Consider the following 60,738-nt stretch of genomic DNA (forward strand, 5'->3'; position numbering starts at 1 on the left):
AGGCTGATTCCGTGGATGTTCCTGCTGGTCTGGTACCTATCCAGCTCAATTCAGGGGACCGGCTGAAAAAGAGGTCCCCTACTCCTCCGCCATCTTAACCTCAGAATCTCTTCAATGTCTTTTAAGAGTGATTTGTAGTTTCTAGAATATAGATCTTTTACGTCTCTGGTTAAGTTAATTCCAAGGTAACGGAATTAGAAACCAGGAGCACAGTAGACCAGATCAACAGAACTAGAAGCTGGTTCTTTGAAAGGGTAAATAAAATTGACAAACCACTGGCAAGACTTATCAAAAAAAATAGAGAAAGGACCCAAATTAATAAAATTATGAATGGAAAGGGAGAGGTCACAACCAACACCAATGAAATTGGAAGGATTATTAGAAACTTTTATCAACAGGTTTATGCCAATAAATTAAGCAATCTGGAAGAGATGGAGGACTTCCTGGAAACCTATAAACTACCAAGACTGAAACAGGAAGAAATTGATTTTTTAAACAGGCCAATTAATTATGAAGAGATTGAGTCAGTAATAAACAACCTTCCAAAAAACAAAACTCTAGGACCGGATAGTTTTCCTGGGGAATTCTACCAAACNAGACGGTTTTCCTGGGGAATTCTACCAAACATTCAAAGAAGAAATAATACCTATTCTCCTAAAGCTATTTCAAAAAATAGAAACAGAAGGAAAGCTACCAAACTCATTCTATGAGGCCAATATTACCCTCATCCCCAAACCAGGCAAGGACCCCATCAAAAAGGAGAATTACAGACCGATTTCTCTAATGAATATGGATGCCAAAATCCTCAACAAGATCCTTGCTAATAGAATCCAACAGTACATTAAAAGGATTATCCATCATGACCAAGTGGGATTCATCCCTGGGATGCAAGGGTGGTTCAACATTCGCAAATCAATCAGTGTCATAGATTTTATCCAGAAGAAAAAAACCAAAATCATATGATTCTCTCAATAGATGCAGAAAAAGCATTTGACAAAATACAGCATCCTTTCCTGATTAAAACCCTTCAGAGTGTAGGGATAGAGGGTACATTCCTCAATCTCATAAAAACCATCTATGAAAAGCCTACAGCAAATATCATTCTCAATGGGGAAAAGCTGGAAGCCTTTCCCTTAAGATCAGGAACACGACAAGGATACCCACTCTTGCCTTTATTATTCAATATAGTACTAGAAGTCCTTGCAACAGCAATCAGACAACAAAAAGGGATAAAAGCTATCCAAATCGGCAAAGAAGAAGTCAATGTCTCTCTTTGCAGATGACGTGATACTCTATATGGAAAACCCAAAAGAATCCACTCCCAAACTATTAGAAGTTATAGAGCAATTCAGTAATATGGAGGAAACAAAATCAATGCTCACAAATCAAAGAAATTTAAAAAAAGAATACATGGAAACAAATGAAAATGAAAACAGTTCAAAATTTTTGGGATGAAGCAAAAGCTGTCCTAAGAGGCTGGTATATAGTAATACAAACTTACCTCAAGAAGCAAGAAAATCTCAAATAAACAACCTAGTCTTACACCCAAAGGAGCTAGAAAAAGAAGAAATGAAGCTTCAAGCCAGCAGAAGGAAAGAAATAATAAAGATTAGAGCAGAAATAAATGTTACAGAAACTAAAAAAACAATAGGACAGATCACTGAAACCAGGAGCTGGTTCTCTGAAAAAATTAATGAAATTGATAAACTCTTAGACAGACTTATCAAAAGAAAAGAGAAAGGATCTAAATAAATAAAATCATGAATGAGAGAGAAGAACTAACAACCAGCACAATGGTGATTCATTCAGACAAGAATCATCAATGGATACTGAGTCAAATGAATGGAGGTTTAGTGGGATGAATATATTGGCATAGTTTGAGAGTATCTTTTCACAAAATACTTATCAATTACAAATAGAGAATGATGATGTAATGTGGGGAAACCTAGCAGATATCAAATTTACCAAGTGATCAAGATTAACATCACTAGCGGTAGAACAGGTCAATATCAGGAGTTCCCTGATGTGATGCAGTGGAAGAGGACAGCATCACGTCTGTATATTTCTCCTAAGAATGCATGACTGAGTCCTGTCCTGAGGAAGCCACACCAAGCTAGATACTGCAGAATGAAAGGTCTGTACTCTTTAAAACTTTTAAAGCCCTTACAGGACAGGGAGAGACTAAAGAACTGTTCTAGATTGAAGGAGATAAAAGACATGTGATTATTAAGTGCAAAGCATGAACCAAACAGAAAAGTGACATTGTTGAATATTTGGTGAAATTTGGATGGTCCTTGGATAGGAGGTCAGTGTTATACCAATGCTGACTTCTGATGTCCTGATTTGGAGGGTTATATGTCCTTGGTTTGAGAAGAGGCACATCGAAGATTCTGGGAGTTTAGGGCATCATGTTACAAAGACATATATTTATATAACTTTTATATTTTGGATTTGAAATACTATATAAGCAAATTGCATGTATATAACATTTATTTATCATTAGTATCCCCAAAGATATTATATAATTTTGTCTTTCAGTCCTACCATATTTTTGTCAATTTAACAACTATTTCTAATTTTCTAGAACTCTTACTTGCAACTTTTCCCATAATCTGTTCTTGTTTTACAAACAGAATATATTCTCAATTTTCCCTCCAGTTCTGGACGCTGCCAATTGTACATGCCACAAGTACCTCATATCAGCCTAATCAAAATGGAACTCTCCATCTTTGCTTTCAAGCCTGTGCATCCTGCAGTCTCAGAGGTCACCAAAAGCAACAGCTTTCTCTCTGAGTGGCCTGGGGAGCCACTGAAGGGTTTTGAGCAGAGGAGTGACATGATAAAATTTGCTTTTCAAAAGAATGAGCCTATCTCCACTGAGAATAGACTGTAGGGAGGCCATGGAAGAAGCAGAGCCCAGGTAGAAGTAGGCTGAAAAATTATCCTGCTTTGCCCCGGGGCTGAGGGGGTTTCTGAGACTGAACTTGCAATGAGAGACTCAGGAAAGTACCAGGCAAACAGGAAAGAAGTGGTTATTCTAGTTAGGATGTTACTCCAGAAGGTCCAGGTGTGAAATGATTGTAGTATGGCCAAGTTGGAGGTGATTATTAGATGTCATATTCTGTATATAAAATGGGTATTTTACATAAGGTATAATGCATGGGATGTGTCAGGTGAGGAAAAGAGAGGATTCTCTTGTTCTTAGGTAGGTTACTAGGAAAGCTGATTACTGTTTTCTGCGACAGGAGGGAGGACTTTGGGAGGAGCCATTTGGGAAGAGGGATGATGAGATGGGGAGCTCAATGTTGGACTTCCTGAGCATGAGGTATCTATTTGACATCCAAAAGGAGATATTAAATAGTTAAATGCACGATCTGAGATCAGAGGAGAGAAGATAGGGCTGTAGATTCTCGATATAGATGGTCTTCAAAAAGAAGTTCATGAAGAGTGTAGATAAGAGTTCCAGAACTTAGTCTGGAGACTCCAGTATTAAGAGGGTAGACATTGGAGGGTGTATGAGCTATGGAGAGTGAGGAGGAACTGCCAGTGAGGTCAGAGGTCAACCAGGAGAATGCGAGTGCTTGAAGCCAAGTGATGGCAGTGTTCAAAGGAGTGATTGCCTGCGTCCAGTGTAAGATGGGACCTGAGAATCTAACATTGGATTTATTTATAAGGAGATCATTGTTGATCTTGACAAGATTTATTTTGGCAGAATGGTGAGGGCAAAGTCTTTGATTAAGACAGAATGGGAGATGAAGAATCAGAGGCAACTAGTTTAGATGAGTTTTTCAAGTTCACCTGCAAAGGGCAGAGGAGAGACAGGCAGTACCTGGAGGGGGAGGCAGAGGATTGTTTGTTGTGTTTTAAGATGTGGAAATACATGCCTGTTTGCACGCTGATGGGAGTGATATAATAGGATAAAGGGGAGGCAATGGTGAATCTGCATCCCTAGGATGGAGAGAAGGAATGGGATCTAGGGCATAGGGGAAGGAGCTGGGCTGATCTAAGAGCAGGGACGATGACTTCATGGTAAGAGGAAGATAGAGGATCAGGTAGCTGGAGAGATCTGGTGTTGGGAGCTCATGGGAATTCTCTTCTGACCCTTCTAATTCTCAGGGAAATCAAGGTAGTCGGCTGCAGATGAGGATGGGGGAGGCCACACTGGAGGTCTGAAAAGAGAGATCAAGATATAAAATCATTGTCTAGGGAGGAAGGGAGTGGGTAGAATAAGGAAAAGAAGGACAGTTACTGAATAGTGCACTGGTCCCTTTGAGGTTTGGGTAGTCACGAACTTAGAGACCAGTCAGCACTTTAGAATTTTGGGTTCCCTGAATTATATCTGTTTGTTTTTTTTGTTTGCTCATCTTGGTTCTTCACCAATTTTGCTTTTGATTTTGCAAAGATGTCTGGTGGTCTATCCTCATTTACATCCTTCACTTTATAAGTGGCAGTGAATGCATGTCTGGCTTGGAGGACACACAGAAATACAGTTTCATGGAAGTAAAAAATGTAAGACAAATGAATAAGGAGCCCTTGGCCAATTTTTTTTTGGTTTTTGATGACCTTAAGTCTACTTTAACTTTTCTCTCATTAAGAGGAAAAAAACAGAAGGATTCAGAATTGGAAGAGAAGGTGAAAACCCAGTATGTAATTACTTGTGGGTGGGGGGGATTGGTGGTTATTAAATCACTTTTTCCCCTGGGGAAAAAAAAACCAGATTCAACTGAGTTACGTTGAGACCTAATCGGCCTTATCCAACAGTCCATGAATAGGGCAGCATCCCGCCTAATAAATGGGCTCTCCAAGGAGCTGTACAAAATGGGAGCCTTTTATAGGAAGGAGGGCAGAACAAGGAGGTTATTAGCAAAAGACAAAAAGGATTATTTCACAAGCACGGTTACCTTCCTTTGGGGGGAAGACTGGGGTCTATCAGGCAGATGACCTTACTAATGCTGACCAGGAAATGCCAGACTGGTTGGTTTAAAATTCCATTCCTGGGAGAGACTGAAACTACAATTAAGTCTTGGTTTGCTATCTGGGGGGCGAATGACTCCACCTTGGGCCTATTATTTCTTTTGTTTTTTAACAGTTGTAAGAGTGATAAATGCACAAGGTAGACATTCAAATCTAAGGAAAGGTATGCAAATAAGAGTAATTAAAAGTAAACCTCTCTCCTGGAATTTCCATTCTTCACTCTCCTAAGATGGATTCATGATCTCTTGCCCTTTTCTTCCTTTGTTTATTCACTTATTTTATCGGGATAATCATTTAAGCTTCTGACTCTTGATTTCACCTCAGGTCATGATCTCAGAGTCATGGGAATCAAGCCCCGAGCTGGGCTCCAAGTTCATCGGGGTATCTGCTTGAGATTCTCTCTCTCTCTCCTTTCCCCCTCTCTCTGCCCCTCCATCCTCTCTATCTAAAATAAATAACTAAATCTTTTTTTAAAAATGTGCCAATACCTGTACATTAACAAGATTTTTATGGGCCACCTGGGTGGCTCAGTTGGTTGGGCATCTGCCTTCGGCTCAGGTCATGATCCCAGGGTCCTGGGATCAAGTCCCCATATTGGGCTCTCTGCTCAGCAAGGCGCCTGCTTCTCCCTCTCCCTCTGTGGCTCTGCCTGCTTGTGCTCTCTCTCTCTCTTGCAAATAACTAAATAAAATCTTCAAAAAAAGATTTTAAAAAATAAAACTATGTAAAACATTTAATTTATTGGTCTTTTTGGGATGTTTGATGTCTCACCCGTGTATCACAACTGAGCCATTATTTGCTTCCTCATTTTCATGACACTGCTGAGGATTCAGCTGTTGAGAAATATGCAGGCTCCTTGTATATATCTACAAAAGCTTTACTCAGTTTGTCAACATTTTCATCATTCACAATGTTGATCTTCTTAGGAGTAGTGGTAATTGGTTTTGTTTTGTCTTTAGTCTTAAAGCTTTTTTGGCTGGCTATATGAAATGCATTTCTGGACTTCTGCCCTCTTAGTTTGTTGCTGGTTATTGTCTTCAATACCCTAGTGCAGCAACTCAAGATCCAGGTGACACCGAATTTTTGTTCTTCAACAGATTTGATACAGCAACAAGATCTGAGGTGGTCTTTGCGCAGCGTTTGGGGGTCAGTGAGAAACACAGGCATAGTACCCCTCAAGGCCTTTGAGTTCACTATCTTTCTTGCCATTTCTGAGGGTGGGTCATAGGTCAGTGCCTCTCAGTTCGAGCTCTGCCCTCTGCACTGAGCTCCCAATCCAACTGGCTTCCCTTTACAGGCAGAGGATTCTTCCCAGAGCCAAGTGAGCTGCCAGACAGTTCTGCCTGGAACCAAGCTCCTAGCCCTTTGGATCTCAATTCCCAGGTTTTTGAGTGGAAAATTCCAACCTTTGCCATGCTAGGAATTGTTTGGAGTTGGTCAGGGTCCAGTTTAGGACTGGACTGGGTCCAGCAGGAGGCCTCAGGTGAATGAAATTTATTTAAATGGGATTTTTTCTATCTGAAGAGTTGAGTGTGCTGTCTTCTGGCACTTGTGCTTCCTTTAATGCTTAGGAAAATAGTCCTGGCAGGGGAGGAGGCAAGCAAGGGGGCAGGCATTAGAGTCTGGGGTTTGGTCTACAGGGCAATCGAGTGCTGGACCCACAGCGGTCCCGTGTGCACTGGCCTGCATGCACCAGCTGCTCTGGGTTCCCCAGGCTGAGGAAGTGGCCATGGCTGCAGAAGGTCTGTGGGGTTGGCAGGGGGAGGTTCAGAGGCTGCAGATGCCCTGTGCATGGAGCAGGTATGAGGCAACTGGGGGCTGGGATGCCGTGTCTATGGAGGACCCCTTCTTTGTGGTGAAAGAAGAGGTACAGAAAGCAGTCAACACCACCCAGGGATTATTTCAGAGATGGACAGAGCTCTTCCAGGACCCCTCCACAGCAATGAGGGAAGAAATCAACTGGACCACCAATGAGCTGAGAAACAACCTATGGAGCATAGAGTGGGATCTAGAGGACCTTGACGAGATCATCAGCATAGTTGAAGCAAAAGCTAGAAAATTCATCCTTGATGTGATTGAATTAAGTAGAAAATAAACCTTCATCCCAAGTACTTGGCAAGTCATCAGGGACCAGATGTCAGCTTCAACTGTGCAGGCATTAGCTGAACAAAAAGTAGACAGTCACTGCTAGGGGACAGTGGTGGTCAGAACTGGAGTGCCTGAAAGACAGTGAAATACGGATACCTTGACTGTGAATTCCACTTAGGCAACTCCCATTTCATCCAGTAGCAGCAAGCACAGCAACAGTTGATCTGAGACAGAAGGATGAGCAGTTGGAGCTGGTCTCTGGCAGCCCCAGGGTGCTGAAGAACAAGTCCCAGCCCATCAGAGGGGACCTGGAGGAACAGACAATAGACAGATTCTTCTGAGAAGATGCTTGGAGTATTGTGAGGAATGGGAGCATGAGACAGATACAGCTCTGTAAGCTCCCTGGAGATTCAGGTACCAAAGAGTTTGGACACAAACTGATTTCACTTTATCATCCCATGACTCCCCTGCTCCATCAAACAGAACTTCTTGCTCTGCATCTTAAACTTTAACATAATGAAAAAAGTTTATAAATTTAATTTCAATTAATAAAAAAGTCTTCCCTCTCAAAAATAAAAGAAAACAAAGAAGAAAACAACAACAACAACAAAAGAACTATAGTCCTGGAAGCTGCAGATATCGGCAAAATGGCAAAATTTTACTAAAAGTAATGTAGTATTTCAAGGGCCGTTATGAGCAACATTCCAATTAAAAAAGATTGCTCATTTAAGAAATGCACTTGAGAAACGCTCAAGGGATTCCAAGTTGAATAAACAAAATGGGATACCTACTTTAATTGGTCTGCAGAAACTTTCAAAAGTCTTCAAGATTCCGAAATAGCTTCACTAAAAGACTCATTACAAAAGGCTAATGGAAAATTAAAGGTGCAAGAGGTACCTAAAACACAAGGCGATAGGACTGACTGATACCACTTCCCTACAGTCTCTTTTCACCTGAGTGCTCACATTTTACCAAATTCTCTGTCTGAACTGCCTTTCCCCCCTGAAGAGACTATTAGAACTTTTAAGATTTATTTATTTATTTTAGAGTGTGTGTGTGTGTGTGTGTGTGTGTGTGTGTGTGTGTATGTGTATGTGAGTGGGCACAGAGAGTGAGGGGTGTAGGTAGAGGGAGAGAGAAGTTCAAGCAGACTCCCTGCTGACCAAGGAGCCCCATGCAGGGCTGGATCTCTCTACCCTGAGATCATGACCTGAGCTGAAGTCAAGAGTCGGCAGAGCTACCGAGGCATCCCTAAACAGTTACCTTTTAAAATAAAACTACCCAAGGTCACTGACAAACGACGCTGAGGTATCCTCAGTCCTTGGTCAAAGACTGAATAGGACCAAAATTACAGAATTTCCTAACCTATGGAGGAAACTGAAAAGCTTTTTGAAGAGTGTAGAGTCATTATCCGGGCCCATGACCCTGAGCTGCCAGATCTTTATCAGCTTGTGCACTTGTTGGCAGGTCCTGGGGAAGCCCAGATAGAGGCAGGAAGCAAGATGGCAAAACCCCAAGAGCGATGAATTAGAGATCCTCAACCAGAAAGGGCTGGCAGAATAGCAACTGAACTTTTTATAAGCCATTCCTAGAGTCTTTCCTGCTTGCACTGATTGGTATATGATACAACATGCAGACAAAATAAAGATAAATCTGTGGCAGGTTTTCAAGCCCATTTGGAAGGCCTTTTTCTGTAGCACGTGGGGTTCCATACAATAAATAAGGCCACCCTGCCTGCTTTAGCTGCCCTTTTTGTAAATGGATCATCTCCTGAAATCCGTGGTTGAAAATAAGATGGGAGGCCACTGCCTGACTGAATTTGTGACCATAGCTGAGCATTTTGAAAGGACTCTGAGCAAGATCACAAACAAAAATCCACCAAACTAATAGCTTCATGGCTACAACAGCTTCAAGGCCAGAAACTCAAAATAACACCTCTCCCATTGCACCCCCCCAGGGGTCCATCATCAGAATAAAACACTGGTCCAAAGAGTAATGCCTCAGGTGTAAGACATTGGGACACTGGAAGAGAGATTGTCCTCAAAGGTCCTATGTAAATTCTCGAAAGTCCTCATGTCTACCTTCAAAGGAGGAACCCGATAGGGGCCTCACCCACAGTTAATGGGCCCTAAGGGGTTCTCCAGTAAACTATTACCAATAATTCCTAAACAGCCAAGGGGAAACTAAAATCAAAATTAATGGGATACCTTGTCAAATTCTAGTTGAACTATGCTTTCTACTTTAAATGCCACCCTCACAAAACAGCAAATCCCTCAGAGTAAAAAGGAAGTTTCCACGGTGGAGTTATCTAACAAATTTCAGAGAGAATTTATCACAATCAGTACAAATGGCTCTGGGACCTTTTACTGAAAAACACTTCTTACTATGTGATACAGCCAGGCCCAGGCAGAGATCTTCTGTCTAAATTAAAAGGGCATATGTTGGGGCGCCTGGGTGGCTCAGTCGGTTAAGCATCTAACTCTTGATTTCGGCTCAGGTCATGATCTTAGGGTTATGGGATTGAGCCCTGCACTGGGCTCCTCACTCAGCAGGGAGTCTGCTAGAGAGTCTCTCTTTCCCTCTCCCTCTGCCCCCCCACCACCATGTGCTCACACACACTCTCTCTCTCAAATAAATAAATAAATCTTTTACAAAATGAAAAATAAAAGGGCTAATACATTTTGTCTCCTTACCTTAGAATTCCTGACCAAGTTGAACTTGATCTTTTATGTTCCTTACCGTTCGTCCTTGACACAGAAGAGGAGAATTCCAAAAAGCTAATTGAGGTGCCTGAAAATCTGTGGCCTACTTTTTTTAAAGATTTACTTATTTCAGAGGGAGAGAGACAGACAGCACAAGTGGGAGGGGCAGAAGGAGAGAGAGACTGTCAGGCAGACTCCGTGCTCAGCGTGGAGCCAGACACAGGGCTCGATCCCATGATCCTGAGATCACGACCTGAGCTGAAGCCAACAGTGGGATGCTTAACCGACTGCAACACCCAGGTGCCCACCCCTGTGGCCTACTCCTAATACTGACATTGGAAGAATAAAAAATGCAGAACCTCAAAAGATTCAGATAGATATAACTAAACCTCCCCCTAAGTTACCTCAACATCCATTCAAACCTGAGGCCACACGAGGCCTCACACCCGGAGGAGAAGGCCTAATCACCCAGGGGCTTGTCATTGATGAGGTTTGTCATCTAACTGCCACGTGGGAAAGGGTGGAGGACTCCTTGTAAAGTCCTTTTAAGGGTAGTTTCCTCTTAGGGTGGGGGATGGGGAGGCTCGTCCCTGCCTGCCATTCTTCCAACTATCCTTCATCACCACTTGCCTCAAAATGATGCACTGTTATAAACCTCTGCTCAGCCTTCTTCAGCATCCCTGAGGACTTCAACAGCCTACATCTATTTACCTTTACTTGGAACAACCAGTAATATACCTGAACAGTTGTGCCTCAGGCGTTCCCTGAGGCCCCTTCTTATTACTCCCAAGTACTTTGTAGGGAAGGAGAAATTCTTCCTCTACCCTTTAAGGTCTTCCAGCTGGACTGAGACTTAAATTTACATGAGACACATTAACAAGAGAAAAAAAAAGCAAGGTTTTATTACATGCTCAGGGGGGCCCAATAATGAAATTGAGGCCCAAAGAAATGACCAAGCAGGCAGTTTTCATACATTTTAGACAAAGGGACCATAACTTTGTGAGGAATTAACAGGATAAAGAAAACAGGTGTTTGGCTGCTTTAATCAGCAGAGAATTCTAAGCAAAAGTTAAGCTGAAGTAATAGATTAGGAAAAAAGTAACGAGATTTGTTTCTACAGTTTTGGCAGCTTTAAAGTTCCTGTCTCTGGTGGTAAGGATGCCTTTGTACTTCCTCATACAAGGAGATATTTTTTAATATGAGAGATTTGTTTCCTGTTTTTTGGGAACAGAGGAGGGTCTGAATGTTCTTGCATACTCAGTTTCTCAAGTAATTTTTATTTAAAATAATCAATATGCCAAAGTGGCACATTTTAGGGGAGCCTACCCTTGACCCCTACAACTTCAAGATTAAGTACTCCTGTTCTCGGGGAAATCCACCCTTTTACAATATTTAGATACCCTCTTGCTGTAGTCAGTCATCAAAGAGGCATCCATAAAAGATTCCATGTATTTGCTTCAACAGTTAGCTGAAAAAAGACACAAAGTCTCTAAGGAAAAATTACAGTTGTTTCTAGACATTGTTCATTACCTAGGTCAGAGTCTAAACCAGCTGTCTCTAAAAAGAATCCCAGTAATCCAGGAATTTTCTAGACCCACAACTAAACCACAGCTTTGTAGATTCCTAGGCCTGGCTGGATATTATGGACTGTGGGTTTCTGATTTTTCTCTATCAACTTCTGTACTCTGTGAACTTACTAAAATTTCCATCCCTGAAGCCCTTCCTCAGGAAGATAAGCATAAGCAGGCTTTTATAAGACTAAAATAAACTCTGTACGAACTGCCTGCTTTAGAGCTACTTGCATATTCGAACCCTTTTACTTTATTTGTGCATGAAAGGAATATTCAAGCCCCGGGAACGCACACACAAGAACATAGTAATAGACAAAGGCCTTTACAGCACACTTGAGTCCGTTGCACGTGCATATCACAGTTGCCTTAAGGCTACAGCCCAGGCTACAAGTCAGTGCAAGCCTCAGCGGATTTAACCTTAGAAAATGACATTTATTTGCAAACCTCATACACTGTCTGAAGTCTTCTTCAAGTTAATTGACTCAACATTTCTCTGCAAGTAGACTAACGTCCTATGAGATCCTTCTGCTTTTACCTTCTCATCTACTTAAATGGTGCAACGTTACTACCTCTGCCAGATGCAGGTGAGCCCCATGACTGAGGGAGTCACGCTCCATTTTAACAATGCATCCTGATTTACAAGACACCCCTTAAACTAATCCCCATCGAATCTTCTTCGTTGCTGTAGATAGGAAAAGGGGAATTGCTGAGCTGGCTGTTATTACCCAGGATGACCTACTCAAAAAGGGAGAGCTCCTGCAAGCTCAATCAGCCCAATGAGCAGAGCTCCATGCCTTTATCCAAGTATGGCAGCTACTAGAAGGACACACTGTTCATATTTATACCGATAGCCGTAGTCTTTCCCGTCATCCATGGTTTGGAGATGTATTAGAAACAAAGGAGATTTTCTCACATCCTGTGAGACTCCAATAAAAAATGGGCAACAAGTAAACAAGTTTCTTCCTGCTATTCTCTTACTTCCTGACATTGCCGTCCTCACTATCGAGACTCATGCTGAAAGGACTGAACCTGAGCATCGGGAAAAGACCCTGGCTGACTTCCATGCAAAAGCAGCAGCTCCAAACTCTAAAGATTGTGGCATACGTGCATGAAGTCCCTTCTGCTTCTGCAGAAAAATGACCCCTCTTTGCCAAACATTTGCCATCTTGGTGTCCTTGTAACATGGCAACGATCTGCTCCTGAACCAGAGAAATTAGGGTGGGTAAACAATGGCCATAAATCAGACAAACAGTCAGGGCTTTGGGAAACCCAGGACAGCTGTTTGGTTCTTCCCGGCTCCCTAGCAGACCCCATTTTTTGGTTTTTGAATTCATTCACCCACTGTAATGCATTTAAGATGCCTCAGATTATGAATAGGCATTGGTGGGAAGACTTCTATAAAATTGCAAATCCAGGCTACCAGCCATGTTTGGCCTGTCAGGTGCATGATCCTCGAAGAACTATCTTTATCCCCAAAGGCCCCAGACCTTCTCCCTCTGGACCCTCTGAACACCTGCAGCCAGACTTCATTCATCTGGCACTTAGTAAGGGTTATTAATATGTTCTCATTACTGGGGCACCTGGGTGGCTCAGTTGGTTAAGTGTCTGCCTTCAGCTCAGGTCATGATCCCAGTGTCCTGGGAACAAGTCCAGCATCGGGCTCCCCACTCAACGCAGTCTGCTTCTCCCTCTGCCCTTCACCCTGCTCGTGTGCTCTCTCCCTCTCTCTCTCTCTCAGATAAATAAGTAAAATCTTAATATATATGTTCTCGTTACTATCTGTATGTTTTCCTGATGGGTTGAAGCCTTCCGTTGCCTTCACAGTGGCAAAAAATCTGTTGGAGAACATGTTTGCCACTTGGGATATACCTTTATCAACCTGAAAACAAAGAGCTGCAGTGAGACAAATGAGCATTTATTTGGGATCAAGGAATTGCAGTTTGAGAAGCACAGATTCTGGCAATAATCAGAAAAGTGTCCAACCTGTGGGATGACAGCAGGGGTTTGGATGAGAAAGAGGACGTCGGCAAATACTTGGATAAGAGAAAATGAATCTGACTGTTGGGTCCAATGGGCTGAGCTGCTATCACACACTGATGGACTATTCTGTTGGTGTTGGCGAATGAAGCCCTTCAATAGACAAATGGATAAAGACGATGTGGTCCATATATACAATGGAATATTACTCAGCCATCAGAAAGGATGAATACCCACCATTTGCATCAACATGGATGGAACTGGAGGGGATTATGCTAAGTGAAATAAGTCAAACAGAGAAAGACGATTATCATATAGTTTCATTCATATGTGGAACATAAGGAATAGCATGTAGGACCATAGGGGAAGGGAGGGAAAATTGAAGGGGGAGAAATCAGAGAGGGAGATGAACCATGAGAGACTGTGGACCCCAGGAAACAAACTGAGGGTTTCAGAGGGGAGGGGGTAGGGAGAGGGGGTAACAGGGTGATGGGCGTTAATGGAGGGCACAAAGGGCCTCTCTGGCCCTATTCTAAAATGGTTCCAATCATGTCAATTTTTCACACCTTCCACAATCTCCAGGATCCAAGATACCCATTCATAAGGCAAATCATATGAGCCTTAAGGAAAACCTTGCAAGCATCTTGGAATTATCACTGACCCTGTCACCCTCAATCATCAGGCAATGTCGAGAGAACTAACGGGATTTTCAAACTTAAAATTTCTAAACTTGCCAAAACTACTGGACTCCCCTGGGTTTTGGTCTCGCTGATTATTTCAGGCAAGGTTGCTTGTTACGGGAATCTGTGCCCACAAGAGACCACCTGACTTCTGATACCAACTGCAAGTTCAGCAGTCTTCCTAAAACCACCCTCAGGCTGGATAATTTGCTAGAAGAACTCACTGAGAGCTGTTATAGTTATGGTTTATTACAGGGAAAGGATACAGATAAAGTTAACTAAGAGAAGGGATGCATAGAGCAAGTTCAAACATGAAGCTTCTGGTTGCCTTCTCCTGGGGAGCCACAGACAATGACATTATCTCCTACCAGCCCACAGAATGTGACAGTGTGCATAGAGTAATGCAAACCAGCAGGAAAGTCCCCAAGTCTGTGGTGTTCGGAGAACTTATTGGAGCTTGGTCACACACTGAACAGGTGGCTGACCTTTAGTCTCCAGCCCCTCCCAGACATTGGCAAATACTGTGGTCTCTGGTTCCTCTGGAGGTCAGAACTGACAGCGTGGCCCACAGCCCCCATCCTAAGTCACATCGTTAGATTGTCCAGTGGCCAAAGTCCCAGGCAAAGAGAGACATTTCTACAGGTAGGACATTCTGGGGGCCGGCAGACACCTCTGAGGAGCTAAGACAAAGGCAAGACCTCTCTTTGGGTAAGGTTAATCCTTCACTCCCTACTTTCTTTACAGAGACCAGTAATGATTTCTCAGTGTGATCTTCCCTGATTGATTGATTGATTGATTGATTGATTTGATTGTTTAAAAAATTTTATCCATTTATTTGAGAGAGAGAGTCAGAGAGAGAGAGCACAAGCAGGGGGAGGGGCAGAGGGAGAGGGAGAAGCAGGCTCCTTGCTGAGCAGGGAGCCCGACGTGGGGCTCAATCCTAGGACTCTGGGATCATGACCCAGGCCTAACGCAGACACTTAACTGCCTGAGCCACCCAGGCACCCCATGACCTTCCCTGATTTAAACATACAACTTCTGCCCCGAAATTCACATCACTACTTATCACCCACCATCAGGCCTAAATCTATTTTAGCTCTTATTTTTATGTTTATCTGTTTGTTTATTGTTTCTCCTCTCCATTATGAATGTAAGCCTCATGGAGGCAGGGAATTTTCTCTGCTTTATTCACTTCTGTGTCACCTGCTTCTAAAACTGCACCATCCAATACCAGAACCACCAGCCACTTAAGTCTCGTGAGCACCAGAAGAGTGGCTAGCCCAAACTGAGATTTGCAATAAGGGTGAAATAGACACTGAATTTTAAAGGCTTCGTATTAAAGAGAATGTAAAATATCTCATTGATAATTTATAATATTGGTTATATGTTGAAATGATAGTGGGATTGCATTGTATAGAACATATTATTGAAATTTATTTCACCTGTTTCTTTTTTATTAGTTTCAGAAGCAGAGTTTAGTGATTCATCAGTTGCATTTAACACCGAGTGCTCATTACATCAAGTGCCCTCCTTAATGCCTATCACCAAGTTACCCTGTCCCCCCACCCACCTCCCCTCCAGCAATCCTCAGTTTGTTTCCTAGAGTTAAGAATCTCTTACAGTTTGCCTCCCACTCTGTTTTCATCTTATTTTATTTTTCCTTCCCTTCCCTTATGTTCATCTGTTTTGTTTTTTAAGTTCCACATATGTGTGAAATCTTATTCACCTGTTTCTTTTTTATAAACTTATTTAATGTGGCTACTAGAAAATTTAAAATTACATATGTGGCTCACATTTGAGGCTTGCAATATGTATCAGACATCACTGAACTAGATGACAGATCAAATAGTAAATATTTTAGGCTTTGTAGACCATATGGTCTCTGCGCAGCCCTGCTGCTGTAGCGTGAAAGCAGCCACAGACAATATTTAAACAAATAGATGTGACTCTGTTCCAATAAAACTTTATTTATAAAAACAAGCAGCCTCACAATTTGGCCCATGAGCATAGTTTGTGATCTATGGTTTAGAACGTTGTATGGTCCATAATAAATATTCAGCAAATATTGAGCAAATGAATAGAAAGAAGGCTAAAAAGACAGCCTGGTGAGCCAGAGGAGCCTGGTTAGCTCATGTTGGAGAATGTAGGGCCTATTGCACATGAACTTTTTTTTTTTTAAAGATTTTATTTATTTATTTATTTACCTGAGAGAGAGAGAGCAAGAGCGAGAGCACAAGCAGGAGGAGCAGCAGAGGGAGAGGGAGCAGCAGGCTCCCTGCTGAGCAGAGAGCCATGCAGGGCTCCATCCCAGGATTCTGGGATCATGACCTGAGCCGAAGGCAGATGCTTAACTGACTGAACCACCCAGGTGCCCCACATGACTTTTATTTTATGTCACTGGAAGTCTTTAAGCAGGATGGTGATAAAATCCAATAGCTTTTATAAAAGGTCACTGTGATAGATGGCATCCAGCCCTGCCCCTTCACCCCTGCTGGAACTTATCCAGCCAACTGCTGAGAAGGTTGGGGGCTGAAAGCCTTCAGGTGAGTCGCTCTCCAAGCATTGCCTAGGGCTGGGAAAAACTCCCTTGCCCACACTTGTACCCCCTTCCTGGAGCCAACCCACATGCACCAGTGAAGGAATAGGAAATGCCAGCCCTCTTGCAGACAACATGGAAGGGTACCCAGACCTGTTTACAGGATTGGCAGCTGTGCCCCTCATGTTGGCTGCCTTGCAATTCAACTGTGGCCCCTCCTCTCAGGAGTCCATCTCGTCCCATCTCTTGCCCACCGCTCTTGGTCTTGCGAGCACTCCCCAGAAAGCTTCCTGCATGTGAATCTGTATCTCAGAGTCTGAGTCCCGAGGCACCTGACCTGCAACAGCTAATACTAGGTGCGCTCGGAGAAAGCAAACTTCAAATGGGACTTTGGAGCTGATTATCTTGCTGGTTGTAAGTATGGATGACCCCTGACAAGCTGCAGCCGTGCAATTGTCTGAACGGTCACTAGGGCTGAACTGGGATGGTGTATGGAGGGAGGGGGTGCCCTGATGGGTGCAATGTATCAAGCCTTTAGAGGTATGGAAGTAGTAACTTTAGTAACTGCAAGGACAATGGAAATGGATGCAGCTGCAGGGGCCTCTAACGTATGCCAAGGGGTAAAGCCAGAGGGCCTCCTTGGCAGTAGAGACTCTCATCTCCTGCATCCAGAGGGCGGAAAAGGCTGGAAGGCAGGGCACACCAAGACCAGTAAGCAGGGTTTTGCAGCAACCCAGGGAAGGGATAGAACTGGCTTGGCCCAAGATGCCAGCAGCAGAACTAGGGAGAAGTGGTCAGATCCTAGCTACATTTCAAAGATAAAGCCAACATAATTTGCTGTAGTGTTTGCCTTCATTTCCTATTGCTGCTAGAACAAATTACCACACCTTTACTGACTTACAAACAACACAAATTTATTCTCTTACAGTTCTGAAGCTCAGAACTCTGAAAAGAGGCTCCAGGGCGAGAATCGAGGTGTTTTGGGGGCTGCTTCCTTCTGCAGGCTCTGGAGGGGAGAATCCATTCCCTTGCCTTTTCTCAAGCCCGCTGCTTCCTTGGCTTATGCCCCACCCCCTGCCTTCAGACCACGTGGCTCCAACTTCTGCTTCTGTGCTCACATCTCCCTTTTCTGACTTGTCCTCCTGCTTTCCTTGTGATTAGATTGGGTCTACTGAAATAATCCAGGATAATCTCCCCATCTCAGAACCTTTAATTTACTCACATCTACAATGTCCTCTTTGCCACAGAAGGTAACATATTCAAGGGTTCCAGAATTAGGATGTGAACATCTTTGGGGGCCATTAGTCAGCCAACCACAGGGTTGAATGGGGGCATGCAAGCAAGGGAAGGGTCAAGAATGACCTCGAGGTTTTGGGGCCTGAACAACCAGAAGGAGGGGCGTCCATGACCCAAGATGGAGAAGACATGGGACTCAGAGATTCAGCCTTCTTCAGAAGCTGAGGCTTGTCACTTCTCCTCCCTGTGTTAAAAAACAATTTTCAGTAAAAGCTAAGATCTCACGACTTTCATACAGATGTAAAAAATGAACCCATGTTGAAGAAGTTATTTTATTATTGTAATCTGAGAAAAAAAAAACCAAGCAGATATTATAATCAATTCAAAGGAAAACTCCAAACAGCACAAACGTATAGGGAGTAAAGGAATGTTGAAATGAATTACAAAAGGAACAAAAGTGATTCTTCCACAGTGGGGAGGAAGTCAATTAAAATCACTACCAGACAGGACAGCATTTATACACCTGTTACTTACAAGTTAGGAAACATTGCAAGTCACTCAAAGACAATGAACAGGGCTAGAATCTAATGACCCACAAAGGTGTGTTACAGATGGTACATAATTTTCTACTGAAACATTTTTTTCCCCACACCTGATTCAGCTATCAGAGGACTCCACATTAATTCCCAGGGAGGGCCAGTTGAGTTTCTGGCCCCAGGGGAACGAGGAGGTAGGTTTGAGGTCTGCGGGCAAGATCCAAGGAAGAACAGGCAGAAAGAGAAACAAAAATGACACATTGTAATACAAACATTTTGTTTTGTATTTATTTTATTCTTATTTTTTTAAGAAAAGATTTTATCTGACACAGAGAGAGAGCCCGCACATGCGCATGAGCTGGGGGAGGGGCAGTGGGATGGAACAAGCATACTCCCTGCTGAGGGCTCCATCTCAGCACCCTGAGATCATGACCTGAGCCAAAGGCGGACACTTAACCAACTGAGCCACCCAGGCGCCTCATTTGTGCTGTATTTATTACAGTACTTCTTAACTGGTTAGTCTTAAGTTTCTCTTATGAACTGAATATTCATGTCCCCACCTCAAATTCATATGTGGAAGCCCCGTCCCCCCAGTGTGATGGTATCTGGGGAGGGGGCTTTTGGAAGGTAATTAGGCTTCAATGAGGTCATGAGGCTGGGGTCCCCGTGACAGGGTTAGTGTCCCTATAAGAAGGAGCTCTCCTTGCGCCCCTCCCCTCCATTGCCATGTGAGGACGCAGCAAAAAGGCTGGCGTCTGCAAGCTAGGAAGAGGCCCTCCCCAAAGAACTGAATCAACAGGTAACTTGACCTTGGATTTCCCAGACCCTAGAACTCTGAGAAATAAATTCCTACTGTTTAAGCCTCCCAATCCCTGGTATTTCATTATGGCAGCCCACACTGATTAATATACAAGCTATTAATTTTTCTGAGGCGAGGGGGGTCTGGTCATTTGTAATCAGCCACCTGGTGACATTCTACATTCCACTCAATAGCAATTAGACCAGACTGAATAACAACAAACATAATTCATCCACTCTCCTGGCCATGATCGCTTTGGAACTGAGAAAGCGCTCCTTCCATACAGCTGCTCCCCAGCAATACCACAGCCCTTCCTTGTTTGTGGCTAAACTGGAGGTACAGTGGTTTCTATAAATGAGTAATAAATTTAGCAGTATAATCTCTCATCCGTTCTCTTTTCTCCCATCTCTTCTTCTAACCCGATTAACACTCACGAGAGGGAGAGAATGAGTGAACTCTGCTCTGCAGTTACATTTACAGAGCGAGAAGACAGAATCCACTACCAGATAGAAAATCTTAGATGGCCAAACATATGCTTGTTGTCAAGAGGAGAATGTGTTGGAATAAAAAATTTTTTTCTTCTATTGACTTAGGTTCAGTTCTGGGGACCTGTGACTTAACTGATAACAAACAGATTAAGAGGGGGGAAGACAAAGTTTCTCTACCAGGGAGCCTTCAGTGTATTGGTCCCCCAAATAGCCAAAGATAGAGGTTTATAAACCCTCTTAGTAAGGAGACAGAGCTTCTACGGAAGAATCAGTGGAAGGGAGGGCAGTTTCAGATAAAGTTTATTTAAGCAATTACTCATCCTGGTTATAATGGTTAGTCTCCTTTCTGGCTGTAAACTTCCGAGAGAGGGAGGATTTATGGCAACTGTATTTTTCAGGAGGTCCTGCTCACAGCTGCAAAAGAAGTTTAGATAAGGTTTTTTTCTGTGGCTGCTGTGTATTCAGATGTTTTTAGCTAACATCATCTTGATGCCATTGAGGTACATCTTGAGCCCCTCCAGGTGCAAACCATTCATGTAATGAGAACCTTCAAAGGGCATTTCCTGTCTCCGAGATTTTAGTCAAAGCCCCGTAGGTAAGAAAAATGGACCCTAGAGCCACCCCCCACAATCTGAAATAAAGTGCAAGACTTACAGAAAGTGGGCAAGCGACCTTTCGTCCGACATGTGTCATCAAGCAGAAGTGTGTGACTAGAAGTGAAACTGGAAAGAGGGTTTCTTGAAGGAAAGTGTTGTCCTCCTCCCACTTCAGGTCTGATAGGGGCCTTCAAGGGGGCCCTCTCCGCCCCCCCCCCCGGGAGAGCCCGGCCCCTGGGCTGAGTGGAGAGCAGGAGTGAAGAGGGCTGAGGGTCTCCTGTAGCACACTCAAGAGGAGGCGTGTGCAGGCGGGGAGATGGCGTCAGCACTTGTCTTGAGGTCACGTCACCCTGTTCAGGGAATGGCCTACCCATGGCTGGTGTCTCCAGTGCACGCACTGGGCAGTCCACTCGAGGAACAGCCAGTGTTTGGGTCTCTGACCCTCCCAGAGGGCACCATCAACACCTCTCTGCCCTCGTCTCTCCTCCCTCTCCTTCCTGCACCCCCGAGTCTGGAGTGACAGCGGATGGGTGAAGGGTAAAGAGAGGCGAGTCTGACGAGGAAAGAGTGAGATAACCCATGACACGCCCCTTCCCCACTGAGTTTCCATGCCAAACCAGGGCGGCCTTCCATCATCCCACCTTGCTCACCTCCCCTGCCTGCCCAGCTTGCCCTTTGTGTTCTGACCCCTCCAGAGTCCAAGTTCAGGGGGTGGGGCAGGGAGACAGGGGAAAGGGCAGGAGAGAGATCACAGGTCTGGGGCTTTCCGGAAGCATTGATTCCTGAGCTTGGCAGAAGTTCAGGGCTGGCTCTTTCTATCATGGGGTGTTTTGAAGGTTCTTTGAGGAAACCCCCAGTCCCATATCCCCTGCAGTTACTGACATGGTGGATTCACTTCCCAGCTCTCTCCTGATAATTCCCATTTAGCCACTGGACCTAGAAGTCTCCCCCAACAAATATTCTCTCTTTGGGGTTCCAATGGGGCTCCCGGCAGCCCCGTTGGGCAAGGCCTTTGAAGAGGTTTCTCTCCATCTCAAGGTACCTGGGACCCTGGTATTTTCTACTCAGACATCCTAGTTTCTTTTCTAGGTCCATCCACCCGACAGCAGACTGTTCTGCCAGGGCCCACATCGCAAGACTTGGGAGTGGCCAGGGAGAGGGGGGTTTATGATGACTTGTGGACCTGTGGTCTGGGGTGTCCTCACATATACACAGGCCCCTCACAGTGTAGGACACAACAGGGCCAGGAGGAGGAGAAGGGCGAGGCCAGGTCCATTTATACTCCTGCTTCAGGTGCAAATGTCCAGGGAGGGGAGGGAGTGGAGGAGGCTGAGGTGTCCCCAGTAGCTCAGCAGAGAGAACAGCAGGTGCTAAGATCCTGAAGTGGGAGAAAGCTTGGTGCATCCTGAGGACAGGAAAGGGAGGGAAGGGGAGAGTGCCGCGAGGCAGAGTTGGGGACACAGGTGGAGCTGCTTTGCTCAGTCTTGGGAACCCTGGCCAACTTTGGTCTCATCCCAGGAGCAGTGGGAAGCCTTGCTGGGAATGAAAGGTGGGAAATGGTGGCCTGGGCTGCAGCAAGGGCTCTGGAGGTGGTGTGAGTGGGGAGGCTCACAGGCCGGGTCACCCTGGGGGCTGCCCTGGATGTTCTCAATAGCCGCTTTCTCACGGGAGGTTCTCAGTGACTCAGGAAACAGAGGTTAACTGTTCGCGTACTATATCTGGAGCTCAGGTGCCTGGAGCCCAGTAACCTTGTCACGGATTCAAGTCTAGCCAGCGAATTACAGTGCTTTGATCACACTCTGCTTTCCCAGCAGGACAGTAAATGCCATGACAGCAGAGAGCGTGCCTGTCCTGTTTACCCTATACCCCCAGCTCCCAGCAGAGAGCCCAATGGAGAATAGGCCCTCCTGAGTATTAACTTAACGACTTGTATCTATCTATTACTGCATAACAAACTAGCTCAAGTTTTAAGTGGCTTAAAACAATAGCAATCATTTTGCCCACAGCTCTGCCATCAGAGACAGCTCCTCTCTGCTCAGTGTGGCGTCAGCTGGGACAACTTGCCTGGAGACTGGAATACACGCTCTAAGCTGGCTTCCACCCATGCTGACTTTTGGCTGGAGACTTAGCCAGGGCCACGGGCTGGGGGCCTCGATTCACTTCTACGTAATTTCTCCCCAGGCTGCTTGGGCTTCCTCATGGCATAGTGACTGGGTTCCAATGTCCCCAGAGAAGCAGGTGGAAGCTGTGCTGCCTGTTGTGGCCCAACCTCAGAAGTCATAAAATGCCCTTCCAGTAGTCCCAGTCCTGCCTGGACGCAAGAGGATGGCATATAGACTCCTTTCCATCAACTGGAGAAGGGTCAAAGTCACATTATAAGGGACGTGGGATGGGATGGGAGATATTGGAGTGGCCATCTTTGGAAAATGTGTCAATCTGGCCCACGAACAAGGAAGGTACTGTTTGGTTCAAAGAGAAGGGGATATAGGTCACATTCTAGAAAGGTTCCCCTGTAACTCGGAGAAGATAAAGAATGGAAGTTTAGAGGGTTAATTGACAGTTATGATGATAATTCACTTCTAGTTTTATCTGCCTCTAACCAAAATGTAGGCTCCATGAGGGTATATATGGAGATAGAAAGCGAGGGATCTATATATAAAATCTCCAGTGCTTAGCCCAGAGCTCAGCACATAGTAGCCACGCAAAGCATTTTTTTATTTACATGCAATTAGCTAGCATATTGTACATCATTCGTTTTGATGTAGTGTTCAAGGATACATGAGTTGAGTGTAACACGCAGCGCTCACCAGGTGCTGATTACATAAATGAGATGATAAAATGCAGTCTTGGTTTGGAGAGGTGAAGTGTCACCTGATGACGTGCTGCCACCTACTGGGCGCTGGGGGCCTTGCCAGCCATTTCCAACGCTCCGCTTGCCCACCTGCCTTTGGAACTAACTATGCATCCCTCTTGCCAGGGGTGCTTTCCTGACCCTGATTTAATTTTTCACCACAACCGTGACTCCTGTATTGGGTCCCACTTGACCAGTAAGAATTGTGAGGACCAGAGGAGTTATTTACCAGAATCATCTCTCCTGGGTGCCTCCACATGCTCACCCCAAGCCCTCCGCAGCTCTCCACAGCCTGGAGGTGGCTCTCGGGCAAAGTCCTCAAGCGCATCCTTGGTGATCCTGGGGTGAACCGGGCAGCCCCTTCCTGCTCCTTCTCTTTACTCTGTGGAGCACTGAACACTGTCGCTCCCCTCCATCCTCGAAATGCATTCCTCCCTCAGCATCTTCCAAGACCAACTCCTCTCGTGGTTTTTCTCCTGCCTCCCTGGCTGCTACTTCCTTCTGCGGCTAGGCTACACAGTCCATTTCTCCGACGTCTGTCCCTGCCCTGGAGAGTGCCTCCCCAGGCGACCTGCATCCCCTCTGCCCACAAATGGCTGTCGGGTCTCTGTCGCCAGTCCAGAGGTCCAAATCCCATTGTCTGGCCCCTGAAGACAGACTCTGCCTACCTCACCCTCATCTGGTCCAAAGTCAGCCTGTCACCCCCTCTCCGCCAGCCATCCTGCCTTCCGCCTCACTCCCACTGCTCACCCACTGCCCCAAGCCAGACAGCGGGGGATGGCCTCCTAGGACCCCTCTCCTCATGCCCCAGTACACTGAACAGTTTTCTGCCTGCCACCTCAGACAGTTCACCAGGGACTCAGGCACCTTTTAGCTCTTTTACTTACATTTTGTCTGTTCTACCTCCTGAGAATCCCGCAGGCTCAGCCCCTCGTCCCCTCCTCTCTGCCACCACCAAAATCTTCATCACCTGGAACCTGGGCTGCTGGGACAGGCTCTCATCACCTGTCTCCTGTGACCCAGATTACCCTGAAACACACCTGTTCGAATGGGGCCCAAACTCCTTGCCTGGCACTCACAATGTGGCCCTGTGCCCACTGCCCAGGACCACTCTCCATCACCCACCCTGCATTCAAGTCACACAGCACATGTCACACCGTCTGCACCTGTGCCCACTCTCTTCCCTCCGCCCAGAAGCCCTTCCCTCCTCAGCCCATCCCCATTGTACAGACAGGGAAACTGAGGCTTGCAGAGCTGATATGGCCTGTCCAAGGTTGGAGAGCTGCCAAGTGTGGAGCTGGGGTTCCAGAGGAGGGCTTCCTGAACCTGCTCCTTCACTGCTCCGTGGGGTCCCAGCTCTCCTACAAGCCTCCAGCCCCCCAGGTATGAAACGGGGTGGGGGGAATGAAACACTGGGCTCTTCCTGCTCTGACTTCCCCTAACCAGGATTTCTGGAGTCTGAGATGCTCTGAGGTTCTCTGGTGACCTGGGGCTGCTGAGCACAGCTGCCTAGGACCCCCTAGCCAGTCACACAATGGAGAATGCTGAGGCTGAGCTCCAGGCTGGCTGGGTGCCTGTTTTAAGTGGGCAGACATGGCTTCCCGCCCACCCTCCACTGCTTTGTTTCCACTCCGTTAGTTTTCTATTCCTGTGAGGCAAAATATCACAAACTCAGCCGCTTAAACAACACCCTTTATTAGCTCACAGTTCTGTCGCTAATACAGGGCTGGGCTCTCGTTCAGGGAATCCTAAGGCTGAACCTCATTTGGACACTGAAGAAAACTCCTCTTCCAAGCTCGTGCCAGATGGTGACAGAATTCAGGTCCTGCGATTGTAAGATGGAGGTCCCCATTCCCTTACTGTCAGCCAAGAGCCTCTCAGTTCCTTAAGGCACCACGTGGCTGCTCACACAATCCCTCCATCTTCAAGTAGGGAAGGTGTGTCAAATGCTCCCATGGCTGCCATCTCAATGACTTCCTCTTCTGCCACCAACAGAAGAAAGCTTTCCACTTCTAAGAACCTTCCCTGATTGAGTCAGGCCTACCCAGATAATCTCTTTATCTTAAAATCAATTGCCTTGGGACTTGAATCGCACATGCAAAATCCCTTCACAGCAGTGCCTAGAGTAGTGTTTGATGAATCACCAGGGGACAAGAATCTTGGGGGACCATCTTTAGAATTCTGCCAGCTATATCCTGTGAAGACCTGCTCAAATTAATCTGTACTCAGCAGTGGGGGTTGGGGGGTGCAGAAATGGATAAAACTTACCCCATGACCTCTGGGACTCCTGTATCAACCCCTCTCTCTCCACCCTGGGCTCAGTCAGATTTTCCCACTTTCCAGCCTATACTTAGGCTATCCCTTCCACCCAAATGTTTTTCCCACTAACTTCATCAGCTCAGGCCGCCAGAACAAAATACCACAGACTGAGTGGCTGAAACAACAAAAATTAATTTTCTCACAGTTGTGGAGGCTGGAAGTCCAAGATCAAGGTTCTGGCCGGTTTGGTTTCTCCTGAGGCCTCTCTCCCTGTGTCCTCACATGGCCTTTCCTCTGTGAGCACACATCCCTGGTGCCTTTCTCTTCTTATAAAGCACATCAGTCCTATTGGATTAAGAACCTACCCTCTTGGCCTCATTTTACCTTAATTGCTTCTTTAAAGGCCCTCTCTCCAAACACAGTTACATTCTGAGGTCTGGGAGTTAAGGCTTCGGCATATGAATTTGAGAGGGACACAATTCAGCTCTTAATACCCACCATCTCCTCTCCTCAAGAGCCTCCTCATTTGGGGGACTCAGCTCAAAGGCTACATCCTTCATGAAACCACCCCAGGGGCCCCCACTTGGAGTGTGCTTCTCCCTCCCTGGGCCCCTCAACGCCAAGCTGGTACATCTGTCCTCACCAGGTCCCTTTCCTACTGAACTGTGGGCTCCCACGACAGGCTCCACAGCTAGGATCTGGCTCCCAGCAGGGCGTAATTTGTACTGGGGAAGAAAGGGAGGAGGGGAAATTCGCCAGCAGGATGCTAACAGGGTCAAAGGGCAGGGCCCCTGTCCCAGGAAGCTGCCAACTGCACCCCTCCCGGCCACAAGCGCTCTGGGGTCCCTGGAATGTGTGCAGGACTGACAGCAGTTCTCCAAGCCCAAGGATTAAGAGGCAGTCGCCTCCAGGCTTCCTGCTGTTCTGTCAGGTGACAGCCACGTCCTTAGTGAGACCCAGGTCTGTCTCATCCCCACCACATCCCTCCTCACAAAGCATCCCCAGGGGCCAGACCACCCTGATCGGGGCAGGAAGCCTGAGTTCTAGTCCTTGCTGAGCCCATCACTCATATGTTGACCTAACTTCTTTGAGCCTTCATTTCCTGACCTGTAAAATGGGCACACACATACTGGCCCCTGCCCCCCCCACTCCACTTCAGGGGACAGTCCCTTACAGACTCACAGATTCCCACCTTAAACCCTTGTATCTCTCTGTCTGTGGGGCAGGCTGGAAGGATAGGAGAGCCGGTGCTTCCGTCCAGGTCGGGGGTGACGATGGTGGGTGAACCCCCCCAGCTTCCTTGCCCTGGTGACACACGTTCTACCCTAGCTCTCAGAGGCTCCCCATGGGATCAAGCCCCAGCTGTCCACACTAGTAACCTCCTGTCCTCCTGCCCCCAACTCACTTTACTCCCTCACCACATTCCTCCCCTCCCAGTGAAGTCACTTGCTCCCAGATGTTCCACTGGGAGCAGGATGGGGGTGCTGATGCTTGGAAGATCCCGAGCTAGGACTCTAGGGTGCAGAGACCTGAAAGACGCTCAGAGGGCATATAAATAGGAAGCGACAGGCTGGCGATCTGATCCCAGCAGTCTGACACCGGACCCCGTGCTTTCAAAAGCACGTTCTACCGCCTCTCAGGTGGTAGCCGCGCTCCTCTGGCAGGAGGGTAGAGACTCTCCCCCACTGTGCCCACCCTCAGAGCCCCCCCAGAGCAGAAAATCCCTGTTCTGGGTCAGATGGTTTTATCAAGAGGCTGAGCAGACCTGTCCCCGCAGGCCTGGAACAGACCCAGCCTGGCTCGCTCAGAGCTGGCCCTTGGCACCAGTGTCTGCTTCCCAGCTAGAGGGAAGCCAGGACTGCCAGCCAGAGCCTTGAAGGACACTTGTCTTCAGACCAAGAGGACACACTGGGATCTGGAACCTGGAGAACCTGGGGGTGGCAGGGATCCAGGAAAACTTAATGACCTTACTCATTTATTGAGCTTATAGTGTGCCAGACCCTGCTCCGAATGCACCATTTGTGTGTGTGTGTGTGTGTGTGTGTGTGTGTGTGTGTGTGTGAGAGAGAGAGAGAGAGAGAGAGAGAGAGATCTGTATACTCTTCACAGCAGCCCTTTGAGGTATGCACAATTACTATCCCCATCTTACAGATGAGGAAACTGAGGATAAAAGGGGTAAGGATCTTCAAGGTCACACAGCTAGTGAGTGTCACAGGTAGGATTTACACTCAGGCAGTCTGGCCCGTAATCCTTCCTGGACCCTGTCTCTCCTGAAGCTTCCACCGAGTGGGCCTCCAGCTACTGACTCTGAGCTCTGCCATAGCGTGCCGGCTCTGCAGGGAGACTGTGAACGTCTGACCAACCCCCAGCTTTGGTGGAGCCCCACGTGGAGGGAGGGGCTGACTGGGGAAGGCACCCTTAAACCTGAGGAGCAGTGGGCTCCAGAAGGAGGCATTAGCATCCCTGGAAACCACCACCCCTCCCCCAAGGTCCTTCTGCCTTTTGACGTTGAATCAGTATAGCCATTCAACCTCCGTGTATTTATTTATTCCCAGCCTCATTCCCAAGATGGTTTGAGGGAGCTGAAAGAGAGAGCTGTGCAATGTCTCCACCAAAGATACTCTGATAGGGGCGCCTGGGTGGCTCAGTCCGTTAAGTGTCTGCCTTCGGCTTAGGTCATGATCTCAGGGTCCTAGGGTTGAGCACTGAGCGGGGAGTCTGCTTGTCTCCCTCTCCTTCTGGCCCTCACCCGGCTCATGCTCTCTCTCTCTCTGTCAAATAAATAAATAAAATATTTTTTTAAAAAAGATACTCTGTTAAATCATGCCTCATGCCTTGTAATTGACACCTTCATGGTGTGGCCCTGTTAAATCATTACACATAGGATGACTAACTCACTCTGGTTTTCTTCAAGTTTTCCAGCTTTAAAACTCAAAGTCCTTTATTCTGGGAACCCCCTGGAGACAGGCAGCAGTTGGTCACCCTCATTACACAGGATGCAGCCCTCAAAGCCTACTTGCTTTACTAGGAATGTAGCTCAGAGCTTCCTGACAGCCAAGGCAGAGAGGGAAATACCCTCTGTTACAAGATTTTCAGTGTTGATAGCGGTAGCACAGTAAGAGAACTTTGCACAGGGATGTGTCCAGCATGGTGGTTACTAGGTACACGTCTCTATGGAACACTCAAAATGTGGCTAGCATGATGGAGGAACTGGATTTTTAATTTTAATACATTTCACTCGGTTTAAACATAAGCAGCTGAGGCTAGTGGTGACTATATTGAAAAGGAGAGTTGTATTAGAACAGAACCAACCAGATGATCAGGAAAAGCCTGGGGAGCAGGCAGGGGGATGGAAAAGGACAGGGGAAGCCAAAAGAGGGAGTGGATGCAGGAGAGTGGTTCCCAGATGCCCCTCTGGCCCCATGTTAATGCAGCATGACTCACACTGACTCAGTGGAAAAAGTGAGCAGTGCCTGCTATCACTGCCTGGCACCAGAGGGCATCCCAGATGCCAGAAGGAAGACCCTGTTCTGCCAGGTAACAGAATGCACCTGCATGGCCTTAGGGCTAGCGCCCGGGGAAAACGCCTCCTTCGAGTGCTCCCCTGATACCCCTCACCCTTCCTGGTCGGGACGCTAGGATCTCTGGACCCTGCTATGCACCCTGGGTTTTGGGAAGCAAAGAAGGGGGAGGCATGACCCCCCTCAGTCGTCCGTGACTGGGAAGCTGATGACTCCAGGGTCAGAAATAACTCCACAGTCAGCTCGCCGCGTGCCACCCCTCCCTTCCCCACCATTCCCAGAAAGTCTGGGCCCTGAGTCAGAGAGAAGAGTTCAAAAGTAAACAAGAACCCAGATTATCTGCTACGAAAACCACAGAACCATTCCGTGGAATTCTTTGATAAGTCAGAGACCTAGTGAAGAGTTGAGGCCTGGAAGTTCAGATGTCTTTCCCCCAACCCAGTTGCACTCTGGACTGTGTAGCCTGGTGCTATGGGCATGAAAAAGAAGGACAAGAGAGGGGAAATCCTTAGCACGGAGGGAATGGGGGAGAAGGAGAGCTGGGCTTACCCTCAGAAGTGTCCAGGCCAGGAGCAGAGAAGAGGGCCCAGGCCTGCCCTCAGGGGCCTCCAGTCCCCTAGCACAGTAAACACACACATCAGGAATAGTCAGAGACCGGTCCAGAGCAGACAGGGGGGCCACATGGGATAAGGGGGCAGGGCCATCCAGGTATCAGATGTCCCTCTTGATTCATCCCCTCAAAATAGTCTGGGACACCTGTACCCCACACCATGGCTGAGTCACTGACCCCAATTCTCAGATGAGCCTTGAATGAATGAAGCTATCCCTACTCCTCTTCCCCTCGCAGCAGAAAGGACTTGTAACCGATTCCCTGGGATGGAAGGGGAACTTCCACAAGCCCTAAAAATAACTGAGCCACTTCATACTCTGAACATAGCCTCTCCCACCCACCCCCACCTGGCCCACCCTCTAGCCAGCAAGATAAAGGCAGCTGCTAGGCGGGCAGAGGACAGAGACGCGAGCCAGGGCAGCGAGAAGGCGTCTAAAGAGGCCAGCAGAGCAGGACCAGCCCTGAATAAGAAGCCGAAGCGGACAGACAGACCATTAGATCACACCTGCCACAGACCTCGAGCACCCCTCAGCCAAGTGGGACCTTCAGGTGAGTAGCCTGCCCTTTCATCTTTCCACGGCAGGCTGGCTTTCTGGGCTGGGATCCCCTGCCGGCAATGTGGGATGGCTCTCAGGCAGTGTAAATCACAGTTACCTCTGGGTGGAGGCAGGAGGTTGCAACTGGATGTTGGTGAGTGGGGGGTCCCTGATATAAAAGTTCCATGAGGAAGTTCAAGGAGGATTAGCATGAGCCCCATGGGAGCTCCCATAGTGGCTGCCACAGGCCTGAGTCCCACGGAAGAGACAGGTTCTTACCAGTCCGGCATCATTCAGAAAGGCTTTCAGGAGTAGGTGGCCTGGAGCTCCCATTTTTAAAAATACAGGTGTGGAGCTCCTCAGGCTTCAGGACTTCCTCTCAGGGAAGCCCCAGGCAGGCCCAAGGTCTGGAAGAAAGAGAGACACAAGAGAGGTCGGAGGACATGGGGGCTGGAGGGGAGGACGTAGGGCTGACTCTGCATTGCTAGGACAACCTCCATGCCCAGCTGTTGTGGGCAAAAGTCTTGGCATATCTGGCACCAGGAATATCTCCCCAGGGCTGGCCTGAGCCCAGCTCCCCACATATCATGGCCTAGGGCTGGGATGGAGGGCAGACTTTGCCCCAGGCCATGGTCTTGCCCAGTGGGAAAGCCCTTGGGGCAAATTCAGGGGACACAAGGTGGGGGGACCAGATCTGAATCTGCCCAGATGTAGAGACCTGTGGAGGCTGAGCCAAGGAGAAGCTGACCTGGGAGCAAAGGTGGGGTCACCTTTCAGAGGCTGGCTTAGCCCTAGTTGGCCAAGCTCTGGCACACTTCTTGGGATTCAGGCCTGACCCCAAGTCTGGTGGTCCCAGTTCCAATTCCACTCACACCCCCCACCCCGTCCCTGTCCTTTAGAAACTTAAGCCCCAGGAGTTTCGAGCCAGGCAGGGGCAAGGGTGGGAAGGGCAGGGGTCAGAAAACCTGCTGCTTCAGGCCTTGCTGCTACCTTACAGAGCCCCCCGGAACAGCTCCTTCCCTGTCTTTGGGCCTCCGTTTCCCTGTCTAAACAAGGGGGTGTTAGATTCTTTGATTTCTGAGGGCCCATAGCTCTGATATCCCTGGATTCCATGATGCTAACTATTTGTAACCATAACAGGGATTCTGGAGATTCCTGGGGTCAGCGGTGAGGTGGAGCTGGTGGTCTATACATGCCATTCGCTCAGGCCACATGGTCGTGACAGGACAGGGAGGCATGGTTTGCCTTTGTTCCCATCAGAACTCAGAGACAAAAGGAACCACCCAGAGAGGAGACTCCAGCTGCAGGTTTCAGAGTTTTCCCCCTCAGGCTGTCTGGTGGGCAGACTGGATGGCTATCTCAGAAGGGGGGTGGCAAACAGGTCTCAATTCTCCCCACTTCTGAGGTAACCATGAGGAGGAAGTCCTACCTCTCACCTGCTGCCCATGTCCCTCAACCTCCCCCCACAACCAGGCCCCAGCACTGGTCATCCTACAGGCCAGGCGCCTGACACCAGCTCAGGAGACAGGGGGCAGGATCAGGGAGCCCAGGACAGAAGAGGAGATAAAGTGGGTGAGGGAGCCCAGGGTCCCAGTGGCTGAGCCTGGGCCTCCCTCCTGAGCCCAGGGCTGCTGGGCCGAGGCCAGGACCTCGGCTATATTTAGCATGAGTGTGGAGCAGAGCAGCGGGTCAGGGTTAGCAGGAGGGGGGACGTGCTTCCCATTCCTTCCCTACTGGCCTCTGGGGACTGTCAGTACACCTGTCACAAGACAGATAAGACACACAGAGGACTGAGACCAGAGAAGGGCTTGAGGGGTGGGAGGCCACAACAAGGGAGGGGGGAGCTGGGGGAAGCAGTGTCTTGATGGAAGCTGCCTGACATGAAGAGGGAGGAGGAGAAGTACAGGAGTTTGGGGCTGGTGGCCTACGGTTGGGGCAGAGTCTCCATGAGCCAGGGCAAGGTCTCTGCAGTAAGCTCCCTGTCCACTGCCTTCCCTCCCTGTGGGTGTCACCCTCACACTCTCCCCGGTTGGCTGTTGGGGAACAGACGGCTACCACAGCCAATAAGAAAGCTCCATGCCCCCTTCCCTCTTATTTCTTGGGAACAGGGCCCCAAATAGGGTCTAGGAACCCCAAGCCAGCACTGCCTGCCACTCCTTCGCCAAGATCTGTCTCTCTCTATGCCTCAGTTTCCTTGTCTTTAATTGTGAGTGGCTGGACTAGAAGGCCCTTGAGATCATCTTGACTCCCATCTTCTGAGTCTTGGGGTATGGCACAGAAAGCCCCAACCTGGGATTCAGAATCTGGCTTTGCGGAGCTGTGAGATAGCTGGTGAACAACGGCCCCTCACAGAGCTTGGGCTGCTTCTGCTAGGGCAGAGGCTGCAGGCCCCTGCTAAACCTCCGGGGCCAGAAGGGCTGGAGACCGAGTTGAGAGGCAAGACGTTAAAGGCTGGGCAGGACTCCCGGCAAAGAGGCAAGTGCGCCCTCTGGTGTTGTGAAAGGGAATTTCTTCTCCATGGGACCCGCCTCTCCTCGACTGGAACCCCATCAGTCAGGATTCACCTTGGGAGTTTACCAGGGCAAAACCGACTTGGGTAAAGGAAGGTGAGGATCGAACATGTCCAGGTTGCCTACTGGAGGTTTTGGCATCCCTTGTAGGGGTAAGGACAGAGTTTCACGGCCAGTAGTGCCCTGCCTGCTCCCTAGCAACCCAGGAAATTCTGGGGAAGCAGGACCCACCTTGATGGATGGCTCCATAGGCCCTAAGTTCAAGACTTTTCACATAGCAACCATGCAGGTGGCAGAGTGATACCCAGGTGAGGCCCGGAGAGGGAGGAAGTCTCTAAACACAGGTCACTGCAGGACTACTCTGCCCCTAGGGCCCCCCCCCCGCTGTCACTTCTCCCAACTACCAGCCCCATCCTCACCTCTGCCCCTTCTCCTCAGAAGGATGGCCAAAGCCCAGACGCAGGCAGCCCCCATGCCGACCATTCCGATGGCCACCGCAGAGGACCTGCCCCTCCCTCCGCCCCCAGCCCTGGAGGATCTGCCACCACCACCGCCCAAGGAGTCCTTCTCCAAGTTCCACCAGCAGAGACAAGCCAGTGAGCTCCGCCGCCTCTACAGGCACATCCATCCTGAGCTCCGCAAGAACCTGGCCGAGGCCGTGGCTGAAGACCTGGCTGACGTCCTGGATTCTGAGGAGCCCACGGAGGGTGACGTCCAGTGCATGCGCTGGATCTTTGAGAACTGGCGGCTAGATGCCATTGGAGACCGTGAGAGGCCGCCTGCCAGGGAGCCCGTGTCCGGCGGCGATGTCCAGGCTACCTCCCGCAAGTTTGAGGAAGGCTCCTTTGCCAACAGCACAGACCAGGAGCCAGCCGGACCGCCGCCATCCGGAGGGGATGTTCGTGCAGCCCGCCGGCTGTTTGAGACAAAGCCGCTGGATGAGCTGACTGGCCAGGCCGAGGCAGTGGAGGCTATGGTGAGGGAGCCTGAGGCCAGCGGGGATGTACAGGGTACCAGGATGCTCTTTGAGACGCGGCCGCTGGACCGCCTGGGCTCCCGCCCCTCCATCCAGGAGCAGAGCCCCTTGGAGCTGCGCTCAGAGATTCAGGAGCTGAAGGGCGACGTAAAGAAGACAGTGAAGCTGTTCCAAACAGAGCCACTGTGTGCCATCCAGGATGCAGAGGGTGCCATCCACGAGGTCAAGGCTGCGTGCCGGGAGGAAATCCAAAGCAACGCAGTGCAATCTGCCCGCTGGCTCTTTGAAACCCAACCTTTGGATGCCATCAACAGGGACCCCAGCCAGGTGCGGGTAATCCGGGGGATCTCCCTGGAGGAGGGGGCCCGGCCTGACGTCAGTGCAACTCGCTGGATCTTTGAGACACAGCCGCTGGACGCCATTCGGGAGATCTTGGTGGATGAGAAAGACTTCCAGCCATCCCCAGACCTTATCCCTCCTGGTCCAGATGTTCAGCAGCAGCGGCATTTGTTTGAGACCCGAGCACTAGACACTCTCAAGGGGGAAGAGGAGTCTGGAGCAGAGCAACCACCCAAAGAAGAAGTAGTTCCTGGGGATGTCCGCTCAACTCTGTGGCTATTTGAGATGAAGCCACTGGACACTCCTAGAGACAAGGTCCAAGTGGGCCACCTGCAGCGAGTGGGTCCCCGGGAGTGTGAGGGGCTCACGTCTGAGCATCTACCCAGCAACAGCTCCTCCACACTGTCCCACTCTCAAAGTGCACCACAGAGGGATGGGGTGAAGGGGGACGTGAAGGCCTTCAAGAACCTTTTCGAGACCCTTCCCCTGGACAGCATTGGACAGGGTGAGCCTTTGGCCCACAGGAGTATGAACAGAGCAGAGGGAATGGATTCTACTGGGCAGTCCCAGGACATAGGGTCCCCAGTGTATGCCATGCAGGATGGCAAGGGCCACCTCCATGCTCTGACCTCTGTCAGCAGAGAGCAGATAGTTGGAGGTGATGTGCAGGGCTACCGGTGGATGTTTGAGACACAGCCCCTGGACCAACTGGGCCGAAGCCCCAGTACTGTGGACGTGGTACGGGGCATCACCCGGCAGGAAGTGGTGGCTGGAGACGTTGGCACTGCCCGGTGGCTCTTTGAGACCCAGCCCCTGGAGGTAATCCACCAGCGGGAACGGCAAGAACGCCAGGAAGAAGAAGGAAAGAGCCAGGCAGGTTCCCAGCCTGAGGCAATCCCCAAAGGTGACGTGCAGACCATCCGGTGGTTGTTTGAGACATGCCCAATGAGTGAGTTGGCAGAAAAGCAGGGGTCAGACGTCACCGATCCCACAGCTAAGGCTGAGGCACGGTCCTGCACCTGGATGTTTGCGCCCCAACCCCTGGACAGGCCAGAAAGCTCCAGGGAGCAGCACCTGCAGGTTAGCCAGATTCAGGCTGGGGAAAGACAGACAGATGGACATGTCTTCGAAACTGAGCCTCTGCAGGCCTCAGGCCGTCCCTGCGGAAGAGGGCCTGTGCGATACTGCAGCCGAGTGGAGATCCCTTCGGGGCAGGTGTCTCGGCAGAAGGAGGTTTTCCAGGCCCTAGAGGCAGGCAAGAGGGAAGACCAGGGGTCCAGGGTACTCCCTGAGCCCATCTCTGTGGGCTCTGTGCACAAGTTCACCTGGTTCTTTGAGAATTGCCCCATGGGCTCCCTGGCAGCAGAGAGCATCCAAGGGGGCAACCTCCAGGAAGAGCAGCCTGTGGGCCCCTCGGGCAACAGGGTGCCAGAGAGGCAGGAGACCGCAGCTGAGGGGACTCTGCGGACTCTGCACACTGTGCCTGGCCTCCTGCACCATGGAGGCATCCTTATGGAGGCCCGAGGGCCGGGGGAGCTCTGCCTTGCCAAATATGTGCTCCCAGGCCCAGGGCAGGGGGGACCCCACATACGGAAGGAGGAGTTGGTGTCTGGCGAGCTTCCCAGGATTGTCCGCCAGGTGCTGCGCCGGCCAGATGTGGACCAGCAGGGGCTGCTGGTTCAGGAGGACCCAGCAGGCCAGCTCCGCTTTAAGCCGCTGAGGCTGCCAGCTCCAGGCAGCAGCGGGAATGTCGAGGACATGGATCCTGAGTTCCAACAGTTGCTGGCTTGTGGCCTGGGGACCTCAATAGCAAGGACTGGGCTGGTGATGCAGGAGACAGAGCAGGGCCTGGTCTCACTGACCGCCTACTCCCTGCAACCCCGGCTGACCAACAGGGCCCCTGAGAGGGGCAGTGTGCAGCTGCTGGCCAGCTGCATAGACAAAGGGGACCTGAGTGGCCTGCACAGTCTGCGGTGGGAGCCACCATCCGATCCAAGTCCAGTGCCAGCCAGCGAGGGGGCCCAGAAGCTGCCCCCAACAGAGAACATCATCCATGTTCCCCCACTGGACCCCAGCATGGGGATGGGGCATCTGAGAGGCCTGGGGGGCACCCCCCACCTCCCACAGGCCATTGGAAAGGCAGTGCCCCTGGCTGGGGAAGAAAAGCAAGAAGATAGTTGCACTGGGCAGAAAGGGAGAGCGGCTTTGGGAAAGTCCGAAGGAACCACAACTGCATCCCGGGGGCCTGGGGCCCCAGACCTCCAGGCTGCCATGCAAAATCTGCGGATGGCAACTGCTGAGGCCCAAAGCCTGCGCCAGCAAGTTCTGAATAAGAACAACCAAGCTACTACCCCTGCAGCCAGCTCGGCGGCCCTGGAGCCAGCTCGGCGCCCTAACGGTTCTCAGCAAGCATCAGCCGTGGTCACCGTGGCTGCCCAGAGCAACACTAGACCTATGGCTGGAGGTGACCCCAGGATCCCAGCACCCCCAAGAAAGGTCAGTGGGGAACAGAAATCACTGCCCAAAGGGCTGCCTGAGGGGTGGGTGACTATTCAGGATGGCATCTACACTGCTTACCCCGTGAGGACCTTTGAACCACGCAGGGGTGTCCAGCCTTCTGAAAGAGAGCCCCCACGGCGGGGCAGGGACACTGCCCTCTCAGCCCAGGCTCCCAGCCCACTCCAGGAAGCCCCAGGTCAGAGTCTGAGGCCTGGGTGGGAGGAGCCTGGGGGCTGCACACAGATGGCCTGGGGATCTCCAGAGAAGGCAATGGCAAGAGTCAGCCCAGGAGGCCTCCAAGCTGCAGAGACCACCCTGAAGGTTGCCTCTTCAGCCCACCACACTCTGGCCTCTGGGCCTTGGCCTGCAGGTGCCAGTCTGCACTCCCATAATGCCTCTGTTCCTCCTCCTCCTCTTCTCCCAGCTGCTGTGACAGGACCAGACGTCCCAGCCCAAACCCGCCATGATGAGGACTCTCTCCGGCAGGACTCCAAGCCCCTGCAGGACCCCCTTCTCCACTCCCACAGCAGCCCTGTTGGCCAGAGAACCCCTGGGGAGTCACAGACAAGGACCCCAGAACTGGAGCCCAAACTGCCCCCAAGGAAGAAGCCTCAGCTACCCCCCAAGCCTGCATGCCTAAGCCGGATCCCCCCTCCTCAGAGGCCGCCCGCACTCTCAGCTCTATCTCGCAGCTCCTCCACAGCGGCAGGACAAGGAGCACACAAGCCAGGTGAGAGAGATGCAACAGCCCTTCAGCCAGCCAACGTCCCCACCACTGCAGGCCAGAGATGTGTATCTCTGGCTGGATGCCCACGTGAACAGACCCAGCCCAGCCCCCAGCATGGCCCCAGCACCACGGTTTCCGGACTCACCAAGAGCCAGGCTGCAGGCAGCAATGCCCAGAGCCCTGAGCCCCCCAAGCTCTCAGCTCTCAGCAGTCACCCCACATCACCACAGCAGGGTCCCAGTCCACCAAGGGAGGGGCCCACGGCAGGTTCCCAGCAAGCCGCCCCTGAGAGCACTGAGATTCTGCAGGGAAGCCAGCAAGAACTCCAGGGCCTCCTGAGCCAGATGCAAGCCTTAGAGGAGGCGGCCGCAAGCAGTGTGGATGTGCGGGTGCTGAGGAGGCTCTTTGAAACTGTGCCCCAGCTGGGAGTGGCCCCTCAGACTTCTGCTGCCCCCCACAAACCTGAGGCCTCAGTGGTGCTGGCCTTTGGGGAGCTGACAAAGGTCAGCACAGAGGTGGCCCGGCTGAGGGAACAGACTCTGGCCAGGCTGCTGGACATTGAGGAGGCCGTGCACAAGGCTCTCAGCTCCATGTCCAGCCTGCAGCCTGAGACCAACACCAGGGACCATTCCCAAAGACCGCTGAAGGCCCACAGTGCCTGCAAGATCAGTGACACAGACAGAAGTAAAGCCAGACCTAACTGCTCAGGCCAGGAGGTCAGAGGGCAAACTGTAGTCAAGAACCAAACCCAAGTTGCAAGCCATACTGAGGTCCAGAGTCAGGCCAAGGTCAGAAATCACACAGAGACCAGGGGTCAAGCAGCCTCAGATGTCCCTTCTACCAGGAGGCCAGAGTCACTGAAAGAAGACCCAGGCCTCCCTGGAGTCTTGCCTTCCAGCAGAGATCCGTCTTGCTCCCCAACATTCATCTCCATTGAGTCAGCCGCAAGGAAGCTTCCAGAGGCTGCCAGCCCCAAGGGCATCCTTGATGTCTCAGTGAAAAGCACTCACCTAGCACAGGATGTGAGCCAGGCCCGGCTCCACCAGAAAGGTCTCCAGGACAAGGCTGGCAAGAAGGAGGTCACCCAGTGCTCTGGGCAGCCCAAGCCTGCCCCTGCCTCAGCCAGCCCCCTGCCCACTGGGCAGCAGAAGAGCGTTCTGGAGCTGCAGACTGGACCGGGGGGCTCCCAGTGCTGTGGAGCCATGAGAATGGTTACCCAGCAGTCTGAAAGGGTGGGCCCGTGCAGGAACCCAGTCCTCTCATCCCCCACCGTGGTCACCAGGCAGGCAGAGCTGTCCAGGGGCCCAGGCCCCCACCTCGAGCTCCATGCTTCCCCCTTGCTCCGTCAGTTCCTGCACAGCCCAGCCAGGTTCAGCGGGGACCTGGCCGAAGCCGGGATGGCTCAGACCCCCCGTGGCCACCCCCAGCCCGCGGCCCAGTGAACCCCTCCGCCTCCACCACAGCCTCCCATCAGCACTGCGGAGGACCGAGGTGGGCACTGATCTCCTGCACACATGAGGCAAGGACCAAGAAGAAAGGGCATCTTCTGGGACGTGTGGGCAGTTTCTCTTTCCTCAGTTCCGTCAGTAGGCCCAGCTCTTGCAGAAGGGGGAAGAAAGGTTGGGCAGAGGCCCGCCAAGTAGCTTGGGCCTGGGAGAGGCACAAGAGCCGGCTGCCGCTAGTGGAGCATGGAGTTATGTACAGACACTTGTGCTCCTCGCACAGGCCTTGCCTACAGGTCGAGCCTAAGAGGGAGCCCCCTGAGTGACCCTCCCCTCTCAGCCTTTATTCTTTTATTACGAGTCAAAATGTTCTCGGCCATCGGCTCCTTAACTCTTGGAGAGGACAGGGCCAACTGGACAGCAGGACTGGTCTCTGTTCGGGATTGGTCTGAGGGCTCCGGAAGGGCCCTGCTGCAGCCCCCTCGTCACTATCTCATGGTTCAGCGGGACATCCTGGCAGCCCAAAGGTCACACAGAAGAGCTCAGCAACTGGCACATGTCCCTAAAGCCAAAGATACTGCCTCTCCAACCCAAATGGAAAAGATACAGTCCGAATAAACCCAAGTTTTATTCTGTCCTCCGTGCGTGTCTGACGGTTCGTGCATCTGTTCTAGGGTCTGGGTTCCCACTGTGGGGGAGAAAACAGCCACAACCTCCAGACACCCCATTTTCCTGGCAATGGCAGTGTTGGAAGGTTCTGAAAAGCCACCCCCTTCTTCTACCATTGTGGCTGGGAAACAAAGAGGCCCCACACAGCCCCGTTCTCCTTGCTGCCCTTTCCCCCCTTACCCAGCCCATATATACACTGCTGCCCCACTACGTCTGGTCTCCCTTCCTGGAGGTTCTTGGACATCATCCTGGAGTGGAATCTGACCAGAATCCTGCTCCAGAGTGGGACAGCAGCCCAGTCAGGCCTGGGAAGGAGGGAGGGTCGCACCCCAGGAGAACTCCAGTGGCCAAGATGTCTGGGCCCTCTCCCTTGCTCAGGGCCAGGTGCTGCGTGCAGAGCAGGGGCTCCTGGGAAGGGGAGTGCACAGAGCTTGGCCTGGAAGGCCAGAATGATTTAGTGCAGGGCCCTTTACACTCTTTCAAAAAGCACTGAGTGCCTGCTGCATGCCAGGCCTATTCTAGGAGGCAGGGACACAGAGGTAAGGTCTTATGGAATCACATTCTCAGTTCCCTGACCTTCTAGAATGAGGAGACAGAGATACCATGAATAAACAGGAAAAACCAGATGAGGAATGCGGGTAATGCACCTGACTAGGCCGCTCTTCCACTCTAGGGGAAGAGTGTTAACATACGGTGATGTGACAATGATAGGTGATTGCCTTAGAGGACGCGGCCAAGACAAACCTCTAAGGGAAAAACCTCACCTGAGATCTGAGTAACAGTTATGTGAAAATCAAAGGGAGGCACATGCTAGGCAGAGAGAAGAGCACATGCAAAAATCCACAGATGGGAATGAGTGTAGTTCCTCAATTTCCTGATACCCCTCCATCTGTCTACCTCCCCACACATCATGCCCCCCACAAGGTTATGTAGGAGCTTGTCCACGCTTTGCTTTAAACAGGTAGGATCCTAGCCTACCGCCAGATCCGGAATCAGCCTACATGTCATGTCACAGCCCCCTCATTGCGGGCTCTTCTCACACCTTGAGCACCCCTAGGGCAGCTGGGCTCTGCACTGGGGCTAGCCAGTCTCCTGTGAAAGACGGTGGTGTGTAGGAGCAATTAAGATACCACATCTACCCACTTGGGGCTAGTATCTTCATCTCTCTGGGCCCCTAGCCACATGTCCCCCTCCCCTGCCCTCTGCAGGCTCTCACTTGATTACGGGGCCCAGGAGCTTACAGCAAGACTGTTCTCATTGTTCTCATCTGTACAGTGGGCATGACTGCAGTACTTACTCTTGTGAAGATTAAGGGAGTTATTACGTGCAGAGTGCTTGGAGCTATATGCCCAGCATCGGGAACTCCAACATGTTCATTTTTTAGTGTTACTGGTAACTATTAGTTTTAATGTATCTTTCTCACCTCCAGGTGGAGTTCCTGTCTTGTTCATCTCAGTACCACTGGTGCTTATCGAAAGTGCCTAGAAGGCACTCTGTAAATGTAAAATAAATGAAGGCACAGACGAATGAAATGATTAAGTGAATTCAGTGATTCATCCAACTAACTCATTTATTGAGCACCTACTCCCTGCCAGGTTCCATTCAGGATGCTGAGGACAGAGATGAACAAGGCAGAATTTATCCCTGAATTCACGGAACCTGGGCTTAAAGGGGTAAGACAAAGCAAGAAAATAATAAGAGAGAAGACAATATATTATAAGCAGATAATTTTATAAGGGAGCCATACTGTGAAGGAAATAAAAACAAAGTCAGGGGCGCCTGGGTGGCACAGCAGTTAAGCGTCTGCCTTCGGCTCAGGGCGTGATCCCGGCGTTACCGGATCGAGCCCCACATCAGGCTCTTCCGCTATGAGCCTGCTTCTTCCTCTCCCACTCCCCCTGCTTGTGTTCCCTCTCTCGCTGGCTGTCCCTATCTCTGTCGAATAAATAAAATCTTTAAAATAAAATAAAAAATTAAAACGAAGTCAGTCCAAGAGAAGTGGATTGGTTGGTACTTTAGCTTGGGTGGTCAAGGGAAAGCATCTCCGCGGGAGTAACCTTAATGACATTGGACCGGTCCGAACGACTGGAGGTGGAAGCCTAGGGGGAAGAGTGGGAAGAGGTAGGTGGGTGGGTGGTGACCGCTCTGGCGGCAGCGTGCACAAGGAGAGTAGCGGCCGCTCGGTGAGGTCTCGCCCAGGGTCCTGAACACCTGCCGCCACACCTGCCCCGGAGACCTAGGCTCCACCTCTCCTCCCGCCCGCAGTCGGGGGTGGGCCTGGAAGTTGGGCCTGGACGCAGGCGGAACAGGCGACGCCCAGACCACGCCCCCGGAGCGGGGCTGGGGGCGGGGGCAGGCGGAGGTGGGGCGCGTTCCCACCCGCCGTCTCCGAGGTGACGATGACGTTACCCAGGCCGCGGGGTTCGGGACGTTCTGGCAGCTGCAGCCGTTGCCCGGAAACGCCGGGTAGGCGCGCAGCCAGGGGCCGGCTTCTCGCGGCAGACGCTGGACGCCAGTACGCGCCGTCCTGGCCGGCCCTTGCTCGGAGCCTCCTTTCAGGATTCCAGGCGGGTGCGGGTTCCGGTCCTCACCCAAGTCGCGGCCCCACCCGGGACCGACCTGCTGGGCAGGGCGCCTCCTTCCTTCTCGTCACTCCCTGCCACTGTTCCTGTCCACCAGTCCCCATCTTCAGTACCATCACGCTGCCTCGGGCCATCACCCATTCCCCACTTTCCTGGGCCACTGCCATAGCCTCCCAAGTAGTCTTCCTTGCTTCCCCCTGTCCTAACACTCTGTCGCTCAACTGGCAGCCAAAGCTCTGAGAATTTACCAGATCAAGTTGTTCTCGTGTAAATACTCCCCAGTGGCTTCCCAGCTCACTCAGTCTGAAAACTAACTCTTCTCTGCCTTCAAGACCAGAATGACTTATTTCTCTGCCTTCTTCTCCCAACTTTGTTGCCTCCACTCTCTTCCTTACATACATCTCCCTAGTTACACTGGCCTTGATCTTCACAGAATCTTTACCAAACTGATTCCTGCCTCAGGGCCTTTGCACTTGCTGTACTCACTGCCTGGAAGTCTCTCCTCTCAGATCTTCAGTGGCTGGTCTCCTCCTCACTCAGATCCTGTTCGAATGCCTCTCCAGAAAGGCCCTTCTTGATCCATCCCTCCCCTGACTATTGCCCCACCCCCGCTCTCCATCAAAAGAGGCCTTCCAACAAGTTATCATTCATGTTTCATGTTTTCATGCGACCTCCCACAATATAAAATTATCTTGCTCACGTATTTGCTTATTGTCGGTGTTCTCAATATTATTCCTGTATAGCAAATCACCTCAAACTTAGTGGTTTAAACAACAGCCATTTTATAATACTCATTAATTCTGTGGGTCATGAATTTGGATAGAACACAGTGGGGATGGCTTGTCTCTGTATCATGATATATGGGTCTCAGCAGGGAAAACTTGAAGGCTGAGGTAATTTAACAGCTAGTGTGGAAAGATCTGAAAGCTCATCCACTCATGTCTGGCAGCTGATGCTGGCTATTGGCTGGGATATCAGCCAGAACACATATGCACGGCCTCTCCACGTGGCCTGGGCTTCCTCATGGCATGGCAGTCTCAGGGTAGTTGGACTTCCAACATTTCATCTCAAGGCTCCAAAGGCATGTGTCCCAACTAACAAGGCAGAAGCTGCATTACCTTGTCTGACCCAGCCTTGGAAATCACACAAAATCACTCCTGTTGCATTTTGTTGGTTACAAATGAGTCACAAGTCTGCCTGGATTGAATGCAAGGGGTATTAGACACCACCTTTTAGTGAGGAAGAGGCAAAGTTCTAGAAGAACACATGGCAAAGTTCTAGAAGAACAGTTTTGGAGGGTGCCATGTCCCCATGGAGTCTTCCCCCACCAGAATATCATCTCCATGACAAATCACTTCTCATTTGTTTATTGTTGCATTCCCTGTGCCTGCCAGAATGGTACAAAAGCACTTAGTAGGTGGCTGATCCATGTTTTAGAGTGAATAAATGAAGGTTTATCTTTCAAGGAGTCATTGGAGCCCAGCTCTTCTCCCTGTAAGTGTATTTCCTGCCCCAGCCCTTGATTTTAGCCTGGTCTGCTCTGGAGGAAGCCCAGTGTTTGCATTGGAAGATGGGAGTCAAGTATAGTTGTTTGTTTCTTTGGCGGGAAGGATGAGTTACTGGAGATTGAGAAAGCCAAATGAAGTTCTGGAACAGTGTTCTACTGTAAAGGGTGTTAAAAATCCAATCTGATTTTTCTCGTTCTAAACTCTGGAAATGCCCAGGAGAAGACTGCAGTTTTGTCCTCTGGACCACAGGGAGAAGGAAAGTGACCCAATGGAAATACAGCTTTGGAGAGGTGCCTCGGACAGCAGAGAGGGGGATGGAATGTCTAGTAGGAGCTATTGCAGAGATCTGGGCAAGAGGTGACTCTGAAGCCACCCACAAGCCTGTTATGGTATGCACATTTTCCCCGCTTTGTTATTGGTAAAGGACTTTCCACTTGCTTTTCCCAGAGTCCTGAAACCCATACAGTTTCTCCTCTTTGTTTTCTCCTTTTCCATGAGAATCAGCCCGGGCTCTCCCTGCCCTCCCCCCCTTCCCCCCTCCCCGCCCACATCAATCTGCTGGCTTCCCAAATCTGTCTTTGCCTTTCCCCACCGTTCCATCTCCACTGTGGCTGAGACTTAGGATATCCTATTGCAGCAACACCCATCCCAATGTTCTCCCCACCTCCAGTGCTACCTCCAAACTGTCAGTCCTCCAGTCCAGCCCTGCAGCGATTTCCTACCAGCTCTACCACAAAATTCACATTCCTTCAGGTCATTCAAGGCTCTTCGTGTATGCTGCTACCTGTGTTTATAGCCTTTCTCCATCCACTCCCCCACAATATTCTATCCAGGCTGTGTCACACAGCCCTGGTTTTGCCCTGAGTCAGCTTACCCATTGGACACAGCAGGCAGGGGACCTGGGGCCCACAATACTTTCAAGGCCCCTGAAAATGTTTTAATTTCTAATAAAATCAGAAGGGGGAAAAAGGGAATTTTTAGGTAGAAGAAATTGCCTTAATACTTAACATTACCATATTCGTCTTTATACCACCACAGTTGTAAAATCTATTTTTAAATACTTATTTTATGGAGGAAGACTCAGCTCTGAGGCCACCTCTTTAAGGAAGCAAAAGCCATGAAGAGTGTCCTTCTTTGACCTCTGGATCTGATGCAGTTTTGGAGCTTGGAAAGTCCGATTGTAACCTTTTAGTTTAGTGCATCTCCCTCCCACTACACTGTTAGTACCTGCAAGTCGATAACCCCCTCCACCTCCGTTTTCTCCTTCTTGATACCCGTTCCCCACCTGTAGCAGAGCTGCCACGTTAGACACACATTTAACTTCCGAAAAAATTCAGGCCGAGGCTCAACCTGGGAGCCCTCGGAAATTGCGCCCTGGTCCCAAACCAGGAGCGACCAGGGCTGGGGTCCGCGGCCCAAGGAGGGGGCGCGCGCGTGCCGGGCTGGCCGCCGCCGGGGCGGGGACTCGGGTGTCTTTGCAGCTCGGCCACACGCCCCTGCCAGCTCCACCCGTCCCCGATCGGAAGGAGGAAGCTGCCCCTGCGGTTCCCTCTCTTCTTCCCCAAAAGCTCCGCACTCCTCCTTCCGTCGCACCCCCTTCCTCCCGCCTCCCCCCGTCAGGTTTCTTACGAAAAAGTGCCGCTGAGAATTCCCAGAAGGTCCCGGATGTGAAGTCACTGACGTGAGGTCACCGAGCCTGGTTCCAGGAATCAGAAACTTGTGGGGAGGAAGGAAAGCGCGGAAAACGAGGGAGAGAGTGGAACCGTGGACGCAGTCGGCGGGGCGCCTGGCTCCGCGGGGTCCCACGCTCGGCTCCAGCAGACCCCCGGGGAGGTTCCCCGGAAAAAGTGCTTCGCTTCTCCCACGGCGTAGAATTGCCTGTTAGACACCAAACATACTGATCTGTGTCAACCAAGATCAAAAAGTCTGATAACTGCCTGATAGAGGATCGGGTGGGGAAACTGGAGTGAGACCTACTGTTGCAGGGAGGGGGGGGGAANAAGGGGCGGGGCGGGGCGGACAGGAACGGGCTGGGCCTTCCAGGTTGAAGAACAACCCGGCAATAGGATCAAAATTTTAAAGGAACCTACCCTTTAACCTAACCATTACGCACGTAGGGATTTGTCCTACAGACAGGACTGTAAGGATAAATTCTTAAGGTGGCTCGTGGCAGCATTGTTTGCTGATAGACCAGACGTGCCTGGGAAAGAGTAAGAGTACCAGTCCCTACAAGCGTGAAGTTATCATTTACCAGGGTGGGGAAGACTGGGAGGAGCTGGCGTTTTAGCCAGCGGGGCGAGGGATCATAGTCTGAGCTACTTATGTGGGTCAAGAGTTCAGGGCTGATAGAAATCTCAGAATTATTTGGAATTTGTAGCTCAGATGTTTCCAGAGGGAAACAGCTGGCGCGCTTGGATTGAGAAATTTGAGGAGGGTTTAATAAAAGGGCCTTTCACGGAAGGGTAGCAGGGTGTAGAGAAACCACCAGGACAAAGTAGGACCCCTGGGGTAGTAGCAATGGGGACTTGACCATCCGTAGTTCTGATGTGGAAAAGGTGAGAGTTGCCGGTACCTGGAGACAGAGAGAGTGAAGTGGAGATGTGGACAATTATCCAAACTTGTGTGATTTCCTCCAAGGAAGGGGACTTATTTTTGAGATACAAGTTTGGATGTGGCGCACTGACAGGAGTGGAGAGCTCCAATAGAGGAGTGTAGCTGGTCCCTGGCAACCTTACATGGAAAACATATATCCTGACCTCTCTCTCCTCCCTCTGAACTCCTGTCTGTGTTGGCCAGTGGTCAAACAGCATGGAATGCCAGACAGGTCAGTCCCCAGGCGCAGAGCTGGGAGGAGAAGGGTGGAGAGCGGGTCTGGGGCAGCAAATGGAAGAATTTGAGAACCCAGCGCAGGGGTCAGCTGTGAGGGTGCTCTGCAAGGACCCAGCCCGAGAAGGGGCTGCTTAGGGAGTGAGCGTAGGTAGAAAAGAGGCAAAGCTTGCTGCCCTCTGATATTTAGAGATCAAGAAATAAAAGAGACCCAGGAAAGGATCTTCCAAAGCTGCATTGATTGAGACATGAGAACAAGGAGAGCCATGCTCAAGGCCTAGCGACACCAGTGTGTGGAGCAGGAGAGAAGGAGGGAGGGAGGGAGAGCAGAAGGGCTGGGATATATCCTCCTTATAGGTCAAGTAAGATGAGGGATATGTATGTCTGGGTGTATGGGGTGTGTGTGTGTGTGTGTGTGTGTGTGTGTGTGTGTGTGTGTATCATGTAAATAGACTGCTTCTAGAAAAAGACAAACAGAAAAAGCCCTAGAAATAGTGCCTCTAGTAGAGACCGAGGGTAAACAGAGAGAATGAGGCCCAACATTTTATTTTCTTCTATTTTGGATATTTTTTTAAAAACGTTTTTATTTTTTTTTAAAGATTTTATTTTATTTATTTGACAGAGAGCACAAGCAGGGGGAGCCTGATGCGATGCGGGGCTCCATCCCAGAACCCTGGGATCATGATTGGAGCCAAAGGCAGACGCTCAACAGACTGAGCCACCCAGGAGCCGCCCATTTTGGATATTTTGAACAAAGTACATGTGTGAGTTTTATCAAAGGGAAGAAAAAATTGTTTGTTTGTTTGTTTGTTTGTTTTTAAAGAGTCTCCCATGGCAGGAGAGAGACAATTTTATAGAAAGGGCAGATCCATAGTTTCCCCTTATAAACCAGAAGGCAGTCTTGGGGTGGCACTGGGACTTGAAGAGAACCGATTGGAGCCTGGGAGGGGCAGGGCTGGAAGGATCTCCTCCCTGTGTCAGCCCAGCCACCGCCTTTAGGAGCAGTGACCTCGGAAATCTGGTTTGAACTATGTTCTGTTTGCGCTGTAATCCCCTCAGTGACTTGCCCTACCCCTACTCTGCACAAACCAAGACTTGAGGAAAACTTAATTCTTCGCATTTTAGTGACTTTTTCAATAATTGTACGTGTCATGCTTTAAGTATTTTCAGTCCTGTATATTAAAAAAATAAATAAATCCCCTTCCTTGGAAGAAATCACACCAGCTTGGATGTAGTCATCTTGGAAGAGAGTGATTTCTCATAATTGTCTCTCTGCTGAAGCTGTGCTTGGACAAGGTATTTCTTCCCTGTAGAGCACGGAATCCTTTGGATTAGAAGCATTTTTTTTTCTTCCAGTTAAGAATCAGCTCCAAGCACTACTGGGTGTTTACCCCAAAGATACAGACGTAGTGAAGAGAAGGGCCATATGCACCCCAAATTTCATAGCAGCATTTTCCACAATAGCTAAATCGTGGAAGGAGCCGAGATGCCCTTCAACAGATGATTGGATTAAGAAGCTGTGGTCCATATATACAATGGAATATTACTCAGCTATCAGAAAGAACGAATTCTCAACATTTGCTGCAACATGGACGGCACTGGAGGAGATAATGCTAAGTGAAATAAGTCAAGCAGAGAAAGACAACTATCATATGATTTCTCTCATCTATGGAACATAAGAACTAGGAAGATTGGTAGGAGAAGAAAGGGATAAAGAAAGGGGGTGTAATCAGAAGGGGGAATGAAACATGAGAGACTATGGACTATGAGAAACAAACTGAGGGCCTCAGAGGGGAGGGGGGTGGGGGATTGGGATAGACCAGTGATGGGTGGTAAGGAGGGCACATATTGCATGGTGCACTGGGTGTTATACGCAAAATGGAGCATCGAACTTTACATCAGAATCTGGGGATGTACTGTATGGTGACTAACATAATATAATAAAAAATCATTAAAAAGTAAAAAAAAAAAAAAAAGAATCAGCTCCAAGTGGATATTACTTCAGGATTGTGCACTGATTCTTATCCCCATTGCAGATCCTGGGACAGGGACCCAGCCTGAGCAGCCCCAAGGCCAACTTCAGGAAACTTCTCATAACACCTGGAGGGATGGCTATGGGAAGGAGGCTGGTGGAGGTAGCCTTGGGAAGCCCATGTCCCCTCCTTTTCCTGGAGCTGCCTCCTTGGGCTGGGAGGGGGTACTCCCAGTCTAATAGACTTGAGACTTTTCAGACTCAGGGTTTCCCCAAAGGGAAGGGCTAGAAGAAGGAAGGGAGCCACTGGCCCATCTCCCCTCCTGGGGACTGGCTGTGACATGCTAAGTCTGGGCTCCACTTCCCTCTCCATCTCCCACTCCTAGAATAACTGAAACTTCTCAATATGCCCTATGCCTTGGAGTTTCTCAGTCTCTGTCCTGATGAAAAGAAAATTCCATGAGAGCACAGACCTTGTCTGTATTACATGCCACTAATGATCAGTGACTACAACAGTGTCTGGCACAGTTTGGTAAACAGCATGCATGAATGTCCAAAAGGACTTTTCCACAGCTCTAGCTACATTTCAAGAAGACTCTCCTGACCAATGCTCACTACAATCCCTGTCATCTCAGAACACGTTTGCTGGTGTTGGTGCCCTCCACTCAGTGGTGTACCGGAGCTGGCCCAAACCTCCTGGAGGGCTGCCTGGAGTGTGGCCATCTCTTCCCAGCTTCTTTTGCGGTGCCAGTATCTTGAAATCAGCCATGGTAGGAGAATTTACACTGTGGAAATTGGCAGACACTGCACATCTTGATTCCCCCCACCCCCACCCCTCGCTCTTTGGTAAACATTAACCAGCACACGGCTACCTTGGGTCTTGGTTCTGCCACTTACAAGCTCTATGAGTCAGACAAGTCACATAATCACTCTGAGCTTTGTTCCTCCACAATATCGAGATTCCCATAGTATCTACCCAGTAGGATTGTCTGGAGGATTCAGTGTGAATATAATCGTGTAATGGGTTTCGCACAATGTTTGACTTCTAGTAAATACACCATACACTTGAGTACAGACCCAGTTAGCTACTGCTTCATAACAAACCACCCTCAAGGTTTATGTCTTAATATGCATTTATTTTGCTCATGAATCTATAAGATGGCCAGGACTTAGTAAAGATGGCCCCATAACTGGAGAGGCACAAAGACTGGGATCATCTGAAGCCATGTCCACTCATATATGTGGCATTTAAGGCCGGCTGTCAGGGGCCACAGCTGGGGCTTGATCAGAACACCCACGTATGGCTCTTTCAAGTAATCCAGGCTTCCTCGGAGCCCGGTGACTGGGTTTTCAAGAGTGAGTGTCCCAGGAAACAGCCAGGCAGTAGCTATATCACTTTTTCTAACTTGGAAATCACACAGTATCACTTCCTCCACGTTGTATTCATGAGAAGCAAGTCACCAAGGCTGGCCCATACTTAAGGGGAGAGGAATTAGATTCCCCCTCTTGATAAGAAGAGTGTGAAAGAATTTATGGACATGTTTTTACACCATCACAACTGTTATTATTGTGGCCTTTAGGACACTCTAGCTTCTTATAAGTGAATTATCTCACTTCTTAGCCTATGAGCTCTCTGCGGGAGGGCAGCTATCCATTGGGTTCATTAAGATCCCTCTCCTTCACTGCTCCCCAAGTGAACCTAGGGCCCTGTTTGCTGCAGAGTTCAGTAAATGTTATAGAAGTGAATTTCTTTTGGCTGGCCCTGGACATTTCTGCTCCACTGGATGACACCCCTGTTGGTCCCATAGAGATCTGGGTGAAGGACCTGGAAAGGGCACAGCCAGGAGGGCAGGTGGTTTTACCAAGAGGACCATGACCCCAACAGCCTCCACACATCCTGGGGTTGTGGGTGACCATGAGGGTAAGTTCGTGGCTCAGACAAACTCTGTCGCAAGCCTGCTGTGAAGATGGAATGATAAATCACCGTCTGGGAGTCAGATCAGGGGCTCATGATATAATTTCTGTCTTGGTCTTAGATGTCCCGCCTGTCAAATGGAAATAAGAAAAGGTCTGTGGGTTGGGCATTTGGAATAGATGATCATATTATTTAGAAAGCTGGGCTAGAAGCCAATTTCTTCTCTGGAAATGGTTGGCAGGGTCGCAAGTCACAAGCTTCTCTCATAGGAATGGGGAAAAAGCAGAGAAAAATCTCTCCCCTTCTGCTATGGACATGAATCCATCTCACAGTATCTTTGAGATCCACAGAGCTGGGATCCCAGAGAGAAGCTTTTGTGTATACGCATGGGATGTTTGGGGAGGACTTCTTCAGGAAAGACCCAGGAAAGAAAGACCCAGAAAAACCTCCATTTCAGTGGTGGGGGCAGGAAGCAGGGACTGGACCACAAGCTGGGAGGGGCTCAGGGGAATGTGGAGGTGCAGAGCTGTCAGGCCCAGCCCCCAGCCACCCCAGCCCTTATTCCTCAAGGTCCCTCTGTGCCACATCTGGGTCAGGAGTTAGGTCAGACCCTCCAGTGCAGCCCCTAAAGGCATCAGGGCCTCCCCCTGCACTGGTTGATCGCAGGGAACTGGGCTGCCTATGACCACAGAATGACCCCCAGCTCTGGGTCTCAGGCATTTGTAAAATCAGCAGGCTCGTCTAGAGAAGACATTCCTAAAGTGGGGTTCATGAATCTCATGGACAGCAGGGAATTTCAGAGGAAAAACGGCCTTGGGCTCGTTTCCCCCAAAAGTGGACCCAGAGACAAAGATGTGAGTAGAAGTGTTTCACTTGGGAAGTGATCCCATGAAGTACTGTTGGAGAGAAGGGGAGGTGGGGAAGGGAAGGAAACCACCACAGGGTGTGCTGACGCATGTTTGCTGCTGTGGTCAACTGTGGCTCAGTCCCACTGGGGCCTCCGGGATGCTGTGTGCAGCACGCCTCGGAGAGCCCCACCCTAGTCCGCTCAGGTGAAGGTCTGCATCTGGGGCGTTAGCTCCCTGGCACTCCCAGCCTGCCCCATGTGCCAGGTGTGCACCATCCTGTGACCCAAGAAATACCCCAGGTTGAGCATTCCATGTGTTTGCAGTGAGTTGCCATGAGCACGTATGGGAATTGGGAGTGCCACAGGACACAAATAGGGTGTGGCAGGGTCTGCCACACAGGCAAGCAATTTTGTTTATGTACATTTCATCAGTGTGAGATAAGTGGGGCGCCTGGGTGGCTCAGTAGGTTGTGTCCACCTCTTGATTTCGGCTCAGGTCATGATCTCAGGTTCCTGAGATCGAGCCCTGCATCAGGCTTCACACTCAGTGTGGAGTCTGCTTGAGATTCTCTCCCTCTCCTTCTGCCCCTCCCCCTTCATTCAAATAAATAAATAAATATATTTTTTTAAATGTGAGGCAAGAGATTATTTCCACAGAAATCCATTACCTTGCAACAATCATCGCGGTTTTGTCGGTGCCCCTGTGCCACCAGAACTTTTTTGGCCAGTTTGATTCAGCTCATATTTAGTAAAGAGAGTACCATTAATTGTAGTTCAATTTGCTATGATACTTTCAACCATATTCATGTTATTGTTCACATTTGTCATATATCCATTTTGTTGTTACTACACTACGGTAGTGTGGTCCTGGAACAGTAGTTCAAAAGAGGTTCGTTAAAGCAAAAAAGGAGCATTGGAAATAGTAACAAAAATGTGTGATATCAAATGTGATCATATATACCAGGGTAGGTGAGTGTGTAGAAGATGATTTTACACAAGTAGAAAAAAAAGTGTGAACCAGAAAGACAGATGTGGGAATGGATATCTGAAAATAAGATTTTGTTAGCTGGTAATGCATTTCCTCTAGTCCCTGAGGCTTTGTCTATTATGAAACTTTGTCAAATAGTGGCATGAGGCCCACTGAGACATTTGCACATCTTCACGTCAGGCCCTGCAAGCTAGGTAGAAAACCAATCAAATCCTTCCAGAATATGGGTGAAATAATGATGTCTGTGTGATAATGATGCATTTTGCCACTAAAGACAGAGAAAGGATCAAAACTACGGAAGCACCATTAAACTTGTCTAACTTAAAGTGAAAACCAACACATGATTCAAACTGTGGCTTGTAAATTGAGTCATAGGCTACTGGAGAAAAGCAGAGCAAGCTTTGGGCAAAATTGCTTGATCAAACAACACTTTCGGATGTCACATAAAATCAATAGCACATAGTGTGAAAGAGCAATTTCTGTCCTGAGTGAGTGCTAGCAGACAATTGGCTTTATTGTTGAATAAAAACCACTTGTGGTAAGCCTTGTTCATTGTTGATCCAGAATTTATTCCATCCCTTCTTTCCTGATAACAGATTCCTGATTTTGATCCATGCACCAATGTCTCCAGTCTCCGGCAGTTAATTACAAGTAGTCTGAATCAATCATGACCAGCCCATTTCCCACTTTTCCAGTCTCCCTGGCTGCTATAAGAGACCACAAAACCAGTTCTGGTCAATGAAATATGATGGGAAGTCCACTGAGGGTACCTCTGTGAAAGTTCTTGTTTTGAATAAAATGGGCATACATGCTGGTACCCCCACTTCCCCCTCTTCCTAACTTAACCGTGGTCCTGATGCCTGATGCTGGGCCACCATCTTGCAAATATGAAGCAATCAGCACAAGGTAAAGGCTGAGAGAATTCTAGAGACATCAGCACTGACATTATTGAATGTCACTGGCTGCCTACCTGCAGCCTTCCTGTTACAGTACAGAATTAAACTGGAACTTGGATTCTCTAGTACTGGTAGTTGAAAGCAATCCTAGTGGGTGTACCCCTGATGTGTCAGCTCTCCGCATATTTTCAGAAAAACATGAGGGAAACGTACCTGATGACTGTTTGTTCTGTTTATCACTAAATCTCCTTGTAAGATGAGATGAATGAACGTCTGGCTTCCAGGTGGGGTCAGCTATGGGGACCCAGCAGGAAAAGGGAGGGAAGAGAGTGAAAATGGGCATTTAGCCCCTTGGTTTCCTTCCTGTGAGTCTCCCTGTGTGCGATGTGTTCTTCAGTGGGGGGGCCACTGGGCCTCCCAAGGTAGCCAGGCTCCTCTGCTCAGTTCTCTCCTTTCTGGTGACCATCCCCTTTCCCTTCCGGCCTGTTGATGGTAACAGTTCTGCTGTGCTGGCCAGCTATTGCAACATCCCCCAGGTGCTCCTACACGTTTGTAAATAGTCCTCGTAAACAAGCTTTCCTAAAATCACCCTCTTCTGAGTGTGCCTTTATCTGTTGGTATGCTCACTGACCTACCAGCTTCAGTCCACAGATTTAAAAGAAAACACACACACACAACTTGCATCAGAACACCAACCACACACCACTGTATTCGCAAAGACCAGCTGTCAGGCAACAATCTGGCTCCTGATCTCGATATGTGTGAAAACAAGAAGCAAGAAGAGTCAATGCATTCAATTCATGGCCTCTCTGGCTATGTCTCTTCAAACACTGTGCAGAGAAATGGACAGCAAGTGCAAGACACTGTTGAACGAAGTATGCTGGCTGGTGGGGAAAGATAATCACATGAGGCTCTGAAATACGACAGGACATACAGCATGCCTTTGTGGCACTGGCAGCTCTCGGCTGTCCATGACTAGCTCAAGCAGCACCTCAGCAGCGTGGTCAATATCGTGATTACCCTGAACCTTTGGCTTCAGGGTGAGACTACTGCCATTTTTCATGTTGAGGCTAAAATATCAAGAATTTGAAGACAGAACTGTGGTGTCAAGGCTCAGTCTTTGAGAAGATGACTCTTTCCCTACATTTGAAGATTTTCTTCCCTTGGCAGAGAAATAATCCATATATAGGCAACCACTAGAAAAATTAGAAACAGACTGTAAATTTTCAAACCATCCGACAAAAATACAAACACATGTGCGCACACACATGCATATCAAAGAAGACAAAAAAATACACATAGTAAAACAGAAAACAGAGGAAGCATTAAAATGGAAAACATAGCAGAGATAAGATGACAGAATTAAGACTAATATATCAGTTATATCAACAAATGTAAATAGGATAAACCCGTCCTTATAATAGAAAAAAGACTCTCACATTGAATCGTAAAACAATCTCCTATTGTATGTTGTATAGAAGAGATGTATCTTTACCAAAATAACTTAGGAAGCTTAAAAATATAAACCAAGTTATACAAGAAAATACTGAGCTGAGGTTGCAATTACCATCAGCCAGGGTTAAATTAAACAGGAAAATGTTAAATGAGACGCAAGGAAGCTGAACAGTAGAGAGAGCAGTATCCACATTAAGAATCTGGTTTTTAGAAATCTCTATGCACCTCTATGATAAATCTCTATAGCTTTAAAGTCAAGAATAAGATATGACAGTTCAGAATAACAATATACAGATAATGCAGGTAGAAATTGGATCCAGCACAAGAGGACATTTTAATCGACCCCATCAGCTCATGACCTATCAAGAAAACAAATGATAAGAAGGAAAGTGGAGAATCTGAACAGTAATTAAGTATGATTGAACCTGAGAGGGGAAAAAAAAACCTCAAAATACTAGCAAATACAAATCAACAATATCTCAAAAGAATCATCTATCATATCCAAGTAAGTTCATCCTAGTAATGCAAATGGTTCAATAATATTAGGGAATTTCTAATAAAATAGAACGTATTAATAGATTAAAGGAGAGCTCTATAATATCTTAATAGATGCCAAAAAGACTTCTGACAAATATCCCACAACCATCCTTGCTTAAAACAAACAAAACTGTAACAGACTAGCAAAATTATGTATAAATGGTATGATTGAAAATTGCACAACTGTTAGAGACAATAAGAGAATTCAGGATAGGGGCACCAGGGTGGCTCACTTGGTTAAGCATCTGCCTTTAGCTCAGGTCATGATCCCAGAGTCCTGGGATGGAGTCCCACATTGGGGGGAAATCCTCGCTCAGCGGGGAGCCTGCTTCTCCCTTTGCCTGCTGCTCTCCCTGCTTGTGCTCTCTCTCTCTGGCAAAAAAATAAATAGGATCTTAAAAAAAAAAAAAAGAGGGAATTTGGGATAATGACAGTTTCCAAGGTTAATACACAAAACATCCTTTACATTAAAAAATACAACTTGTCAGAAAATATAATAGGAAGAAATTACAATTACAATAAAAAAGATAAAATATTTAGAAAAGTATTTTAAAGACATCTAAGGGCCTTTATAAAGATAATATTAAAATTAGAGGGAAATTTCTAACCTGTACTTTTGAATAGGAAGAACACAATATTATAAAAATGCCAGTGCTCCATTAATCTATTAATTCAATGTGATTTTTTTTTTTTTGGTCAATGTGATTTTAATTAAAATATTTACTGTATTTTTGTTTGTTTGCCAGGTAGGGAACTTGTCCAAAAAATGGCATGAAGCTCAAAAAGGCAAATAAATATGAGCCAGAAATGTCCTGGAAAAGAAAAGTAGACTAGACCTATCAGATGATAAAACACATTATGAAATTATAATTTGTAAAGCAATTTGGTACCCAGAGATGAAATAGACAACCCAGTGGACCAGAATAGAAAACCAGATATTTTATCCATTTAAGGTAACATTTAAATTAGAAGAAAAAGGTAGCTGAAAAATTAACTAATTATTTGGGGGAAAAATAAAATGGGCACACTATTCCATTCCTTAAGTCAAAATAAATTCCAAATGGATAAGGATTTACATATTAAAAGAATAGGTGAATTTACAATATTATGATAGGGAATAGAGCACATAAAACCCAGGATCCCTAAATACTTAAGAAATTTGATTATATAAAAATTTAAAACTTCTGTATAAAATATACCGTGTAAAATACACTATAAACCAAGCTAGAAAACGAAGCAGGAATGACTGCATCATGAGTGACAGACAGAAGGGTTCATCTCCTTAGTCCTCAAAGATTTAACCCTATATGAAATATGTAAAGAATATAAACCAGCAGTCTAGAGAGAAATGCAGGTGGCTTAAAAAACAACTTCACTTATATTTAGAGAAATGCCAAGGAAAACACTAAGGCGTCTTCTTCGTTTCTCCTACCAGACTGGCAGAGATCAGTATGTTTGATCACACCCAGTGCCAGGGAGAGTGTTGGGAAATAGGCTCGCTCAGATACCCTGGAGAGTGAAATTGGGGCAACTTTTAGGGAGGATGATTTGGCAATATCTGTCAAAATCCTTCGACCCAGAGCTCATCGCTCAGATTTTTAATCCACAGATCTCCATTCAAAAGTCTTCCAGTTTGGACAAACAAGAGTGTTCAAGACCTGTACTTGAAAACAGTCCCCTTTCTTGGGTTTTGCTTCCCAAGGCCTTAGCTCAGAGGGGCCCAAGCCCCTTCGTGCATCCGAATCGACAGGAGGGCCTTTGGAAGACAGGTTGCCAGGACCCAGTACCAGAGTTCCTGACTTAGTGGGTCTGGGGAGAACCCAAGAATATGCATTTCTAACAAGTTCTCCGGTGATGCTGAGGTTGCTTGGGTAAGGAGAAAATTAGCCATGAGCAGACAACATGGACTGAAAATCAGAGAGCCAGGCTATCTGGGACAGGGAATGGCACCCCCATTCCTCAGACAAATCGTGGAGGTTGTGGGATTGGGGTGGCATACTGGAGAGTATCCCAGCTGAGGGAGGTAAAATTTCTCCGGTGGAATCAGCTGCTTTCATTCAATGTTGAAAAATAACATCTTTTCAAAATATGGTGCTGGGAAAACTGGATATTCACATGCAAAAGGGTGAAGGTAGACTCTGACCTCACACCATGTACAAAAACTAACTCTAAACAGATCAAAGACCTGAACACGAGAGCAAAAACTGTAAAACTCGTAGGTGCTAAATGACATGAAGCTCCTTGCACTGAAGAATCACCGTGGAATAAAATTCTTACCCATCTCAGAAATCTAAACAGTTGCATCTGACCTGTGAGCCCTGGGTATCCCTCACTGGTCTGGATGTAGACTGACTTCCTGGTGGAAGGCTGAGACAAAGGGCATCCCTGTCCCAATCATGCACTTGGAATGCCACGCCCTCTCTCCCTGCTCCTTTTGGCAAGGTGAAACTTACATACAGGACCTGAACAAATCTGAAGCCAAGAACTTGAATTTTTACATATGTATGTACCTGTCCAACCACTGCCCAGATCAAGATACAGACCATCTCCATGATCCCAGAAGGCTCTGTTATGGCTCTTCCCCATCAGTACCCCCAAAGGTAATGTTATCTATCTAGTTCCACTGTTTAACCTTCATATAAATGGAATTATAGTTATTGCTCTTTTATGCTTGCCTTCTTTTAGTCAATATAACGTTTTATTTTTTTTTAAGATTTTATTTATTTAAGAGGAAGAGAGTGGACGAGAGAGAGAGAGCACGTGCACGAGTGGGGGAAAGGGCAGAGGGAGAAGCAGACTTCCCACCAAGCAGGGAGCCCAATGTGGGGTGATCCCAGGACCCTGGGATCAGGACTTGAGTGGAAGGCAGATGCTTAACCAACTGAGCCACCCAGGTGCCCCTAGTCAATATGTTTTAAAGATTCACCCTGTCCTGGCATGGGTTGAGCATTTGTTCTTTTTCTTTGCTGTGTAATATTTCATTACAAGATAAATCACAGTTTGTTTCCATTTATCCATTGGACCTCTGGGTTGTTTTCCATTCTAGGTTGTCATGAATAAAGCTGCTATACAATTTTTGTAAGTGTCTTTTGGTGGACATAAGCATTGTTTCCCTCTTGGGAATACACTGAGAAATAGAACTAGATGATCACAGAGCCTACCCATGTTCAGCCTTACTAGGTACTGCCACATTATTTTGGAAATAATTGCATCAATTCACCCACCAAAAATGCATGATAGATCTGGTTAATTCTCAATCTTCCCATATTTGGCATTACTCTTTTTAACTTTAGTTTTTCAGATGGAATCATTCCTTTTTAAGTTTGAAAAATATTTATTTAGAACTAGTAATAATTGTTTTATTTACCTAAAATGGGTGGTCCAGTGATGTTGAATGTTTGAGAAATTTTCTGGACTCTTGCAAGTATTCAGAAATTCCCTGAGGATGTGTGGGTGTGTTTCTGCCTATGTATGTGCCATAGTCACAGATGGATGCTGCTCCAGACCCCACCCTCCTTGCCTTGGAACAGACCTTTCATTTCCCCATGAACAGGAAGAGCTTAGTTGGGATCCCAGAGGGAGATGTTTCCCATCACCAACAACATCTGGGGAACATCTGGTGAGCCCATCCCAGGACAGGGAGACACTTCGCTGGAGAAAACACATCACTTATTTGATTATTTTTATTCTCCTATATTTTCTCTTATTCTCTCCTTCCCTTACTGCCCCCAAAACCCCGTCACCCATTGGGCTCTCTGCTCTAAGCCCCCACTGCAGCCCTTGCCAACTCCCTGCACTGGTCTCTGTCCCGTCTAGTTTCCCCAGTACGCTGCCCAGCAGGATGCAAACGTAGGCAGCCTGAGACACCCCCAAACTCCAGTGCTCAACTCTGCCCAGATGATCAGCAGGCATTGTCTTCTAGAAAGTAACTCAAGGAATGTTGAAGCTGGTGGGGTTCTCTGGTCCAATGCCTCTGTTTTACAAATTGGAAGACTGAAGTCCAGAGAGAGAGAGAGAGGGAAGGAGACAACTAGAACTCCACTCCACTGTAGGTCATAGAAACTCCCTTTCTCCTGGGGACCTGACCAGAGGGTTTGAGGCAGGAAGGAGGCGGCAGAACCAAAAAGGTCTGCAACCAGCAGCCACAGGGAGGACGGGGCTGAATGTCCGAGGGGGTGGTGGTGGGTGGGTGGCCACCTGCCATCATAGCCCTAAGGGCTGAGTCACCTCTAACAACTGACACCCAGCTCCGGAGCCTTAAACTCCCTCTTGAGCTGTCTTAGCCACACCCATGGCCTCGATGGACCGTTGTATGCTGATGACCCTTCGATCTCCACTTCCAGTCCTGCATACTCCTAGAGCCCCAGTTCCCTGTACACATTTACTGGGTATACTTAATGTATTCAGCAGGTTCTGATTGAGCATGGAGGAGAGTCAGACACAGTCCCTGCCCTCCTACTACTCCCAGACAACACCAGGAAATGCACACGTAAACCACACAACTGAGTGCAAAGTAGGCGCAGGCTGGACATGAGCATCTTGGGAAGTCTGAATCAGGATGAGGAGGATGCAACCCAAAAACTGGTCCTTGGTGAACAGGACCGGAGTGGTTATCAAGGGGTGTGGGTGGGAGTGCAGAGAGAAGGCTGGAAGAAACTTAATGAGATTTAGAACAGAATACCTCACATGTAAATTAAACTACATGCAGCTGTACCAATATTACATGTATAGTGTATAGGTAAAAAGACCTGTATACCTATTATGGACACGGAAATGGAGGAGCAGAGGAGTGGGGGATGGGAGCACAAAGAGAGAGAGGTAAGGCTGCACAGGTGGACAAGGGCCAGATTATTTGGGCTTTGTAGGCCCTACAGAGTTGAGGCCTCATCTTGAGGACACTGGGAAGTCACTGGAAGCTTTGCTCCAGCTGTCCAGACACCTGCCCCTACAGGTCCCCCAGGCACGCACACTCAATACATACAAGGACAAGAGCTGTAGCTTCCTCCAACCTGCTTTCCTCCTATTTTTCTTCCCTGGAAAGGTAAAGGGACAGGCAGAGCCGTTCTGGCGCGCTCTACATAAGCACCTGAGGCTCAAGAGAGCCCTCACCATCATCACCACCCCAGAGCCATCCATGCAGGAGAGATCACCCCCACCCCCCACCTGGAGGAAGGTAGAAAGGAATCCTGAGGGTTGGGCTAGTCAGTGACAGCATTCATCTAGGACAGTCAGAGAAAAACCCAGAATGCAGCGGGAGCAGGACTGGGAGGGGGAGGGTCAAGCTCCCACGAAGGCTCCCTGGAGGAGGCAGTGCAAGCTGAGACCTTAAAGGCGATGAGATTCTGGTAAGCAGCGAGAAGGCAGGCAGGCATTCCAGGCGAGAGGAACGCTGTGCAGCAAAGGTGTGAAGGTAGAAACGCTCAAGGGACACGCGTGGTGGGTAAGGTCTGATCTGAGGTTGGGAAGAAGGGCAGAGGATGGTCTCCGGGCCAGGGCTCGCTGCCGGGGCATGCACACACTTTCCCTTGTGCAGTAATACAGGGAGAGTTGGCCCCTAGTCAGGAAAGGCCTTGGCGGGAGCAGAGAAGGCAGTGGGCCATTTTAAGTGGCCGGGGTCTGGCTCCTGGGCAGAGGTGAAGGTCAGGCCCACAGATGACTTCCCCCCCTCCCCCTGTTTCCCCCCTGCTCCCTGCCCAGGTTCCTCTCCGGTCACAGTTTACTTTTCAGGCAGATCTGGGGGTGGGTGGTAAGGAGGGCACAGAGGAAGGACGTTTAGATTGGATCATAGCAACTGCCTCGGGCAGGGTGGGGGTGAAAGCCTGGAGGAGTCCTCGGCTCTGCCACTGTCGCCAAGGCCTTCCGGACACTCCGCGCTGCTCCGGGCCTCAGTATACCCATCCGCGAACGGGGTCCGTCTGGCGAGGTGGGGATCTTTACGACCCTGCTATGCCGGCTGGGTGCGTCGGCGACTTCAAGAAACTGCGGGAGGGGGACGGGCTAGGGCGACCGAGGGCGCAGGGCAGTCGCGGCGCCCGCGCCGGGTCAGAGTCCGCAGGGAGGCCCCGCGGCCGCTGCGCGGGGCTCGGGGCG

General features: G+C 48.9%; 2 protein-coding genes, 1 long non-coding RNA gene and 1 pseudogene across 5 annotated transcripts in view; 3 read left to right on the plus strand and 1 right to left on the minus strand.

The window, feature by feature from the left end:
- Positions 1-6,703: 6,703 nt before the first annotated feature.
- LOC100481389 lies at positions 6,704-7,403 on the plus strand (annotated as a pseudogene).
- Positions 7,404-14,537: 7,134 nt separating this feature from the next.
- Positions 14,538-38,514, plus strand: XIRP1 (xin actin binding repeat containing 1). Of its 3 annotated transcripts, XM_019792972.2 has the most exons (4): positions 14,538-14,700; positions 29,788-29,973; positions 32,909-36,281; positions 36,709-36,842. In XM_019792972.2, the coding sequence occupies exons 3-4, from the start codon at positions 32,913-32,915 to the stop codon at positions 36,715-36,717; spliced, it is 3,378 nt and encodes a 1,125-aa protein (XP_019648531.1). In that variant the 5' UTR covers positions 14,538-14,700; positions 29,788-29,973; positions 32,909-32,912; the 3' UTR covers positions 36,718-36,842. The 3 variants fall into 3 exon arrangements, with proteins under 3 accessions (XP_019648531.1, XP_019648530.1, XP_011215162.1); XM_019792971.2 differs by having other exon boundaries at positions 32,909-38,514; XM_011216860.3 differs by having other exon boundaries at positions 32,912-38,514.
- Positions 25,582-44,978, minus strand: LOC109488422. The gene is made up of 4 exons (XR_002141402.2): positions 44,842-44,978; positions 30,240-30,367; positions 29,364-29,430; positions 25,582-28,064 (listed from the first exon to the last, which is right to left on the minus strand). It is a non-coding gene; the product is annotated as an uncharacterized LOC109488422 (long non-coding RNA).
- Positions 44,979-60,415: 15,437 nt separating this feature from the next.
- CSRNP1 (cysteine and serine rich nuclear protein 1) overlaps positions 60,416-60,738 on the plus strand; it is a 12,105-nt gene continuing 11,782 nt past the window's right edge. Inside the window, exon 1 of the mRNA XM_034662217.1 lies at positions 60,416-60,571. The gene's annotated coding sequence lies outside the window, so the exon portion shown is untranslated. The remainder of the gene's footprint in view (positions 60,572-60,738) is intronic.

The sequence above is a fragment of the Ailuropoda melanoleuca genome, chromosome 6 (genome assembly GCF_002007445.2).
Source record: "Ailuropoda melanoleuca isolate Jingjing chromosome 6, ASM200744v2, whole genome shotgun sequence".
Taxonomy (NCBI): Eukaryota; Metazoa; Chordata; class Mammalia; order Carnivora; family Ursidae; genus Ailuropoda; species Ailuropoda melanoleuca.

What these genes read in the sequence shown, in the direction of transcription:
- XIRP1 (XM_019792971.2), top strand. Translation starts at nt 32,913, where the DNA reads ATGGCCAAAGCCCAGACGCAGGCAGCCCCCATGCCGACCATTCCGATG.